General features: G+C 35.7%; 1 protein-coding gene across 2 annotated transcripts; it reads left to right on the forward strand.

The window, feature by feature from the left end:
• Positions 1-3,468: 3,468 nt before the first annotated feature.
• On the forward strand, positions 3,469-22,814 carry LOC149578326 (uncharacterized). Of its 2 annotated transcripts, none has more exons than XM_089828271.1 (2): positions 3,469-5,825; positions 21,967-22,814. In XM_089828271.1, exon 1 carries the CDS (start codon positions 3,552-3,554, stop codon positions 5,484-5,486), a length of 1,935 nt encoding a protein of 644 aa, XP_089684397.1. In that variant the 5' UTR covers positions 3,469-3,551; the 3' UTR covers positions 5,487-5,825; positions 21,967-22,814. The 2 variants fall into 2 exon arrangements, with proteins under 2 accessions (XP_089684397.1, XP_089684400.1); XM_089828274.1 differs by lacking the exon at positions 21,967-22,814 and having other exon boundaries at positions 3,527-3,980; positions 4,105-6,011.
• The last annotated feature ends 49,275 nt before the right edge of the window (positions 22,815-72,089 follow it).

The raw sequence follows: 72,089 nt of genomic DNA on the forward strand, positions 1-72,089 counted from the left end.
CTCTTTGCTATCACTGCAAACTCATTTGGTAACACTGCAAATGATTCTACAACTCTTGTTGTTCTCTATTATGTTCTCCAAATGCCTCCCTTGACCCCCTTTTATACTACTTAACCAAAAGGTTTCTAGTTGCTTCTTGATCAAGACAACTCAACCAAGAAGTTTCTAGTTGCTTCCTAACCAATAAGTTTCTAGTTGCTTTTCGATTAAAACAACCTAACCAATAGCTTACTAGTGGCTTCTAGAAGGAGTCAATTAATTAACAAATATTTATCGTAACTCTAACAATTAATTGCCAATTAATCACATAAGGAAGAACAACTATCCAAGCTACCTAAAACTAACACTTGATTCGTATATTTGTTCTAGCTTCTTGCTTATGATGGTTTATTTAATGTTGGTATTAATTACCATCACTCCCTTGGCTCTTTGCTAACATTGTGTATGTGTCGTATTCATGCTGGAAACTCTTCATTGGAGACTCTTTTTTTGTTGTCATGACATGTGTGTCATCACTTAGATTGGCCTCTCTCAGTCATCAATTCATCATTTTAATCATATTGGTCATTGTTCTTTATGGTAATGTGGTTCATTTTTGAGTCTTGTGTGCAATTATAATTGTTATTGGTTTTGTTGGTGTATCTGACACAATTTGAAAATGAGGGAAATGCTAGGGTTGTGAGATACCTGTGCAATGCAAGAAATTGATTTTTTCATTGTAGAGACAAGTGTTGGTTTTCAAATTCATTGAACATTGTAAAATCTCAGACATTGGATTTTGAATCAAACAAAGATCTTTCATTTTGTTAATTCTAGGTATTTGATTATTTTTTTTTCGGGAAGCTTTTGTGTGGTCCATTATTGCCAAACTGTTCTTTTTGTTCTTTCATTTTGTTAATGCTTGGTATTTAAAAATAAATAAATTGGGAAGCTTTTTTGTGCTCCATTACTGCTAAACTATTTTTTTGTTGGAGTTTACCTTTGTTTGTTTTTAGCTAAAATTATATTTTCCTAGAAGAAATACTAGATTGACCATGTTGGGGTTTTCATGATATTTGCAAATGTATGTCATAACATTTGGTATATGTTTTTCAAATGGCAATGATCTTTTATTAAATTGAGAATAACACCATGTTCTCATGCGATTGTTTAACTCAGTTTTATGCTTAAATTTAAGCACCAGAGTGTTCCTATGGAGAAATAAGATTGTGGAAAAAGGATAATATTGAATCTTTTCCTATTTTTATGGAACAACTGTTATTTAGGGAATGAAAATAAGCTATGAAGAAAAATGGGGGGCTTAAAATTAATAGTGGCTGCTTATTGAAAAAGCTCCATTTGTCATCATAAATTTACTTCCCTCGATTTTTTGTTTCTAAATTTAGTTTTAGTTTTTTAAGCACTAAATTTTATATCTAATTTTTATTAAAATAATTAATATTAAAATTATTAGCAACAATATTAGTAGCTGCATGGGACCATAAACTGCCCCAAATATTCCTAAAAATACTAAGCAGTTGCTACTAGCCAAATTAAGCTTCGCAACAGCATGAGGCCTTGCTCTAAGTGATAAAGAGACTTTTTGTCAGTTCATATATATATATATATATATATATATATATATATATATATATATATATATATATATATATATATATATGACTAAATTAATATCTCATATACGATAAACATGTTTAAAAATTATATTTCATATATAATTCTATATAAGTTTATATATATATATATATCATATACGATAAACATGTTTAAAAATTATATCTCATATATAATTCTATATATATGACTAAATTAATATCTCATATACGATAAACATTTTTAAAAATTATATCTCATATATAATTCTATATATATATATATATATATATATATATATATATATATATGAATGATAAACATGTTTAAAAATTATATCTTATATATAATTCTATATAAGTTTATCTGAATGAAGCTACCAAACATCAACACTCCTCCTTTGCTAGGGAGGATAAACACATGATAAATATTACACCATTGGTAATCTCACGTCTTGGTTTTTTAATAAAAATGTATACTAGTAAACAATATCCAATAAATAATATCTCGGGCAGAAGCCTCCTGAGAAGGATGAGGAGGGAGACAGCGATGATGATGAGGAATTAGAGTCTAAGGAGGTGGTTAAGGAGACGCAGGAGGAAATTAAGGAGGAAAGTGGAAGGAAGAAATGTAAGAGGGAGAGTTTGGAGGAAGTGCGCTCTCAATTTGAGGAGGTGTCTGTGCTGCCCCTTTCTCCTATCCATCTCCATCCTGAGGAGTAGAAAGAGGAGAAAGCTGGGTATACGGAAGGGGAAGTGTAGACCAATGACAGGAGGAAAGCATGGATCAACTCCAATGTCAAGACTTCTAAGATGGGCATATTCTGGGAGGCCATGAATCCCCAAATCCTCGTGGATAATCAAGAAGATCAACAGCTGGAAGAACTCATTGATTCGACGATTGTGGCTATTTTAGACAGAACCAGGGAGATAGGGATGAACCTTTGAATAATGCTCATAACAATATGATTGATAATTTTAGATCAATCAAATGGCTTTTCCATGAGCTAGAGGAGGTCAAAGATCAGGTGAAACATATTGAGGCAACAAGGAAAGTGATGGATGCTAACAGGAGGACGGATTCGGTTGACAAGCTCAGTCTGGCAAAAAAAAGGAGACACAACCTGAAAAACTACAATCACAACCTTGCGAATCAGATGTTCTCCTTGTTAAGCTCCATTAACAACAACATCATCTCTCTCATGGGTTGGATCAAAGACAGAGAAATGCACGAAGATGAGGATGGAAAAGATAGGGATGAAGCCAGAACAGAGGATGACTTTGCAAAGGACAACTCCATTCCTGATCAGGACCAGGGGAACCAAAGGGCGCAACAGATGGAAGCGAAGGAGAATCAACTGGCCTTTGAGGCTGCTCAAGTTATGCAAGATCTGGAATGAAAGAACGAGGAATAACTCTTGCTTGTTCTTTTGTTTATCGTTGTCTTTTGGCTTTTTGTTCTGGCTTTAGGCCGTGGCTTTGCTTGTCTTTTTTTTCTGGTCTTTTCTCATAGATCTTTCCTTTGGCTGGGCTTAATGCTTATTATCAGCCTATGAACTTAAACTTTTTTGACTGGGCTTTCACGCTTATTATCAGCCTTTTTTTGTATTAACTTTTGGGTTTCAGGTTCCCTATAAAACCTATTTATCTAATCAAAAACAATATCCAGCAATAAAAAGGTATGACTAAATTAATATCTCATATATGATAAACATGTTTAAAAATTATAACTCATATATAATTCTATATAAGTTTATCTGAATGAAGCTACCAGACATCAACATTCCCTCTTTGCTAAGGAGGATAAACACAATAAATATTACACCATTAGTAATATCATGTCTTGATTTTTTAATAAAAATGTATACTAGTAAAGAATATCCAGCGATTGGAAGGTGGGAAAGAATATCCAGCGATTGGAAGGTGGGAAAGCTATTCCCCAGCGTGTGCAAGTGCAATATGGCTTCTGCAATCCATCCATTTAGGTTTTCGACGTCTGCACCACATCTCGCGCCTTATTCTTCCCATTGGAAATCCTGGAAAGTTTACTCCTCTTGCACATGTAATCTGAAGCGCTCACCATCGACTTCCTCACATTCAAATCACACCATCTCTAAAGAGCTATTGCATATCCTCAACAAAGAAAGGGACTGTCTGAAGGCCTTCGCAGTCCTTCAAGGGGCAATCACCCAAAACGGGTACACTCCCCACCCTTCCATCTGCGAATTGTTCATTCATCGTCTGGGATTTGCGGGGCATTTGGATCAGATGCGAGGTGTTTTAAGCTTAATAAGTGAGCCCAGAGAGGAAACCTTCTGCCAAATTATTATGAGCTACGTCAAAGTGCACATGGTCGACGAAGCCCTTGGAGTCCTTAACCAAATGGAGGTAACACGACTCCCACCTACGACCAAAATTTACAACATTTTGCTGAATTTTCTTGTTGATGAAAACGAGTTTATGATTGTGGAATCGCTATATTCACAAATGATGTCTTCTGGGGTTCAACCAGATGTGAAAACCTTCACTATATTGATCAAGGCCCAATGTAAAGCTGGCAACATGGCTTCCGCATTGAGTTTGTTGCAACATATGTCTTCCGACTTTGGTTTGGCCCCCAGTGCAGTTACATATAATACTATCATGGCTCGGTTTATTGAGACGGATAGGATGGAGGACGCCTTTGATTTATGGAAGAAAATGGAATCAAATGGGTGCACTCCTAATATTGTGAATCATAATACGCTGATCAAGGGATTCTGCGACAGGAGCAAGATGGATGAAGCTCTTAAACTTCTAGAGAAAATGCGTCCAAGTGGGCTTTACCCAAATACGGCGACTTTCACTCTATTAATCAATGGATTCTGCAAGCAGGGAAGAATGGAGGATGCTATTAAACTTCTGGAGGAGATGCGTGAAAGTGGGCTTTACCCAACTGCTGTGACTTTCTATCCAATAATCAGTGGTTTCTGCAAAAAGGGAAGAATGGAGGAAGCTACTAAACTTCTAGAGGAGATGCGTGGAAATGGGCTTTACCCAAATACTGTGACTTTTACTGCACTCATCATGGGCTTCTGCGAGCAGGGAAGAATGGAGGAGGCTTTTAAATTTTTGGAGGAGATGCGTAGTAATGGGTGCTTCCCAGATACGGTGTTTATCACTAAACTAGTCAATGGGTTTTGCAACCAGGGAAGAATGGAGGATGTTGTTAAGCTTTTGAAGGATTTGCGAGGAAGTGGGCTCCATCCAGAGATGTTTATTATAGCAATTGATGGGTTTTATAAGCAGGGAAGAATTGTGGAGGCTTTTAAACTTTTGGAGGAGATGCGTGGAAATGAGCCTTACCCAAGTAACGTGTTTTTCAATGCAGTGATTAGTGGGTTATACATAGCAAGGGACCAAGAAAAGGCAACATACCTGCTTGAAATAATAATAGGAGAAGGCATTCAGCCTGACGCTGTTACATATAATACTGTGATTTTAGGTTTGTGCATTATGGCGAGGTCGCAAGAGGCAAGAAAGCTTCTCTATGAAATGGCTGTGATAGGCTGCGGTCCAGATATATTTACGTGTAATAGTGTGCTTCGGGCAATGGACAAAGAGGGACGAGCAGAAGCAGCTATTGAGCTTTTCAATGAGCTCACTAGCAAGGGATACATACCTGATGATTATACTTACATTATCATATTTTTCTTCGTCAAGGATGGTAACCTCAGGGCTGCTCTAAATATCACATATCGTATGCTTGCCAGGAATTGTATTCCAGATAGTAAGACTTATTATGTGCTGGTAAAGAGGCTCTTGAGGGAGGGGAGATTTCATCAAGCAGTGGAGCTTATGAATGAACTGGAAGCAAAGGGCTTCTACTGTCGAAGTCCATCACGATTAAAATGAACTCCTCAAGAATTCGGTGATTCTTAGGCCATTTGTGGCATGCTATAAACTAACACTTTCATTGAAAGATTGTGCAATGGTACGCCAATTTAATTAATATGGAATGTCATATAAACTTGACAAGAGATCTATTATTAAATCATCACGTCATATCTTCTGAAGGACACCAAGTGTCAACTCTATGTATAAATACCGAGCGCCAATGAGACATGCAGGAGGATCCATTTTTATAGTTGTTAGGCCCACATCCCTCTATAGGCGCCTCTTCTCTTTTATCAGTGATTCATCACAACATTTCAGAAATTTGGGCTTCTATGTAGACTTATTCATCTTAACAAGGTAAGTGCTAAAGATGTTCGTTGAATTGATTATATTCATCGTGGAGCCTGGGTTGGTTCTTAATTGTCGCCTATTTTACTAAATTGGGCCTCATTTTAGGATATTGGTAACTTCCAATCTGTGCATCATGCACCAAAAAGAACATGGAACATAAATCTCTATGACTACATGGTATTTTTGTTGAAACTTCTGGCTTGTTTTCTATGTCAAGCAGTGTTGACTTCATTAGTCAATTTAGCAATATTGTTATCCTGTGAGATTTAACCGTTCTACCCTTTTGTATGCAAAATAAATCCATGACAACTAAATAATTCAACAGATAGACAATGACGATGAGATTTATGTTGCTCGCATTCATTCATTGGGCTGGGGCCCATTAACGACTCTCAAAATTTGAGCCAAAATGAATATGAGGAATGATCTAAATTAGCTAGCTCTGATCACAAACAATTGAATATTCAATCTTCGAAGTGAAGGGATTCTGAAATCCAGGCAAAACAAACTAAGTTGATTCTATCTGCAAAATGTGCCAACAGATGTAGAATAAGAACAAAATAATTCTGCAAATAGATTGATATCCGTGATTCTACTAAGATCGAGAAATCTAGGCTCTTCTTCTTTTTGGTTCTCAGTAAACAATGGTTAAAATAAGACAAACTAAAAGAAAAATGGGCATCTCATCACGATCTAAATGGTCTAGCAGAATCTGTACTCTGCTGCATGTTGTTCCCTCTGTGCATTTGAAATTCAAATGCCTTTGAAATCTTCTAGCTACACCTGAGATATTTAAATCTCTAATTTGAAGATTGTGCCGGATTTGCTTATTAATTAGTATTTTGAGGTTTACGAGCTATGTGACAGGAAGCCCACAGCATTGAACCGATCCTTAAAAGTAATCTATAAAATTGCAAAAGTATTTATCTTAATTAAACATTAAAATATACTTAAATATCCAGATTCATGCTAGTACAAAGAATTACATAATCACAAATCATTTAGCATGTTTTTTCTGAACCATATGGAAAAAGGAGCAAAGATGGACAAAAAGACTACTATTAGCAATGTTATTTCATATAATAACTCATACACCCCACTAACTAAAAACAAGGAATTTGGAGTGCATGAAGGGTTTGCAGATGGGGTTGAATTTGTTCTTAATGACGTACGCAGCTGACCTAACATGAAAAACCAATTTTAATAGCATCTTTTCCAGTAACATTGCTAAGATTTGACTTTACTTCAGGGTCTTGTATAGGTATGACCGAATGAGTATATATATTCATTACAAGGTACAGAACTAGTTTAAACCAATTTTTTATTTATGTATATCAGTGACAGAAAAGTTCTACCTAGTTCAACCACCCATAGGAAGAAAACACTCTCCCTGTGAGCATTTGTGCACACCGCGGACCTGGATTCGTACCCAAATGTATCTGCATCTGGATGCGGGGCCAGGGTGCATGCATCCAGTAACTAAGCTTTAAACTTATAAATAAACCTTGCAAATTATCAGTTACAACATTGAATTTGTTTGATGTTATTTTTTGTGGGATATATTTGAGTGTTTCTGTACCAGAGGTTGATTCCATTCAGTTTGATAGGTAAATTTTCTGCTGAGCTTTTTTGTGATTTTCTGATATCTCGTTCTGTACATGCTTCTCCTGGCTGTGATAATTGTTTTTTAAAATTTTGATAGCTACAAAAGATTACATTTAAATGTTTCCTAAGTATAATATATAATCAATATTTTTATAAATGTTATAAGAATGTTTAAGACATAAGGTGTACATTAGGAAGACACCTAAACACATGAACTAATCATGTTGAGAAAATGACAGATGAGGTGAATGTTGTGCGGTTTTCACACCATCATCCCATTGCAAATGAAGATCCCCTCATTTTGCTTTAGCAGCAGTAGTCATGATCTTAGATGGTTTTAGTTGGCAACAGTTTCAAGTGTCCAAGTGGAGGAAGTGATTTTGAGCAATTTTGGTCTATAGGGGAGTCAAGACTATCATGGGTACGTGCCAAAGTTGGGCTAAGCTAGTCAAGGGGATGGAGTTGAAACCAAGGGATTTGGGATGAAATGAGATAAAACCTTCAGACAATCCTTGTTTTGGCTTCAATTTGACCTTAGAAAGTAAAAAATAAAGCAAAAATAAAAAGAACATTGCTGAAGGCATGCTGAATCCTGAATTCTAGCCTAAGTGCATTGTTTTTAACAAATCCCCAAAATCTAAAATCTTTATTGTAACTCCTATGAAACTGAAACCTATCTCAAACATCCTGAAGTATTTATACAAATATAACTTCAGTTTAATTTACATTCAACTTAACTGATATATTTGTATAAATCCTCCCACCTCCTAAGCTGGAAAATGACTAAGTTTTGAAGTGACTGAGTTTTTGGAAGAAATGCCCAAGATGGGTCAAAATCCAATCCTTTCTAGGCATTAATGCCCAACATTGCCCAAATTCCGCCCCTCCCTTTTGGGCAAAACCTATCGATGCCAATAAACTTTGTTCAAAACCAATGTTACTTGGGGATGTGTTTCCGACACAATTTGACCTGTCCCCGATTTTGAGACGTCCCAAGAACTCGTAAACTTCCGGAAACCTTTCCCTTGGCTGTCCCATAAAATTTATGTTCAGTTTTGATAATTTGTTTGATTTCCACTCTCATGTGAACTCTAAAGCTAAGTTATTTAACACAAACATTATATGTTTAAGGTTCTATAATTCATATAAGCATGTTTTATCCATTTTTTTATATGAATATTTTAAATTTTCCTATATATTTTGAACTTTCTTTATTTTTTATATAATTGTTCCCACTGTCATCCCGTACTTCGAGAAAAAAAAATCCTTGAAACCCGTTTCCCATGCCCATCCCCTAACCTGGGGTAACATAGTTTAGAACTTGCCAATTTGAGTGAAATAATGAGAAAGGAGGGCAATTTAGAAGGTTCAACACTTACATTTTTTTGGAGTTTGGCTGAAATGCCTAAGTAGGGTCGGGATCCAATCCTCTTTGGGCATTTTGCTCAAGCTGAGCTGAATTTTTCCCTCTGTTAGAAACCTAACCAAATTCGATGGAAAAATGATTAAAAGAATGGAACTTGTGGTAGAAATGACTAAGGTTTAAACTGTGATTGCCCAAAACAAGTCGGATCTGACTCTTTTTGGGAATTTTTTGCCCAAAATTCTGAGATTTCTGGCCTTCCACTCTTATTCAAATTCGTTGATGGCAGATTAGAATCATGAAAACTTAGCAAATTTGGTGGAAAGGTCACTTGAAGGAGTGAAACATTGTTGAGTTTGTGGACTTCAAACTTTTTGCTAATGGCTGGAAGTGCCCAAAACATGTCAGAACCTGACCCTTTCTGGATATTAATGCTCAAAATCATTGAATTTCTGCCCCCCTAGTTTTAGCATAATTGAGGCATGGATCAAATTGAAGGGAAGTGGGTGAGGTTTAGAGTGAAAAGTCTGATCAATAGGAATAATGTGGGCAGATTGGAGTTTGATTTGAAAGTCTTACCCAAGAAGGATTGGAATCTGACCCTCCTTGAGCATTTTTTGCCCAATAGTTAGCTATTTCTGCACTATGGACCTTGTGCAAAACATGAAGTAAGTCGACTCACAAGGGGAATGAGCTAAATTTGAGCTCAAATCTGAATGAAGTAATCAGAGCAAGGTCAGATTTCAGACAATTTGATAAGATTGGCCAAGAAGGGTCGGAAGTGGACCCTTCTTGGGCATTAATTACGGAAACGTTTGCAGTTTCTGACCTCCTAAATCATGCCAAATTCTGTTCCTAATTGCTTATTCATTCCACAGTTATGGAGGCAAACTGAATTTTCTTTACAGATCAGATTAGCGAGGGAGGGGGGTTGATTCTAAGTTGTGTTTTTAAGGCATTGCCAAGTCTCCTGGGCATTTTATGACAAAATTCTAATGATCTCTGCCCATCTTTTGAACTTAGACAGGTCGGCCCTGATTTGGAAAAATCAAAGATTTTAAAACAAATTAAATATTGTTCAAAACACACAGGTTGGTTCTCTTGAGATTAGTTCCCATTCACCCTAGAGCGCCTATAAATAAGGACTCCCAATCTTTCATCTCAACATCAAGCCAAAAATAATTGTCTCTTCTCTGCACAATGAATTAGGAGAGGATCAGCTGTGAATTACATCCCTGTTAGCAGCAAAATTTCATCATATTCAGCAGCGATTTCCCTTTAAAATCAGACAGCGATCATCTCCACTTGGCAGCTAACTCCCCCTTATCTACCAGTGAATTTGATACCAAAGGGTAGTGAACTGGTCATTTAGTCAGGCTTTAAATTGCTTCAAGGTGCTGAAGGTAATAAATTAATTATCAGGGTTTCTAGTCCCTTCAAAACCTGTTTTTGCTTATTTCAGAAACAAATTAATAATCAAAACTTAATGACATTGCAGCCCAACATCCATTGAAAGATCCAGATTTCATGGGACATTATGTCAGATTGTAATAACAAAATCATTTCACCAGAATCAGGAATAAAGGAGAGTAAGGAAGTCGACAAATCTGGGCATGTTATGTTGAAATGCATTTTCTTTTCAGATTTTTTAATGGGATTACTGTTAATGTGAGTTTTGTATCACTTACATAACATATTAGTAATTGAATATCTGATACGGAGTATCAAACATACAATTCCTCTCTTGAAAAGTTATTGCTTAGAGGATATGAGAATAACTCCAATGTTTCTTACTCTTGTGGATACTCGCTCAATTTTATCGATGTGATTCGCTGGTAACGTAGGCAGCCTTATGCAAATTGTTGAGGATGACTTGGACTTTTGGTGGGGTGATAGAGTTGGTGGTTCGGTTTGTGAAATATGCAGGTGGCAGATAATGTTGATGATGGTGGATGTGCCTGCCAATGATGATGTTGATGGGAAAGCGATGGTGGTGGAGGGTGAATGGGTGTGTTCTGATACTTGACTTACTTTTCTAACTTCCTTCTCTAAACTTCGACTACCCAGCTACTCACTATTCTACTCCTACTCCTAGGAATGGAAGGTTGGCAAATGGACGGGGATCGAATCTAACGAAGGCTAACCAGCGGCCCCACCTCCATAGATGCAAGGATTCAAAGGAAAGTAAACTAGTTTGCCACACAAAGCTTCTCAACCAGCCGCTAGGATGCTAGTGGTCTAGTATTGATCCCTATCAAACAGCTACTAATGCTACCATACAACTATCCATCTACTTTAACCTCACTTAAACAACTTCAAATGCAATCAACTTTAACAACTTGAGAGGAAATCTAACTATGTGGAAGTAGAAAACATGCAATAACACCCAATGTTCTTAATCACCATGCAAGTCACAACAATGAAAAAGAGAGCAATTTTGGTATTATCTTAGCAACAATTTCTCCAACCCTTTACACATGAGAGCAAATGGCCTTATATAGGGGCCAAAAATACAATAGACGGTGGAGATCAGAACAAGATCAACTATCCAAATTGGAATTAAAAAACCCTAATTAGGGTTGCCACGCTATTGGCCAATGAGAAGCCGCCACCTTGTCAATGGACCAATGAAAAAAGTCTAAAAGTGGCAACCAATGAGAAGGCACCAAAATAGTGGCCAATCAGAAGTAGACACTTGTCCTATTCTAGAAGAAAGAGAAATTGCCACTTGGGTTTACATCAAATGATCTTCTAATAGAAATCTTCCGCTTTCTTTCATTTTTTTAGCTAAGGCAATGAACTTAACTAGCCTTTCGTTAACTTCTTCCATAGGAGGACAAGGTGCGTGCTTCGCCCTTAGTTCCACTGACTTCACCATGCTGCTTGCTGCTTGTAGTATCTTTTCACGGTCCTTCTCATATTCTTTCGTAAATCCAATAAAAGCATTGAGAGAAGAAAGGGTGCCCAAATGTTTTTTCTTGATAACAACCTTTCCTAACTCATCCAACCTCGATCCAAAATCTGTCTCATTGATATTCTCTTCTTTGATATCCTCAAAATCAAGTGCCATCCCAATGTCGCTCATTATGGTTGAAATGGAAGTGTCGACATTTGGGCTGTGCCGTGCAATCTCATTATGTATTTCTTTGCCAAGGGGAATTGTCCTTCCTTTAGTCTGTCCTTCATCTGTATCATGTCTACTGTAGTGATATTGGTGTTGGTTATTTGCTTCATTTTTGGGAAGAAAGATGTTTTGGGTATCACATCCTCTTTGTCTTTCTTAGTGTTTGTCTGCTTGGGATTCTTACTTGCACTAACATCCTCCATCTCGTTGCCCTATTGCGGGATGGTAGAGTGGTGGACCAGAAGGCTAGCAGAACTAAGGGAAACAATCCTTAGACTAGAATGAAAGAAGGATGTCAGCTTAAGGACTCTTTTCAACTCTAAATGGTTAAAATCCACCTTAACCGATAGTTGGACAGTGACTTTTTGGAATTTAGGATCAGACTTCAAGAACTTCAAACCCCTTCCAAATCAGAATTTTACCATGCAATTCACCACCAAATAAATCGCCTAACCTAGGGCAAAAATCGCAGCTACTTGCAAAAATCAGAATTTGCAAAAAATTGCCAACACTGTGAAAAATCTGCCTTTCAACCAAAACTCGCCCAAAAAGCAAGGGCCAAATTTGCCCTAGGAATAAATCGCCAATGGAAGAGAAATCTGTCCTCAAGACAAAATCACCAAAAATGGAGAAAAATCTGCACTTGCAAGGAAAATCTCCCAACAATGGAGAGCTGCTCCAAGAAGAAATTCACCCAAAAATGGAGAAATCTGCCCTCAAATAAAAATCGCCCAAAAGCAAGGAGGAGAAGATGAGAAGTGAGGAAAGAAGAGGAAGGAGTCTCCTCTTATAGCCAACTCCACAAACCCTCCCTAGCTGGCTGACTTGGACCCTGGGAGAAAGAAAAACAAATAATTAATGCAAAATTATGGCCCATAATTAAATACTTAACCAAAATTAATTTTGCCATGATGAAAATTAACTTTTTAAATTGCCAATTGGACCAAAGTTGCAAAAAGAAAATAAATAATGCCTTGGAGATGCTAAATGTTTCCACTTAATGATGATTTAGTAATTAATACGTCATTAAAATTGGATTTTGGCTAGCCAAAAGCCATTTTTCAATATTAAATTACTAATTTCATTAAAAGCTAAAAGTTTTCAAGTCAATTGTAATCTATTAAAGCCAATTTTTTTGCAATTTTAATTCAAATCGATTTTGTTAAGCAATTTTAACATTTTAACACAAATAAAATTATTTCTCTAAAGTCTAAAATCAATTTTGCAATTTGATTTCATCTTCACAAAAGAAAATTTCATTCACCAAAAATTTAAGATTTTCCAAAAGACCAAATTTAACAAAAATTTCACTTTTTGAAAATTATCCAAATTTATACAATTATATCCAAATTTTCAAACAAATCGTCTAAGTACAAAATTTACAATTTTATCCTACCAAGTTGGAATTAACTTTGAAATTTGTTCAACCTAAAGATAGAATTGATGGCTCTGGAAAATCAAGTTAAAAAAATCGGGTGAAAATAAGCTAAGTCTCTCCCACTGGCCTGAAGGTCTCCAAGGCTCAAAATTTTCAAAACTCAAAAAAAAAACTTTTGGATAACTTCAAAAAACTATTGCCGAGGCGATTAAAAAAAACGGGGTCCCCAAAATTTGGGGCGATTATGTGAAAACCTCACAACATCTAGCATCAACCCAAAGAAATGTTCATGAACATTTCAAGAAATAAGTAACTTAGAACAAAAATCTTAGGATGGCCTATCTGAAAACCTACTTAAGGACAAGCACTCAATCAAAGGAAAGAACTCTCAAGTTGATCCTAAGCACCCCAACCATAAGTTACCTACGTGTGTGCAATTGATTTATTTCCGCTTGACAAGAACTTGATAATCTCTTAGATCCATCAAACTTAGCTTATTATAATATCCTTACTTCAAAAGCAACCTGGATAGAGCCCCGTTCCCAATCAGGCGTCCATAGCCCCGACAGAGTTATCGCTGTGGCACCACAATCATGGTTCTACCTTTAGTGATTATTTTTATAGCACCGGTAGAGATGATTGCACACCCTTGAACCAAATTTCATCTTTATTTTCACTTTGATACTGCCTTTTCTCTTTTCTCAGGATATTTCCTTTCTTTTTTCTTCTTTTCAATCTTTTTTTTGGTTTGCAAGCAATGAAGCTTGCGGAGGGTTTGGAAGACCACAGTGGCGCTGAAGCAGGTGTATGATTTTTACCAAGTCCAACTTCATTTCAAAACATCAAGAACTTAGAGCAATTAAATGTGAGTAGAATGTTGTAACCATGCTAGAGATAACTTAGGAACCTCTATCGAGTCTAACCCAAATTTAGTACAAGTCCTACCATAGACTAACGATTAAGCACATCCTTTAACCTCTGAACCTTGCCAAATGTATTCAAGAAATGAACAAGATAGACTCTGTTTTGTCACCAAAAATGTAAAATCTGCACACCTGGCCAATGAGTGCTAACATGGACCCCACTTTGCACCTGCAAAGACCCAAAACCAAAACGCTCTCTAAATAAGGGAAGCTAAAAGATTTCAATTCAAATGACTTGATACAAATCAAATTTAAGCTCCCTCACAAACTTAAACTAAACAACTGAAAGAAATCTACTCTAACCAATTGAAAGGGAAACTTCCCTACCTAACTGAAAGGAAACTAAATCTACCCAACTGAAAGGAAACCAAACTACTCTTCTGAACCAAATGGTCCAAGACAAACCTACCCTAACTATGTACAAGGCTCTAAAGGGACAACACTAACTAATCTAATATATACAATGGATCTAACATGGTTTTTGAGGATGTTCAAAAGTAACAAGGTCTGGGTGATAGTTCTCAATCTCGCAAACTCGTCCTTGTACTCTGAAAAAAATTTGTTCACCCCAAACTCAAACTCTAGAAAATTATCATGCAAGATCAACAATTGAGGCAACTCATAGGGTCCATGATTAATCCAAATAAAAGTTGTTTCTCTAGAATTTCCATAATCAAAATAAAAACTTTCAAACCTTTCATCTTTAAGAAGAAAGAAAGAAACAATTTGGCACGACTCAAATTCAAATGGAACCTGAAAATTTTCCACGGCCTTAGGAGGTCGAAGTTGGTGGTGAACCATCCCAATAGCATCAACGTTGAACTCAATGGTAGTCCGGGCAGGATCAATCTTGGAATCAAGCTCATGAAATATCGTCTTTAGGGGCTTTTCTCTGCGGACAGCGAGCCGCGAATCCTTGTGAATCTCCTCAAGTGTATCCTTGGAAATCGAGGATGTTTGATATTTTCCTCATCAAACACCTCTCCAAGTTGCTCGGACACAATATCTAATTGTAGCATCAACCCAAATTGTTCTTTGTTTTCCCTTTTCATGGGAGCAACTTGATCACCACTCAACAATCCTTGCATATCCTCACCAATAGGAGCTACATCATCTAGCATGTAATTTCCGTTTGAACTCTCTTTAGGAACAACTTGCAATTCTTTATAGACACTCTCACCAATCATGGCACCTTCAAGATTGATAGGAGAACCATCATACGTCTTTGTGAAATGCCCATCAACTTCCATTTCAAGTGGCAAAATTTTCGGAGGTCGAAGTTGACGATGAATCACGCCACTTGCAACAACTTGATCACCTTGAAAGGCTTTGGGCAATGACTCCTTTTTTATTTTTTCTATAGGATCTTCAAGCATCCCCCCAAAGAATATCGTGGAGATAGCGCCTTGTATTGGTTTATCAATATTTTTCTCATATTTGAACTCTCTTGTGATATCTTGTATTTCACTGTTCAACTCGCCCACTTGATTATCTTCCTCTTCAAGGATTTTTGAAACTTCTTGCAATCCATCCTCAAGGGTCACCCCTTGAATCATGCATGAAGGCTCACCAAAGATTTCCTCTTTGTCCACCTTTTGATGTTCCATTTGTAGTTCTTTGCATGTCTTCATTTGTTGACTTTCACCTACCATTTTTCTCTCTCTTGGATAAATTCAATTGTTTCCTTGATTTTCTCGTCAACTTCTCCACCTCGTGTTATAATGTGTGAAGGTTCATCCACTCGGTTATCTTGAACATTAGAATGAACCATATCATCTTGATGTATCACACCCTCTTCATTTTCTAGTGTCCAACTTGAAAGCTGAAAGAAATGTTTACCACCTCCCACTGATATTTCCTCATACCAACCCAATTGAAACTTGACCAAGTCAATGGTGTTGTGGCAAGATGGGCAAGTAGACTCTGAATGTGAGTAACCGTGTATGCTGCATCAATAGCTTCTTCCACATATGTTTTTTGGTTCCCTATTGATATCTTCTTTGAAAACAAAAAAATCTTCCTCTGAATTGACAAAGACCGCAGGCTCATGTATTTGTGAAAAAGAAAATTTTCCTCTTAATGCCAAGTCCACTTTCAAGAGAAACACCAAACAATCCAACTCCTCATGATCTGTAGTGCCATGTATCCTGCACTTCCCTGATGCTGCAAGTTGAGACAAATTCAATGGAGGTAACCTTTTGTTCAACTCAAACCAAATGGGAAGAATGTCGACTCGCCTATCCATTGAGAAACCTTTCTTCTTTCATTTTTGAATTTTTTGATTTTTTTGAATTTTTTGACTTTTCACTTTAAAAGAGATCTCTCATCTCAAATTTGACTTTGAAAGCTCATTCCTCGTCAATCTCTACTTTGAATTTCCAAGTTGATCCAAGAATGAAAATCATTCAGCCCTCCTAGCGCCAGATAATGTTGATGTGCGACGATGGAGGGCATGTGCCTCACCAATGCTCCAATTTTCTTAAAAACAAATTTGATCAGCCCTCCTTCTAGCGCCAGATAATGTTGATGCGAGTTTTGTATCACTTACATAACATATTAGTAATTGAATATCTGATACGGAGTATCAAACATACAATTCCTCTCTTGAAAAGTTATTGCTCATAGCATATGAGAATAACTCCAATGTTCCTTACTCTTGTGGATACTCGCTCAATTTTATCGATGTGATTCGCTGGTAATCATGTAGGTGGCCTTATGCAAATTGTTGAGGATGACTTGGACTTTTGGTGGGGCGATAGAGATGGTGGTTCGGTTTGTGAAATATGTAGGTGGCAGATAATGTTTATGATGGTGATGATGGAGGGTATGTGCCTGCCAATGATGATGTTGATGGGAAAGCGATGGTGGTGGAGGGTGAATGGGTGTGTTCTGATCCCTTCCAAATCCAATAAAAGCATTGATAGAGGAAAGGGTGCCCAAATGCTTTTTCTTGATAGCAACCTTTCCTAACTCATCCAACCTCGATCCAAAATTTGTCTCATTGATATTCTCTTCTTTGATATCCTCAATATCAAGTGCCATCCCAATGTCGCTCATTATGGTTGAAATGGAAGTGTCGACGCTTGGGCTGTGCCATGCAATCTCATTATGTATTTCTTTGCCAAGGGGAATTGTCCTTCCTTTAGTCTACCCTTCATCCATATCATGTCTACAATACCGATATTGGTGTTGGTTATTCGCTTCATTTTTGAGAAGAAAGGTATTTTGGGCATCATATCCTCTTTGTCTTTCTTAGTGTTTGTCCGCTTGGGATTCTTACTTGCACTAACATCCTCCATCTCGTCGCCCTATTACATGATGGTAGAGTGGCGGACTAGAAGGCTATCAGAACCAAGGGAAGCAATCCTTAGACTAGAACAAAAGAAGGATGTCAGTTTAAAGACCCATTTCAACTCTAAATGATTAAAATTCACCTTAACCAATAGCCGGATAGTGACTTTTCGGAATTTAGGATCAGACCTCAAGAACTTCAAATCCCTTTCAAATCAGAATTTTACCATGCAATTCACCACCAAATAAATCGCCCAACATAGGGCAAAAATTGTAGCTCCTTGCAAAAATTAGAATTTGCAAAAAATTGCCAACATGATGAAAAATCTGCCTTTCAACCAAAAGTCGCCCAAAAGCAAGGGCCAAATCTGCCCAAGGAATAAATTGCCAATGGAAGAGAAATCTGCCCTCAAGACAAAATCGCCAAAAATGGAGAAAAATCTGCACTTGCAAGGAAAATCGCCCAACAATGGAGAGTTGCTCCAAGAAGAAATTCACCCAAAAATGGAGAAATCTGCCCTCAAATAAAAATCGCCCAAAAGCAAGGAGGAGAAGATGAGAAGTGAGGAAAGAAGAGGAATGAGTCTCCTCTTATAGCCAACTCCACAAACCCTCCCTAGCTGGCCGACTTGGACCCTAGGAGAAAGAAAAACAAATAATTAATGCAAAATTATGGCCCATAATTAAATACTTAACCAAAATTAATTTTGCCATGATGAAAATTAACTTTTTAAATTGCCAATTGGACCAAAATTGCAAAAAGAAAATAAATAATGCCTTGGAGATGCCAAATGTTTCCACTTAATGACAATTTAGTAATTAATACGTCATTAAAATTGGATTTTGGCTAGCCAAAAGCCATTTTTCAATATTAAATTACTAATTTCATTAAAGGCTAAAAGTTTTCAAGGCAATTGTAATCTATTAAAGCCAATTTTTTTGCAATTTTAATTCAAATCGATTTTGTTAAGCAATTTAAAAAATAAAAAATAAAAAATCGATAAACGGCCAAGGCCTTGAGTATTTTATTAAATCAAAAGATTAGAGTACATAGCGTTTCTCCATTCAAACGGGCACTGGTAGGAAAGAACGGAAAAGAAAATCTCCAGTCTTGCCCGGGACATTCGTCCTATATTATTACACGTTCAAAGGGGCATACCCCAGTCTAGAGATTATAACACAAATTTAAATACAAATTTATATGGGCATGCCATATGCATATCCTTGAAAATGTAAATCATTGCCAATACTCGGTTTGGCGTATCAACTTCAGATCCTGAGTCCAAAATGTACCTGTCTAACATACTATTCAAATGCATCTTAAAACACTTACCACGTTAGATAGTCCCTTGTCAGAAAATAAAAATCACTAAATCAAAGCTAATTTATCTCATTAAAATTGTCATCCTAAAAATCTCCTAGACCAAACTATCACTCAAGATCAATCCTCTAAAACCAGAACTAATCAAGATTTCAATGAGATCTACTTTAAACCTAATATCGTAAAATCAACCAAAGGGTTTGAGTTACCATTATTCTAAACCATGAAGAAAAAATATATACATCCATTATTAATATTGCCTATAAAATGCTGAATACATTCTCGGATCTAATTAGAACACAGTAAATCTACTAATTATCCCTTCAAAATGTTATTCCTTGTAGTCTTAAAGCGGGAACTATGTTTAACCTTTTACCATAGGGAGCACGTTCATACAGTTAAACCTGATCGCGCTGCAGAGAACATAAACTAAGCTACTTCCTTAAGTATCCTTGATTACAGAAATAGTCTATGAAACCATAACAGTCCAAATAACCCTATCCAAGGTAAAATTAACATTAAATCTCTAAAATCAAAGCATACATTTGAGCCAAACATACCATTGTATAAGAAAAAACTAGAGAAAAGCTTCAAACTAAGTCTAATATAAACAACAAAGAGCGTTGCTAGAGCAATGAACAATCATTTCTATAAACCGATCTGATCCAAATCACGAAAAAGGATTACCCAAAAGCACACCAGGAGACTATATCGATATGACTATTATTTTAAAAGATTAGATATGACTGTCTTTGGTAACTTTCGGAGAAGCTACCACAAAACCCATACCACCATTATACTACAATACAAACATATCTAAATCGAAAAGCTGTGTCTTACCTAATTTAAATTTAAATTTTGAAAAAATTGAGCCCTAGAGGAAGGAATTGTTCAAACTTCCAAGCAACTCATACCTATATTCCATAGGGGAACAAATTGAAATAAACTATCCTGCAAACCCCGGACAATACTATACACCGCCTTAGCTAACCCTTTCTGCCAGACAAGATTGAAGATATCAGAGCGCAGTTTAACAATGTCCTCATGCTCTATCTTAGCCCTCACCATAACGCCAATAAACGAACCAATAATGCTACTATTGGTCCTCCAAGTGGCTTTGTAATAAAAAACCTCTTCTCCTATAGCTCTACTCACGGCGAATCGGGTTAGATCATCCACTGATTTTAGGAGACGACTCCACCTCTCTGGTTTGACCTTTCCCAGGAATGCCATGGTTCTGTTCTCTATCTTATGAAACACATGGATGTTCGACTCCATCTGTATAGGGAGATTACTCAGCTAGGGAACTGCAAATGACACACCTCTAGAGCTATTTCTGCAATTAAGCCCCCAACACGTCTCCAGCTGTAAATGCTCCAACTTGGAGTACGTAGACTTAACTAGCTATGAATGCCATTTCTACAGGTTTTTTAAAAACAATCATGGAAACTAGTGTTGACACTCAGCTTGTTGGATATCACTAGTTAAAAGTACTAATCTACATAAAGGTGTGTATTAATGATACAACTTATATCACAAGGAATCCCACTACAGTCGCCACACTTAGGATCACTCAAATATCTAATGGATACTATACTCAAGTATGATGACAGATGGGAAACCTTTGCCAATATTTGTAGAGGATACCAAATAATATGGGAGAGAGATAGACTTACCATAATAATAATAAAAATAACTCTTTAATCCAGCTAATCTAAACCTTAAACTCCTAAGTATCAATCCCTCCAATGGTTACTATGAATTTGTCAAATGCAACTACTTTATGAGTCTTTAGAAAACTCATTGATTATTATAAATTAGTATCGATTCACCGTTAGCGCCTTTATTAGCTAGCCTATCCGCTTTTTGATTGCCCTCTCGAAATATATGACCAATTTGTATATCTTTGAAAAGATCTATCCGTACAAGAACTTCCTTAAGTTTTCAATTTAGGATCCAATTAGGAGTCTCTTGCTTCCTAACCGCGTTTAGCATGATCTGAGAATCTCCCTCAATAATAACCTTAGATAAACCTAGATTGTTGCAGAGTTGTAAACCTCTGTCTAGAGCTTCTAATTCTGCCATGTTATTAGAAGTAGGAGATAAAGGCGAGGCTAGTTTAGCTATCCACTTGCCAGAATCATCATTGACTATGTAGCCAATACTAGCCACCCCTGGATTTCCTCTAGCAGCACCATCAAAATTCAGTTTGTACCATCCGCACGGGGGGGGGAGCCCACTTGTGGTTAGCCCTAGCCTCCTTATCACTTGATTTGTAAACCAAGGGTCGGTTAATGAAGTTGGACCAGTTCTTTTTCATTTGTCCATCCCACAAGGAGAAAGAACCCTCTTCTTTGAAAGATTTCCTAAGATGAGAATTTAGCACTTCCACTATGGAAGCTTCTAAATTAACAAGCAACCTATCCACACTCATTTCTTTATCCCGGAAAATGCGACAATTCCTTTCCTTCCACAACTCCCACACGATGATATTGGGGCTAATATTCCAAATCATTTTGCTAAGCAATTTTAGCATTTTAACACAAATAAAATTATTTCTCTAAAGTCTAAAATCGAATTTGCAATTTGATTTTATCTTCACAAAAGAAATTTTCATTCACCGAAGTTTTAAGATTTTCCAAAAGACCAAATTTAACAAAAAATTTACTTTTTGAAAATTATCCAAATTTATACAATTATATCCAAATTTTCAAACAAATCGTCTAAGTACAAAATTTACAATTTTATCGTGCCAAGTTGGAATTAACTTTGAAATTTGTTCGGCCTAAGGATAGAATTGATGGCTCTGAAAAATCAAGATAAAAAAACCGGGTGAAAATAAGCTAGGTCTCTCCCATTGGCTTGAAGGTGTCCAAGGCTCAAAATTTTCAAAACTCAAAAAAAAAACTTTTGGACAACTTCAAAAAACTATTGCCGAGGCGATTAAAAAAAGAGGGGGTCCCCAAAATTTGGGGCGATGGTGTGAAAACCTCACAACAATTACATGGCAAAATCTGGAGTAAGTTGGGTGAAATCTAAATTTACATTTTGAGAAAGTCTTAATTATTGTATTGGCTTTCAGATTTCCTCTTTCTTGCTTGTCAATTCTACAAATTAATGCTCTTTCCTTTGTTTTCACAAGGTGATAAACCAAATAAGGGAGGGGCTGGGGCATGGACACTTCAAGTGGAGGCATCAAATTCAAGCTTGGGGTTTGCAAGCGAGGGAAAATCCAACATCAAGGACACTAAAGTGCAGATTTAAATCAAGACTAAAAGGGACAATTCCAATCACATGAGGACATCAAGAGCAATCACATCAAGTTCATAAATGCAATCAAGTCTACAAATTTAAGATGCAAGATTCAAGACCAGCTATTGGAAGGTGAATTCAAGTCACAAGCCATGAGAAAATTTACATCTCATTCAACTTCAAGAGCCAAAAAGACGTAATTAAAGTTAGAAAGATTCAGAATCAAGATCTACTTGATCAAAAGCTTCTTTGTAACAATTAAGCAAGAAATATTTGTAGTTTTAACAAATACATTCTACCAGGCAAGATTAAAAACACACTCTTAAATAGATTTACACGATAAAGGTGATGAGGTGGCATTGAGCTGTCTGCCAATCAGAAAATTACAAATTCAAGCACAGTCAATCAAATCATGTGAAGAGTCCAATTTTGTCATTGGTTGTAAAAATCATTTGTAATTTTCTTATAGGCTTATGAATTGGTGATTGGTTTCAAATTTGGCAATCCTAATAAGGGTTTGTAGGGTGAAATCTTGGTCCTTGATGTTGGATCAATCTTGGGTCTTCATTGTATCAAAGAAACTATAAAAGGCCAAGGCCTTCTCATTTGTAAAGTTAGTAGTGATGGAGTTAGAAGCTAGAGAGCTAGGAGTGTATTAGAATAGGCTAGCTAAGGGAGAGACTTGATCAAATTATTTCTATAATGTTTGTCAAAGTAATGATAGTTAGTTTTCGGTTCTTCATGGTGAATTACTTAATGCCACTTTGAAGTATTGCATGGTTTCCTCAATCTTTAACTTGAAGTAGTTTTTTCTTATATGTTGAAATAGTTAGTTGAATGAAAGTAATTGTGCATATTTGCTTGATTGACTTGACAAATCTGGTCCACTAGCCTCTTGCTGATGGTAGGAGTGCCTTCTGTGGTAAGCCAATGATTAAAAACACTCACCTTCAATGGATAATCAATTTTTGGTTTGCATCCATTTGATGGGATTAGAGAGAGGATATTGATTTGAAAACCATTTGAATGTTCCTTAGAATCTTGCACTAGATGGGTGGAGTTGTTGATTGAGCTACATTTAGTAGAGTCCAAGTTCATCCATGGTTCCTTGCATTTTTAGTTAGAAGTGGAAGTAGAACATTAAGTTGAAGTTAAAGTGGAAGCTGGAAAATCAAACAACATTTTTATTGCACATTGTGAAGCTAAATCTTAAGAAAGTGCAAGTTGATATTCATTAAATGAAAAGCGTAAGTCTCCTAAGTGATTACTAGCAAATCACATTATTTGACTGAGAAAGTTTGTACAAAAGAAAGAACCTTGAAGTCATTTCATGGTCTTACTTTGTAAGTTTAGCATGACAGATAACCGTATATCAAGAGAGGATTTAGTAGTTGATGTTTCATCTTGAAACATTGGGTATTTAATTAGGCATGTTGCAGTGGATCAAAACTCACATCAACAATAAACATATAAATACATGTGGAATATGAAGCATACATTCAAGACATATAAGAGGCATACATGGACACACATTGGGTGCGAATCAAACACTCAAATCATGAAGTATGCATGTGAGTTCACCTAAGGCATGAATTGTACACATGAATACACTTAATATAGGGCATGGACCATCCACATAAGACATGAAGTAAAACACATGAATCCACATAAGACATGAATCACACACATGAATACATGTAATATAGTGGATGAACCATCAACATAAGACATGAAGTAATCCACACATATACACAATGCATGAATCGTACACATGAATACATGTAATACGAGGCACAAGTCATCAACATAAGAAATGAAGTAATATAGAAGAATGCACATAAGGCGTGTAGTGTACACACAAGACATGAAGATGGAAGCAATTTGAAAACATGAACCATCTCATTCAACTTCAAGAGCCAAAAAGAGGTGATCAAAGTTAGAAGCATAGAGAACTAAGATCTTCTTCATCAAAAATTACTTTCTACCAATCGAGCAAAACTATTTGCAGTTTTAACAAACGTATTCTACAAGCCAAGATTCAAAACATGTGTTTTAAAATAGATTTACAAGATAAAGGTGATGAGGTAACATTGAGCTGTCTACTCGAATCAGAAAATTCCAAATTCAAGAATAGTCAATCAAATCATGCCAATTGTCTAGTTTTCTCATTGGTTGCAAAGATCATTGTAATTTTCTTATTGGCCCACGAATTGGTGATTGGTTGCATATTTGGAAACCCTAATTAGGGTTTATGGGGTGAAATCTTGGCCCTTGATCTTGGATCAATCTTGAGTCTTCATTGTATCAGAGAAACTAAAAAAAGGCCAAGGCCTTCTCATTTGTAAAGTTAGTAGTTGTGGAGTTAGAAGCTAGTAGACTAGCTAAGGGAGAGTCTTGATTGAATTGTTGCTATAATGCTTGTCAGATTAAATAATGGTTCATTTTTGGTTCTTCATGGTGAGTTACTTAATGTTTCTTTGAATTGTTGCATGGTTTACTCAATCTTTCACTTGGAGTAGATTTTCTTTTATGTTGAAGTAGTTAGTTGAATGAAAGTAATTGTGGATGTTTACCTGATTGACTCGACAAATCTAGGCCACTAGCCTCTTGCTGACGATAGGAATTCCTTGAGTGGTAGGCCAATGATTGAAAGCACTCAACTTCAATTGATATTCAATCTTTGGTTTGCTTCCATTTGATGGGATTAGAGAGAGGATATCAATTTGAAAACCATTCAAATGTTCCTTAGAAACTTGCACTAGATGGGTGGAGTTGCTAATTAAGCTACATCTAGTAGTGTCCAAGTTTATCCATGGTTCTTTTCATTCTTAGTTAGAAGTAGAAGTAGAACTTTAAGTTCAAGCTAAAGTGGAAGTTGGAAAGTCAAACTACATTTTCGTTGCACATTGTGAAGCTAAATCTTTACAAGTGCAAGAGGGGATATCCATTGAATGAAAAGCATAAGTTCTCTAAGTGATTAGCAACCAATCACATTATTTCACTGATCGAGTATCCACGAAAAAAAGAACCTTGAAGTCACTTTATGATCTTACTTTGCAAGCTTAGCATAACAGCTGACCTTATATCAAGAGAGGATTAAGTAATTGGTGTTTCATCTCAAAGCATTGGATATTTGATTCTTCATGTTGTAGTGGAACAAAAATCACATCAACAATAAACATATAAATACATGTGGAATATGAAGCATACATTCAAGACATACAAGAAACATACACAGACACACAATAGGTGTGAAATAAACACTCAAAACTTGAAGCATGCATGTGGATACACCTAAGGCATGAATCATACATATGAATACACGTAATATAGGGATACACATAAGGCATGAACCACACGCATGAATACATGTAATGTAGTGGATGAATCATCAACATAAGATATGAAGTAATCTACATGTATACACATAATGCATTAATCATACACATGAGTACATGTAATGCAAGACATAAATCATCAACATAAGATATGAAGTAAAACACAAGAATGCACATAAGGTGTATAGTGTACACGCAAGACTTGAAGCATAAATACACGTAGGGCATGGATCATACACATAAGGCATGTAGCATACAAATCAAACTTGTAAGGCACAAAGAATATGCAAGAAATCTTCTTATGGAGTAAAAATGTTGACGTCCATTAGTTCTGAAGTAAACACAAGACATTTATGGGAAGAACATGCATATAAAATACACATGGAGTACATAGAAATGCAACGCTGACTTGATTTTGTCTTTGAGCTACTTAAGAAGAGGGCTGAATAGTTGACCCAAATTAGATTGTGGTAAAAGTAGGTTTATCCCATAGGCTGGCAGGATTATTGCTTTGATACCAATAGTAATGTCCCCTTCCCAATTTACCCTAAAATTTGCCCTAAAATCACAATTGCAATGAGTTAGGGTTAGTATTATATCTTTACCAAGTAAAATATCTTCTTTAAACAATATGAACCTAGAGACTTTGATCCTACAACCATAACCAAGGATACATATGCATATATACACAGTCAATTATTAGACTTATAGAATATGTATTAATCTTAAATTGATATATATTCAGTATCTATATCACTACTTACTATTCAAAAACATTAGGGTTTGGAGGTAGAAGCATGATAGGTTGACTTGAAGCCATCCCACACTAAGCCCAAAAGTGGACATTCACCCTCTTGGCCCAAATAGCAGGCCACATGGACATCCACTTGGGGTGGTGTACCTAGTAGGGTACTTGCACCTATTTTCCATATCCATTCCTTATCCCCTAAGGTCAATAATCAATCATGGTAGGATCAGAGAGGAGATTGAAATAGGGGGCTTTTTGATAGTACTCTCTAAATGTTACATCCCAGTTTTTGACCCAATTTAAAATGTTCATATAACTGTTGAAGTTCATGTGAAGTCAGCTGACAGTTGAAATTTGTTATAATCACAGAAAATGTTAAGGTTGTTAGTCATTATAATTCATATGAAGATAGCATGCTAGGTAACCGTTATGATGATATTTTAAAGCTATTGTGGATAGTTGGTTATTTATCATGAATTCATGGTAATTGAAAAGGCAGTTGGCTGTTATGATCATTTATGATTAATAACTTATTATGGTAATATGATTTAACTGTGGAGAATTTCCTTGTAGGGAGCACATTAAAGGGGTAGAAGCATTGTCAAAAAAGAATTGGGCACAAGGGTATCACTATCATTGGGCAAATGGGTATGAATATTGAATCACCATGGTTGAGGACCTAGCGACTGCATAATAGGATACACACATTGGACATGCATGAGCTAGTCGGACAATCAATAAACATTAAACATTTAAACATAATCAAAATACGTATCTTTAAATGGTTTATGTTGGCATTCTCATCACTTCAGTTAGTACGTATATATGTATGTGCACATAGGTATAAAAGTATGGTGCCACCATAGTATTAATTTATACAAGCTCATATCTATTAAAATACATATACCTAAATATGCACATACCTTGAGAAGATATGAAGATAAAATAATCTTCCAAGTAATACACTAATTTAGATATGCATAGCTTAGTAGGTATAACCTTGGACAAATAATTATAATATGATGCCACTACTCGATATAATATATATATGTGCAAATATATATACATGTATAAATTTATAAATTATTCTTTTGTTTAGAAAATTTTTCGAATTCTTCCTCATAAATATAAATCACTATGAGAGATGAGGAATACACTTGGCGTCTTCTTTTAAAAACAGTGAACCAAGAAGCCAATTATCTTTTTTTATAACCACTGCCAAGAGCTGCTGCTTCCTTGAAGCCTTCTATATTAATTCCATATGATCTCATGTTTAGAGGAGTGTGGGTGAGCAAGCACCCCGATTTTGGATTTTTACTTCTGTTTCCTCTTCTTATTCTTCCCTTTTCCCTACGATTGATATGGAAGTAGAACCGAGCTTCTGTTCTAGATTTTTGTATGGCATTTGAACCTGAATTCCACATTTAAGAAGTCGACTTCAAGAGCTAGCCATTCGGAGTTAAACAAGATCCATTTCTTTCGTTGATCAGGTTATGTGATCAGTATTCCTAATCTTATTTTGGTATATGTATTGCATTCGAAAGTATAGTTTCAAGGATTTCCAATAATGATGCTCGGCCTTGATGTAATTTTAGTCTATCGAATAGTACATTCGATCAACACACCAATGTTATTTCATCATGTTAAGTTTGAACCAATTACACATGTCTTGTTATGGTTTCCTCTTGCTTTAGTTGGTCTTTTAGATTTGAGTTATATCCTCTGAAGTTTCTTGAGTCTTAAGGACAGTATGGTGCCAGTATTGAAATATATATATTATTTTCTATTAGCTGAGTTTCAGCAAATGAATTGATATCCTTTATGATTAGACACCTAGGACTCACTCGACTGGTTGGCCAAGAAAGAGGGTGAAGAGGTGGAAGAAAGTTCTGCAAGAACAAGAAAACAAAATCAGATTTGATATGTTAATTTTATTACTTTTAAAGAAACTATTCAATAGCTCATGTTGTCCAATTCATATACTTATTGTCAAGTCAAGTGGTGGAATTAAATACCAGGATGCTTAGTGGTTGGACAAGGTGTTCCATGTCTATTTTGGGTAGGGAGGGCCTTTCTAATTGGAAAAAGTGTGGGGATAAGTTTAAGCCTAAGGTCCGTGGTTGGGAGGTTAAGCCCCTGACAGTGTTTCCCCTCTCCACAAGATGTCAGAACGTGCATCAGACAAAGATATGTTAAGCATTAAAACATTTATTGGTAATAGGTAATTTACATTTATGATGTTTATTCAAGTAGAAAATAAGATGGATTGATTTATATCATCGTTTCAGTTATTTCCTTAAATGAAAGAAACTCTTATCGTCAATGTAATTGGCAACCTGTTAGATTGGTTTGATCTTCCAATTGGACATGGAATATATCTATATGCAAGAGATAGGTTTATTTGATGGATTGTTATTTTAGTCTTCAATTTATTTGAATAATGAATACGAGCATATTTTCTTGACGGAATGTTATTACCATAGTTAGCAATGGAAGGAGAAGAGATGATACAATGGTAATTGATGCCCTAATTGATTGTGGTATGTGATACCCTAGATGATACAATGGTAATTGATGCCCTAAGTGATAGTGGTATGTGATACCCTAGATGATACAATGGTAATTGATGCCCTAATTGATACAATGGTATTTGATGCCCTAAATGATACAATAGTATTTGATGCCCTAAATGATACAATGGTAATTGATGCCCTAATTGATATAGTGGTATGTGATACCCTAAATGATAAAGTGGTATTTATGGATTAACTTGGGCTTTGCAGAAGTATCCCTAGACAGATTTCGGTGTTGAATCCTACAGTATGTAGATTTTTAAATTCCGTGTTAAATTCATTAATAGTGTCTTCAATTGTTAGTTATGAAATTTTTTGTTTAACTGATTGTAACCATTAATCTCATTCACATGAACATAAATGATATAATTGTCTTCCTTTGTATATGAAGTAATAACTGTATTTCTTTGATATGCTAGTTGTTAGTTAAGACCAGGGAAAAATGGATGTTACACTAAGCCCAAGAGCAGATTGTTGCCCTCTTGGCTCCAATGGCAAGCAACATCTACGCCCACTTGTGTTGACCTACTTAATGAAATCTCACACTTTCCTCCCTTCCTTACACCTCTGTCGCCTACATGATGGGGGTTTACAAATAGGTATATTAATGGACAAATACATTCTATATCCAATCGTGCATATATGTATAGGAGGTAAATGTTAACAAATGCTGCATAGGCAATATATATACCACAAGAGAAATTATTAAGATTGTTAGGTGCTTTTTATAACAGTTCTGAAATGATTAAAGATCTGCTACTTTCCTATGCCTGATCTGGATGTTATCTTCTTGATCAATTGCACAATTGCTTGGATTCGATGATTTTGATTGCTTTGCTTGATGATTTACTCTCATCATGGTCTTCCCAATCTATACCTTGATGCCTCTATGGATAGAGACGGTTCCTATGAAGTTGCTGCTCCTTCAGAAAGGATCGTACCTCTTCAATCATGCTCCCTCATAACTAATCATTATCACTAATCGCACTACTTAATGCTTCTTCCATTGATGATGTATAATGACTAATTATTGATACTATAATGATGATCACAGCCTAATATGTCTGTTTCTATAAATTGCTGTTCACCATTGATCATTGTTGGATTATCGATATTAAATAAATTGTTCCCTCTCTTACAGCTTTTAATTGAGGGAGCTACACCTTTCACAATGACTGCCTTTTGAAAGAGTATAACCTTTCATCCTTTTCTTCAAGGGTTAATACCTAGTAAGCCTTTCCATGAGCAGTGACATTGGCATGACATGCCCTCTTGCTCCTTGTGAGATGTTTTTGAATTGGTGAGGCCACAATGGGGGACCTCATGCACACTACTTGTTCAAACCTGCGAGCTCAATCGCATAATGAAGGCGCAGGACCTATCAGCACAATTGCCCAATACGGGTTTGAACCTTGGTGGCCAATTCACCAAGGAAGTGGTTAAACTTTAAACTGTTACACTACACATCCAAAGACAATTACACTTCATCCTTAATTGCTGACTTGAACTCTTAATTATATTTTTTTCATTAAGTCTCTTTTATTTAAGAATCTCTATCCTTTATAAATTCTTTACTTTAGTTTTAACTAACTTCCTCTAGAGATTGCTTAGCACTATATTTGTTGCCATCTTTATTGAAATCTTCTCAGTTATGTTTCTAAGGGGCTGCAATCGCGCTTTAATACAGGTCACGATCTAACTGTTTGGCAGGGACATGACACCAATATAAAGAAGTATAAATCTTGTGTATCATAGAAAAAATTTACCATCTCAAATATATAAATGGGTCTTCCCACCGATGACTATAACAATATGACTGCAAATTTCATCCTTGGACAATTGTGTGTTGTATTGTAAAGTGCATCTTATTTGCTCTGAATAGTTGCATCCTTTGAGATTTTTGAAAGCTCCCTTAAAATAGCACGCAAATCTACCCAAGCAACTCAAACAAAATTTTGGTGGATTTACAATTTCTCTTCAGAAATTTAATGAAAATTATCCTTTTTCTAATAACATCTCAAATACAGGTTCTATGTAAAATCTCATGCAAGAGTCGCAAAGACAAAATCCCAAGTTTATTGAATGTGGTTTTAATATTTTTCTGTAAGTCTTTATCAAGATTTTTTCAGCAAAGCTAAAGTGTAAATTTTATATTGAGGATGAGAAAAGTTACAATAAGAGCAGCCAGATTAAGCTGTTTCTATCAAAAGAAAAAAACTTTTAAGCTGAATTTTCCTACAAGAGCAATACTACGTTAAAATAAGCTTTAGATGTTTTGAACTGAAACAAATTGTAAGAAGAATTTAGAAGCATATTTCATAATACAAATTGGTAAGCATCACATAAATAGTGGATAATTGAAGCAGAAAATAGACATCGACTGTTGTTTTCTACTAAAGGGAGCTCCTATAACAGAAGGAATTCATAGGTTATTGAGGATAAATGAACTATTATTCTCAAGAGGGAGATCAAACTCCACAAAAAACCCATCAAAGCACAGAAATTATGAACATCATTTTCTTTAGCAAGTTTTTTCATCTCGAAAACAATAAGTTATCGGTGAACATTCCATCTTTCGGGGTCTCAAGATTTGAAAGGTAGGATGTTTGGCAGCTTGGTAGCAGTCCCAATTGAAAGCTGTCTCAAGTACCTTGGAAGTAGGATAAGTGACAAGAAAGAACTTCGTCAAATCCAAACCCTTATTACAGATCCCAAAAATTAAAACTCATCAAAACCATGACAAGTGAATCATCCCAAGGCTCTGCATAAATCGTGTAATCATGTAAATGACGCAGATGAGAAAAAGGGGCAGATTTTGAAGAAATGTCTACTAAACCCTACCAAACTAGAAAAATGATATGATCCCTATAGCTGCTTGAATTTATTCACATAAAGAAAGAATTAACTTGATCTGATGGCATACGAATTCTTACAAATAAAATCAACTAAAACCATGGAAAGTGATTTACCTTGAGAGTTCGCATAAATTAGACTGGGCATTCAACAAAATTGATGTGAAAAATGGGCAGTATTTATAAGAAAAATAATGAAATTGTAACACATTACACAACAGAAAAGAGAGACAAATCAAAACCAATCTTGTGGTTTTTCTCTACTCATTCCTGCGTTGTGCGAGTCTTAATGCTCTGCCCACCTGTGCCTCTTGATGCTAAAGTTACTCTAGCTGATGATGTGCTGCCCATGAAATCTGAGAGCTCATGTTTCATGACAATTTATCTATCTTTCAGTTGGTGAATAAGGCAATGAACACAATCTTTGCAGATAAGTATATAGAGTGGGCAAAATAATACTAAAACTCATGCAGCAAACAGCTTGCAGGCAATAAAGAATGTCAGATGAGGAAGACAGCAAAATTCAGTGTGAAAACTTCCAACAAGAAATATTTCCATGTGATAAATATATAGCATGAGACTAATAGATTCCAGTGGTGACTCCCACCATATATAGCCTACCGGCTATAACTGTTTAAATCAGGAAATCACATTTACAGAATATACTACACTATTTGGTTACCATTTCAGCATTTGTTTACAATAATTTTTTTTGACTGCACAGGAATGGGTTTCAATTATTGAACACTGGTATGTAAGTCTGCTAACTGGACATTGACCATAAAAGGCATGATTCTTGCTTAAACAAGGGATATACAAAGCTATGGTAATTAATAGAGAATGTTGGAGAAAGTCTCAATTGGAGAAGCAATATAATTTAGTGAAATATGATGGAGAAGGTTTTCTTTTGGAGATCATGACTTATATGACACTAGAATGTCCATCTATTAGGAAGGGAGAGCACACAGTAAAGCTTTCTATGCAATAGCAGTGCCTTGAAAAGACAATGGCAAATCACTTTCTTGAAAACTGGAAAAATGCAAGAAACCATCATTATCTTGGACAAGAAGTTGGATAAAACTCAATTAATGAGCCTGAATTTTATATGCAACTGGCATAATGTAACTGTACTAAGAAGGAAATATATCGCAAGTGCATCATTAGAATTTGCCATTGTTGTCCTGCATTTTGTCATCACAAAATGTAGGTAACAATACGAAACATTTTCAACTTAGTTTCACATTTCTCTGAGATTAGTTCATTAGTTAATTAGATAATATTGATCAATCAATCAACCCCAATTGGTATAGTGAATCATTTTACTAAAGGCTTTCGTCAAGTCCTTTTCATTTTTCACTTTATTAAGCCTATGCTTGATTTTTGAAACCTTCAATGTCAATTTTTAGCATTTTTTAGTGTGTGTTCTCTTATTCTCTTTTGGTTTTGTTCAATCCATTGTTTTGGGTTTCCCTTCGATTTAGTCTATCTTAGGGCTTAATCGGACTTGACAATCAAAAGATATGACTATTTTAGTGTCTAAAAAGTGGACTCTCCAGATGCAATTGCATGATTAAAAAAATCATGTTATATTTTAATGCTGACATTCACTTTTTGAAAAATATAACATAAATTCACTTTATTTTATATTTTCATATTGAGTTGCTTTTTAAATTTTTCACTTAAGTCTCTTTTTAACTATATAGTTCGATTTATATTAAAACATCTAAGTTAAATATTATTTTTTTGAAATGATATTTGCACATAATATATTAATTGTATAGTGTAAATATTATTTTTGACCCAATTAAGTGATATTTTCTCAAAAATCAATTAGATGAGTGCTTAATTGATCACTTATGTTGAGCATACACATGTTTTTCAACCTATTTACATGTTAATGCCTCTAGAGAACGTGATTTTGCACTAGAGATGTTATTTTGGAGACTTAAACATGTAAATCCATGTAACTTAAAATGTGCAATGGGTCTCCTAGAGTGCGATTTGCATCTAAGAGGTCTTTTAAAACATGCCCTTGGAGAGTGTGATTTCACACTAAAGAGCTTGTTTTTGATACTTCTTAAAATATACAATCTCTATCCTAGAATGCTATTTGCATAAAGTCATCAAAACCACACTTTTAAAAATGTCTTGCTCATCCTAGAATGCAATTTACCTCTAGAGGTCAAATGGATGCTTTTTAAAATATGCAAATGCACTCCTAGAGTGCAATTTGCATTAGAAATTAAGTTTGAGGCATTTTAAATATGCAATCTCTATTATAGAGTACAATTTGCCTTGGAGACATGCAAATGCAAGAATAGAACTCGATTGTGAATATTGAAGGGCAAAACTCCATGTTATTACTCCCCAAGAACACATTTTTCTTCAAAAATCCCAAATCTACCCAAAACATGGCTTGAAATCTACAAGAACGAAGTTGCTTTTGTATCTTATGGCATTCTTATGCCCTAGACATTGGTATCCATGAAGAAATCGCTGCATATTATGGAGATTTGAAGCCACATTTTCATCAAAAAATGTCCATTTTAGGTGGGTTTTTATCACATTTTTGTCCAAAGAAGAATCGTTTGAAGTATTTTATCCATGTCATTGCCATTAATGATCATGTTTTTGCCTTTACATGCAAAAAACGTTACATGCCATGGCTTTGTGAAATCATATTTTTGGTAAAAATGGATTCTACTTGGGTTTTGGGCAAAAAACAGTTTGATTCTTGAAGATCATTGACCACAGTTTTTGGCAAATCAATGCCAAAATGTCCATTGATTGCTCATCAATCATCCATTACTTGCAAGGTTGAAAGAGCCAAGTTAGTTGTTTGTGAATTCGTATTTGGAGGAGAATTGGTCTTCAAATCTATCAATCTTCCTCATCAATCATCCATCACTTGCAAGGTTGCAAGAGTCAAGTTAGTTGTTTGTGAATTCGTTTTTGGGGGAGAATTGGTCTTCAAATCTATCAATCTTCCTATTTTGGCTCTTTGATCTCCAAGTAAGTAGACATTTTCAACTTTTCTTATCAATTCATGCTTATCTTGCTATTTTGTTCAATATTTTGGCTTGTTATTGCACACTTGTTCAAAAATATGCCATGTATTGTGCAAAATTCGTTTAAAGAAGATGAAAGCCTTCATTTTTGCATGCTTGGATTTTTTCGAAACTCCAATTTCGAAATTGCATATAGGAAGCCAACTTGCTATTTGTCATGTTCGAATCAATAACTAAAGGCATGTGTTGTTTTCTTTGTGTAATTTTTTGTTTGATGTTTGATTGTTGTTTTGGTTTTTTTTTTTTCGGAAAGGTTAAACATTCTTCTTCAAGAATGCAAAAGCATATCACACCATTTCATTTTTCATCTTTCCATGCAAGTGCATCACATCTTTTTGTATCTGAGCAATTCATGTCAAACCATAGTGCATCCATTTCCTTCATATGCAATTACATTCCATTCACATTTACAGGGAATTCCATCATCTAAACCTAATTACATGTTACATCAAGTCATGATTACATGTAATTGCATTGGGAGAATCCAATTTTGGCAGGTCACTCTTTAAACACCAAAGTCGCCATTTGCACACACCCATATGCATCCCAACTTGCATTCTTGGCCATACCCAAAAATACCCATCATTTGTCCACATACAATCCATCCTTCTAAGTTTGACTTTGGTCCTTTTTAATCCAAATACATATGCTTTCTGGTTCATTTCCGGCCATCATATGTGTTCCATAAATGTCTAATCCATACTACGAACACTTATTCCTCATGGATTCATCATTGTAACTCAAATCTCAAAGTTTTCATGGATCCAATCTCACGAGAAGATGTTTTTAGTACCATATTGCTGCCCACTCTTTAAGATATGTCAGAACTCCAAAGAACAAAGACATCCCGTTAAGAAGATAAGCTTTGATCCTCAGGAAGCAATAATTCATTCGATCTCCATCTTCCCAATGGTTGTCTGAGAACCCGAGTTCGTGTAGGAATGCGCCAAGAACTTTAAAAAGAGAGTTAAAGGTGCTAATAGAAAGTTGTTCCGAGTTTACATTTGGACATCATCGAGAAGGTTTTCAAAGTGTAGGAGATTCCAAAATGTGGCAATCTTCAAAAGAGAATTCACGACAACTTGAACGAGAAAAAGCTTGATCACATCAAGTTTTCAAGTGACAACTAGAAACTCATCAAAGAGAATGCAGTGGTGCAGAATACACGAACTCCCAATCTTGTGATCATCGGAGATTGCATTGCCGAGTACAAGGCCCTTCAGAACAATCCCTAAGATTGTTTCAACTCTTTTCTGCATTCTTCCTTCTTTAGTTTTCATGTTTGTAGTTGGAGAGAATGAATTCCATGAAAATATGTAATTCAATTGCATATCCTTAGGACATGTAATCCAATAATTTCTCTCATCTAGCTTGACCAGGTCAAAGTTGGTTGAGTAGCTCCCACTTTTTCCTCCACTTTTTTTTCAACTCCTTTGCCTACATAAAGGAGTGCCCTCTCATTGTAAAAATCATCTTTTGTTGTATGCAAAAAAGCTCTGCCAAATTTGTGCAAGCATAACTTTGATTATGTATTACGAATTTGAGAGAAAAGTGAATAAAAAGAAGCAATTGGATTCAAAGCTTTGATCAGAAGCAATTGTGATAGAGCAGATTAGAAGCTTTGACTATAGTTTGTGTCTATTTTCTTTCATTCATGTTATTATTGTGTGTTCAATAATAGAGCATAGTGAGTTAAGAAGCAATTAGAGATGAAGCTTTGACTGAGAGTGGTTGTGGTAATACATAGACTAGAAGCTTTGATTGTAGCTTGTGTTACCATCTCAAATTCATGAACAATGGTTAGAATTTCCCTACTTCTAGAAGTCTTTGTGTCCCAATGGTAGTGGTAATACATGGCCTGGAAGCTTTGATTGTAGCTTGTGTTACCATCTCAAATTCATGAACAATAGTTAGAATTTCCCTACTTCTAGAAGTCTTTGTGTCCCAATGGTAGTGGTTTTTCTTATAAATTAGACAAATAACACTTAGAGCCAAACCGGTACGCTTTCAATCAGCTTACGAGTTGGTATTGGTTTGTTAGTATCACTGTTTCCAGCTATTAGATAGAAGTGTAGTTAGAGATTTCATCTTGTCCATTACTCGCTCTATGGGTAAGTGGATTCTTTCTTGAAAGCTAAGTGGAAAGAATATTGGTAACACCTTTTACAAATCTCTCAACTTCTTGCTTACCTTGAGTTGATCCAAGAAATAGTGAGAAGCGGGAACTTTCCCTTTAAGGTAGGAGAGATTTTGTCTCATACACTGTGGCTGGTCATCCTATTTTGCAACTGGATTTTCAAAAAATTGTCTGCTGCAAAATATCCAACCAACAGCCATCATAACCCCTGTTTGGTATCAAGGAGCATTTACTTTTAATGAGGTGACAAAACTTGACGCGAGCTTTCTTTCTTATGTTTTCAGAGAACTGTGTGATTGTTCATCATTACAACCACATTGGTATAGGTTTGATCATATTAATATTATGAATTATTGTAACAAAATTAGCAGTAGAGCTGTTTACTTTTTGCGGTTTCACTGATGTGTATGTATTCTACTGTCACTCACATAAATATGTCTGCAGTAGGAAAAACGACCGCTACTGCCACTACTTCTGCTGCCTCATTGGCGGTAGCAGCAGAAAACTTAAAAGAAGAATAATATAACTATAAAGGTTTGTTGGTTAAATACATCATGCAACCTAGATGTAGTGTGAAGCCTAACTATTGTTTTTCAAAAGAGAGTTAGTAGGCCTGATTTCATTGACTAGGAGAAAAATTAGTTCGCCGATGATCATTTAGTGTATCAGTACATTAACTACAGACAACTTGTTGACTCCACCACTTTTAGCATACAAATTGTATGCTGTTTTTTATTCCTTCCATTTTGAATCTACCATCCTCAATTTGCTTCCCATCTCTTGGAAGAACTTTATCTACCATGGAAAAAGTATCAACACTGAACACGCCCTATTTTGAGTAAATAATGACAAGTGGAATCTTTTCAATCCCCTGCTACTATAAAACCATTAATAGTGCCTCCATTCATATTTACATTTTCAATTGTTCTCTTACATATGGGGAATCTCCTTGCTCCTTGAATGAGCTTTTCTGAATGTTGCAGATTTCCCCATCATGTATGTCGTTCAGTCTTCATACCTCCACTACATTGAGAAGGCAACTTATATACAAGCCTTTAAAAAACATCAACATAGTTCAATTGACAGTCAAAATGGTGGAGATTTGGAAAATTGCCTTTCAAAGGCTCCAAGATTTCTAATCTTGAGTTAAACAAGGATACATGATAAGGTTATTTTTGGATTACAAATTGTTTAACATGTGCCATAAATGTGAATTTGAATCAGTCTATTAGTTGGATATCTGGCAATTGCACTACTGTTTTTTTGCTTTTAGCAACCTTGGTAAATCTGTGGATCAATTATTGTCATGTTGGAGTTTGTGTTGTAACCCTACCTTTGTAGCACTCCAACTGGTGGCTGAGGATTTCAACATGAAATATTAAATTGGCACAACTAAGTTTTATTGTGACTCCGGGAATTCAGACAGGGGGAATCGAGCTAAACATCCCTACAATCTGAGTTACTATTAAATCAATAAGTCTTTCTTTTTGTCTGAGGTCATTTGAAGATGATTTAGTGTGATTCCATGAAGATTGGTTTATGAATTGCTTAGTCATAAGGATTAAGAATTGAAAGTTATAGTGAAGAATCTCGTGTAGGAATCATTTCCAAAGGGCCTTGGTGAGTTGTTGTTTTTGTTGATAGCTGTAATAATATGGACCAAATAATATTTTGTTGCTGAATTATGCTCTAGCTGATGACAGCTTGGTTTTTGTCACATCTTATGATAAGATTCTATGTGTGTGCTCTCACTTTAAATTCTTCTAATATAGGAAAGTATTGGATGGAGAGGATTTCTGAAAGCTTTTACCCTTGCATCCTTTCCTTCAGCTCAAACTGCTTAAATGTCTGAAGATCTAGTGGAAGACAAACATCTGTCCTTGACAATTTGGAAGGACAATAACCCAGTGCTTTGGAACTAACTTGGAATTCACTTTTGTCAAATTGAAAATGTTGATGTTGGTATCAACGATGAAATGCTGCACCTTAAATATTCATTTCGTTGGGAATTTGTTATTCAAATTGTAAGGGTATTTTCTCTCTAGTCAATATGAAGCGCTCAACTAATTTTCCCATGAATATGAATGTTTTCTAGATTTATTTTTTAGGCTATGAATTTACTCACATGTGAAAGATGTATATTGTATAATTTTAAAAATATTTTTGGTCAGAAATAATATCATGTATTTGGATACTGCCATGTAATGTTTCTTATTTCATGTTTCAATTCTCCTTTGTGACCCCTTGCCAAGGATTAATGATATGTTTATTTGGATTGTCCTCATTACTTTTTAAATACAAAAAGTTGGGGTATTAATTTATAATTAGATAAAACCTTAGGATTTATATCTTATTGTTTAGATTACAATGATCAATCTCATAAATGATCTAGCAAGAAAATAAGTCCGAGAAGCATCAATATGTTGTGGCCATCTCAAATAGGTGACATGTTAAGCTTTTGGGCTTGGTCAAAATAAAATTGTTGACTGTACATAAATGTACATGCATGACAGTGAAGCCAAAAGCTAAAATGTTTTTAGAATTGGAGATCATCTGGCCTTTGTAATGCCCCCCTACAGAAACCTTACTCAATTTCCCCTAAATCTCCCTAATTAGACTTTACATGATGCTTGAAGTTCTGTTTTGTCAAACTAGTATCTTAATCTTGACCCTGCAACAGGGTTTTATAATTTTGATATGAAGTTACAATTTTCAAGATATTTAATAGATGCCTCTGGAGTTCCATCTGAGCCATTCATTGCCATTATGGAGCACCCTTGATAGACTATACAAGGTGCTTTTGAGCCTATCTAACAAGTTTGGGGATCTGGAAGTATAACCACCATACCATCTCCTATCTACTGCTTACCTCTTCAGAGTTTGGGGCACGGAAGGTGTATCCATCATTTGACCTCCTGCTTAACTGGATCTCCAACCACTTTCCCTCCTTGTATGTGCCATATCTCCTCTCCACAATGGAATTATCAGAGTTCATAATATGCAAATTCAGGTTGTTGAGAACAGGGTTTATACCTGAGTCCAAAGATGTTTTTCTTTCTTTCTTTCTTGTTTGTTCAGTTTTTTGTCTTCTAAATCCCTTTATGCTGATGTAATATACTGACATACTTGTCTCAGCACTGCTGATTGTACTCAATTGGTTCAGTCTGTAATGCTTATGGAATTTTATGTTTTTCCTTTCTTTCTCTCACACAATCCTTATCCCCATGAATTTTTTTTTATCTCTAATTGAAAAGAGATAACTTTTCATAACGGTGCGTTCTTCCCAAGAAAAGAACCTTTATCCCCATGAATATTTTTTTGTCTCTGAAAAGAGATAACTTTTCATAATGGTGCGTTCTTCCCAAGAGAAGAACCTTTCAATTAAGGATTGCAGCCCTTAGTTATAACCTTCCTAATCTTCTTATTCTTTATTAATCACTGCACAATATGTAGTTGCTGCATATATTGTAAGACCTGCGTACAATATGATTAAGATCACTGCATGCAATATTGTTGCTATATGTATTTCTATTGCCTCTTTTTCTGATTAAAATATTCACTGTTCTTAATATATTTCAATGCATTTTATCTTCTAAATTTATAATTCTGATTGGACTGAATTCTTATCCTTGTCTTCCATTTCAAAATGAAATCTTTTTTGTACATTATTTGTGAAAGGGTCACCACTTTTCACAAGAATCCAGTCACTGCTTTCAAGGTTGCCTTCGAGAATAATGTACAATTCTCCAAATTGATCTCCCTTAGATGATCTTCTCAGATGAAACATTCTTCCTTTTATATCTTCCTATACGAGGGAGAGTCACACGCCTTCACCCTGTTTGGCCCTTTGCAAGGGTTACAACATTTCACAATTACTGCCCTCCAATATCTACCCTTCTGTTATGGTTCCACATCACGCCCCCTTTTCAACTTCAAAGATGGGGAATCCTTTTTTTCTTTTTGTGCATTCTCATCTTGTACCCTTCTATCCTCTATTACGACAATAGATAAGTTTCTATTATTAGTTAATGGTTATCTATTTGTAATCTATTGTAAATATTAGAACGTCTCTAATATTTAGTTAGTCTGTAGTTATTTGTTAGCTTTCTTTTAACTCAAATAGAATGTTTTTTATTCTTTATGATCATTTCCTAAGGAAACATCACTTTATTCTTTTCTATATATAGATCTCTCGGTCTCTGTTAATAACAAGTAAGTATTTTATCAATTACTTCATAATATGGTATCAAACCCAATACATTAATTTTTAAAAAAAAATCAATTTTTTTTTTTGAAATTATCAAATCCTTATTTTTCAAATTATATTTTCCTTGTTACCTGCTTCAAAGTTCCTAGGTTTGACCAGGGTTTGTGAGAATAGTATTTTCAAAATTATTTGTTCAAAGTACATTTTTTTTGACATTTTTTTTCTTCTTGCCAATCGTGCTTTCTTGGGCAAGACTAAAAACGACTTCTTTGGTTGTTTTTCCTACGATTTCATGTTTTGGCTTTCTGCAAACACCTTCATTTAAGCACCATTATTCTTGGAAGTTCAATTTAACAACTAGTGGTTGTTTGAAGGTTTTTTGGGCCATTTTTGCAATCATTTTTTGCCTCAAATGCGCCCATCTAGGTTGCTAAATCTACCGGTTTTGGCATTAAATCTTCGATCTTCAGTGTTTCCTTTGCCTAGAGTTGCGCTTTGGGAAACAAAATGGCCATTTTTCTCCAAGAATTCGCCATTTTTTTGCAACGCATACCTTCACTGGCCATTGGCTAGAGTTTTGCTCGAAACCCTAAATTTTGAGCTCAATTTTTTTTTTTTTTATTTATTTATTTTTATTTCTAATTTTAATTTTTTGGTAGGTTTTTCGAGAGCTCAATTGGGTTGTCATTAGATTTTTCTAGGTGCTTCAATTTTGTGCTTGGATTTTTGGGCCAACAAATCAAGAAATTCGACAACATATTTTTTTAGGGTTTTTTGAGCTCTCTTCTGGGTACCCCTTCAAATTTTTTAGGTCTTCCATTTTTTTGCCTTGAAGAATGCTCCTTCAAAGATTTTCACTTTTTTCATTGAAAAACGTGCTGTTATCTTTGACTAATATTATGCTCGAGAACAATTCAAAATTCAATAGTTGGAATTATGGCACTTGGAAGCAATTGGTAATAGTAATTTTTGAATATTGAAATATTGATCAAATTGTTCTAGGTATTACATGACGTCCGATAGCCCTAGATGCTGATCAGGATACATGGGATTTAAATAATTGGGAGGTGGTGATGCTTCTCAAATTATCCATAGCCTATGATCAACTCTTTCAGATTCCATCCAGCAAGACAACTGCCGAGATATGGGTACATCTCAAAAATATTCATGAGACTTTTGACTAAAGCAAAGCTTTCTTCTTGAAGAACACTCTGTTTTCTATTATCATGGATGAGCGAACATCACTCCAGGCTCACTTGAATAGGATTTAGGAAAGCTGTGATCAATTGCTTGCCATTGGTCACTAGATGGAGGACGAGGACATTGTAGTTATCACTCTTTGTAGTTTACCCAAGTCCTATGAGCATTTTATTGAAACTCTCAACATCATGTCTTTTGGTGTTGATATGAAGTTCACCGATCTCTACACACTTTTGCTTTAGCAAGATCGGTGGAAACAACAGTTCGGTAGTAGTTTCAGCTTCACCTCCACAGAGCAAGCCTTTGCTGTTAAATCCTTTCAGAAGGATAAATGCAAGTCTCAATAGTCTTCTCAGCAGAAGTCCTCTACTCTAGCTTCAGAAGGCTCCCGAAAGAAGAACATTCAATGCAACTACTGCCACAAGTTTGGTCACATGAAGGTTGAATGTCAGAAATGCTTAGCTATCCAATCCAAGTAATCAGGTTTGCAGCCCAAAACGAACAGTGCATAGCACATTGAGCAGACAATATATTTCTTTTACGCCTTAATGGCTAAAGGCCTACAGATTATGTAAAGTTGTCTCCTTGGTATATTATTTCTGGTGCCTCTCGTCATTTCACCCACTGCAGAGACTAGTTTAGGATCTACTAGCCTTACTTAGATTTTGTTATTTTGGTGGTAGAGAAGACTACACCATTGTTGGTAAAGATAACATTCAGATTTAGTCTGTTGGGAGGAATCTCATTTTCCTCGATGTGTACTACATTTTAGAGATGGAACTCAATCTTCTATCAACCAGTCAGTCACTGCGACATTCTCCACAGTTGGATGTCACCTTTAGTTCACATTAGTGTACCATCATTGATAGGGTGACTTAGTTAATTGTTGTAGTGGTCTTGAGGATCATGGTCTTTTCCATCTTAGTGATTCTGGTGATTCTTGGGACTTAGCTATGGCTACTTGGCAGTCTTCTGTTAGTACCCTTTGACATTATTGGTATGGGCACTTAAATGTGCATTATCTCTCTCAGCTTGCTCGGTAAGAGCTTGTCTTCATTTTGCCAAAAATTTAGACTCAACAACTTGGAGTTTGTGTTGCATGCTAGGCTGGGAAGCAACATCACACACCTTTCATCAGTGGCAATTCATGGTGAGCTTCTCAGGTACTTCTTCTTGTTCATGCTGATAGCTGTAGCCCTATGGCCACTTTTGTTCTTGGGTCTAGGTATTTTATGTTGTTTGTTGATGATTTCAATAGAAAAATATGGGTGTATTTTTTTAAAAAGAAATTAGATGCATTTCCAGTATTTTTAGAAGTTAAAGCCTTTAGTTGAAAAAGAGTTTGGAAAATCTATCATTACTATTAGGACAAACAATTGGGCGGGGGGGGTGTTTCTAATGAATTATCTAGCTTCTTGGATACTTATGGCATCAAACGCTAGTTAACCACACTCCACACACCACAACAAAATAGTGGAGTTAAAAACCGGAACATAACAATCACTGAGATGACTCAATCCATGCTAGAACACAAACATGTTCTGGGTAGAAGCAGTTAATATTGCAATTTATCTTTTGAACTGGTCACCCACAATAGTAGTTAAAGGTAGGACTCCGGAAGAGGCTTGGTTAGGTCGCAAGCCCAAAATCAGTTACTTGAAGGCTTTTGGCTCTCTTGCTTTTGTTTGGATCCTTGATGCGTCACACACCAAGTTGGATGGCAAGAGTTAGAAACTCATGCTTGTTGGATACAATAGCCTTCACAAAGCCTAGCGCTTGATTGACACTAAGACATCTCATCTCATGTACAGTTGTGATGTAGTCTTTGATGAGTAGCAAGGACCATTCATACTTGTTTCTCTTGATCCAACAAAACAACCTACAAAGGTTCATGATTTGGGAGTTAGGCTTCCATTAGGTCCACTTGATGGGAGGGCTACAGTAGCTCCTGCAACTCCAATTATACCAATGATCCTTGTATAGACACCTCCAACTTCTCGTGCAGGATGACCTCGATTTGTAGATGCTTCACTTGAGTTTGATCCAGATTCTTTAGATAAGGAACCTAATCACCAAACATCTCTTGATACTAATGTGGGTCATTCTCCTCTCTGGCCTAAGTGGCAAGCTAAGATGCTTGCTGATCTTCATGATGATGAGCTCATTGATGGGAGAATTGCTATGAAAAAGAGAAAACCTACAAGTTTTCTCTCATGGCCAATATTCATAGTGTGTTTGAACCTCAAACATATTTTGAGGCTTAAGGAATTCTAGAGTGGGAACAAGTCATGACATCTGAACACTAGAGTCTGCTGAAGAATAATGCCTGGTTCCTCTCTGATCTTCCACCATGGAAGAACCCATATGGGTTTACAAAATCAAATACAAATTTGATGGTATTTTGGATAAGTACAAAGCTCTTTTAGTTACAAAGGACTTTTCTTAGCGTGAGGGCATTGATTATGACGAGACCTTTGCTCCCACTGCAAAGATGAGTTGTATCAGATTAGTCTTAGCCATGACATCACAATTTGGCTAGAAGGTCCATCGGATGGATGTCAAGAGTGCTTTCTTGAATAGTGATCTCGACAAAGAGGTCTTCATGATGCAACCTCTTGGTTTCAAGGTTGCCAGTAAAGAACATCAGGTTCTCAGGTTAGTGAAAGCTCTCTATGGCTTGAAGTAGGCCCCTTCAGCATGGTACTTGAAAATTGATAAATACCTCAATGATCAAAGCTTCAGAAGGAGTTCTTTAGACTCAAATTTGTACATAAGACTATTGATAGTGTCATCATTCGTTTGATTTTTTATGTGGATGATTTGATCATCACTGACAATTTGACATCTTTGATTTAGGGAATCAAACAAAATTTATGCTAGTCTTTTGATATGACTAACCTTGGGCTCATGCATTATTGCCTAGGTGTTGAGATTTGGCAACCGTCTTCTGGTATATTCATCTCTTAGTCCAAATATGCTAGGGATGTGTTAGACAAATTCTGTATGTAGGATTGCAAGCCTGTATCTACACCCATAGAAAAAGGTCTCAAGTTATCTGCAAAGTCTATTTCTCCTCTCATTGATGATACTACATACATGCAACTAGTAGGAAGCCTCATCTACCTCTCTGATACCATGCCTGATATTAGCTTCACAGTCAACTATATCTCACACTTTATGACAGCTCCTAATGCTGATCATTGGATTGTAGAAAAATATGTGCTAAATTATGTGAAGGGCACTTTAGATTATGGACTTCTTTACTCTCAAAGTTCTAATCCTAAACCCAGTGGGTTCATCGATTTAGATTGGGCAAGCTTTGCTAACGATACAAAGTCTACTTCTGGGTATGTGTTTAGTTTGGGATACGTTGTTGTCACCTCAACTAGTAAGAAGCAACATGTAGTTTTTCTCTCCTCCATCGAGGCTAAATACATAGGAATAGTTGAGGCGGGTTGTGAAGCTGTTTGAATTTTTCGAATGCATGGGGACATGTAGATGTCACCAACAGGACCGACCACTTTGTTTGTTGATAATGAAAATGTTATCAAGTTAGCACGAAATCCATTATTCCATGAATGAACCAAGCATGTGCATGTTCACTGTCGCTACATATGACAGCTAGTTGAGGATGTGACTATAGACTTGTAGTATCTTCCTACCATATATCAGATTACATACATTCTCACCAAGCCTCTTGGTCCTGATTAGTTTGTCAAATTTAGAGGACAACTTGGTGTTGTGGATAGATTGACCATTAAGGGAGGGTATTACGATAATAGATAAGCTGCTATTATTAATTAATGGTTATTTATTTATAATCTATTGTAAATATTAGGATATTTCTAATATTTAGTTAGTCTATAGTTATTTGTTAGCTTTCTTTTAGTCAGAATAAAATGTTTCTATTCTTTATGATTGTTTCCTAAGGAAGCATCACTTTATTCTTTTGTATATATAGACCTCTCGGTCTCTATTAATAAAAAGCAAGTATTTTACCAATTACTTTGTAATATCCTCTTGGCAATTTAGATGATGGTCACATCCGAGTGATCTTGATAGCTACGAGGTCCTTCAGTTACTAGGCTAGGTAAGTTTTTCCCTATTTTCTTTTTCATTTTTTGTATTTTTGAGTTTTTTTCCTTTCATTTTCTATGTTTTCCAAGTTTTCAGACTTGTCGGTGTCTTCACACCTTGACAACTCTTTCATCCCCAATTTTCTTTATCTCGCTTTGCTTCTTGTTTTCCTTTTTTGATTTTTGGGTGTTTTCAGACACATCAAAGTTGTCAGAGGTCCAATACTCCGATAAACCCAAGAGATCTGATGACCTAAGGGCTTTTTGTCTTCAGGTCCAACTCTAATTCAGAGCTATTGGGGCTTTCAATGTCCAACACCTCTAACATGTCCACGATTTTTGACTATTGGGGTTGACTTCATCATCAAAATTGGGTATCTAATGGAGAAAGTTGGTCATTTTTGTCATTCATCGCTTTTCTTCCAATTTTCTTCGGTGTTTCCTTGTTGCCCATGTTGTTTGTTTTCTTCTGTGGAATCACACTCATTCTTGGGGTCATTAGTGAGTTTTTTCACCTCACTCCATCTACGTTTCTGCCTTTTTTCTAAAGGCACTTATTGATTATTTGTAATTGTGACCTAGGTTTTCAGTTTGAGCAAGGTTGTAGGTGCCCTAGTGTTTTTTCATTTTGAGGGCTTTCAAAGTAGTAATCAAGGTTCTTGTTTTTTTTTCCTTTCTTCTTTCATACATCTAGGGTTTCATCCCTTTCACTCTTTTTTCCTCTTCAGTCATGGATTTTGTCTTTTTTAGTCTTTCATTGTCATGTCTTTGGCGCCATCATACATCTGATACACTGAAGGCCCGAAAGGTCTTGGCCCCTTTGGCCTTTTGGTTTTTTGCTATGTACTTTGTTCTTCATGAAGCTTTTGGCATTTTTAGACACATCAGACATCCAACACTTTGTTAGCAACAAAACCCTCGAGTTTCCCCTTTTTAAACCGAGGTCGTTGGTGTCTTCAGAGTTTGGCATTTTCAGAGGTGTCAAATGTCCTCCACCTCATCAACACCAAGGTCCTTGGGGTTTGCCATTTCATTTTCCTTAATTCTTGGATTAGTTTAGAGTTTTCAGAGTAGTTGGAGTCCTCACATCTTTGGTACCCTAATTACCTCAAAAGGTCCAAATTTTCCCTTTTTGTTTTAGTTTAAGCCCGAGTCCCTCACTAGAGGAGTTGGAGCTTTTAGAGGCATCACACCATTGAAAGTCCAACAACCCCACATTCATTGTACTTCCACCTACACATTTCGTCATCACAAGCTCAGAGATGTTAGACATCTTAGAGCTTCAAATCTCCATCATGTTCGATAACTTTGATACCTTCGCTACTCTAAACTCATTGTAAGCGTGAAATACCCAAATCTATAGTCTTTTTAGAGTCATTGGGGTTTCTCACCTCCAACATGCCTTCCATCTCTAAAAGAGGAAAATCTCTCATAGCACCATTGTTGACTCTTTGCACTTATTGCAGTCTTCACACTTTGCCTCCAACTCTCTGATTGATCCAAAGTCCACATCGGTGCATTTTTCATGTTAGTTAGCTTGGAGTTAGGTGTAGTAAGATAATGTTTTATCATTGTTATATCCCAATTTTGGCTCAATTTACAAAATGTTGATATAATCATTAAGGTTTCATGTGAAGTTAGTTGACAGGTAAAATTAGTTATTATCATGTGAAATGGTAAGATGGTAGATCATTAGTTTCATATGAAGGTGACATATTAGTTAATTGTTATGATGATATCATCATGTACCTTGAAATCTTGGAAAGTTGGTTATTCATCATAAATTCTTGGGAAGTGAAGTGATGGTTAGCCATTATGATGGTCTATGAAACCTAACTTGTTATAGTAATTGTGATTATAGTGAGGAATATGATATTATCATGGAGAAATTCTTCCTTGTAGGAGTACATAAAAGGGGGAAAAGATTGCCAGAAAAGAATTGTGTATGGGGATGCTTCCTTCCATTGAGAAAATAGCTAGGAGTCTAAAACCACCGTGACCAAGCAAAAAAGGTTAAAAAAGGTTAGGCAAGCAAGGGTATAATGAGGGACAACCATGAGCTAACCGATCAAACTTATATAATTTAATAATTACTCAAGCTTAAATCAAATTGAGAACTATAGTTACCTTTGAGAAATATTATTCTATATTTTAATATTATCTTGTGTCACCAACCCCTATATCTTATATTTTAATACTAATATATGTTTTAATATATTCTTAGAAATAGTTTATTTTTCTCTTTGAACAACCACAATTCTATATTGCTCTCATTGACTTTTTATTGCTTTATTATTTTTGGGTAGGCCATCTAATCAATTTTATTATTACTACATGAGTTGGTGACCAAATAATTTTGTAACTCCTGCCACCTTGTATCTTGCTCGTAACTGAGCTAGGTTTCATTAGATGGCTTGTGATTGTTTATAACATTCTCATCTTTGCAAGTCGGAACATAATTATTGCCTTATTTCAAACTTTTCTTTGCTCCCAATTACTCCTGCAATTGATTTATTATTTGGGTGTGGCTTCTTCCTTTAAGAAATCCTTAATCCAGTGCATTGCCATTCATTACCAAATTGAAGCATTTTGAAGAAGGCCTCCTGCACATTTAGTCAGAGCTTCACATATGTACAAATCCGATTTGCAAATCTGACCAACACCAAGTCATGTTATTAAACTTTGTATATGTATCAAAATATATTCTGCATTTAGAATCACCATGCTTGGCTGAAGCAACAACATTTTACTATGTTATTTAATGATTGAACAAAAATCGACGATGTCTTATTTTCCTTTATATATGAATGACAAGACTGAGCCGATATACATGTTTTTCTATTATGAAAATGATATTGAAATATAAGAAAGTGCAAAGTAACTTATACAGAAACACCATTGGGATATTGCTATTAGGATTAACTGTGTAGTTTTTGAGTCAAACTCATTAACCCATGTTTCATAAGTAGTGATTCACACAAATCCATCTCTCATGAGAATAAATGGAACACTTGGCACTCATTGGATCTAGTGATGCTCATAGAAGTGAGGCACTGAGACTTCCTAGGAGGTCACCCATCCCAGTACTACTCCAGCTTGGGTGCACTTAACTACGGAGTTTCCTCCATGGTTCAACCCACTCTACTTGTAACCCCATTTGCAAAACCTTCACCAAGTGTTGTGCTTTATTTAATAATTCATTAGAAAGCCCCTTAAGCTCATCAATTGATAAGTAGGAGATATTTTCCATGTGATCAAAAGGTTTCCTGGTATGCCTAATCATGAATGTGTCAATAACAATTGCACTATGAGCATGATTACTTATCGTTACAGAAAGCATCCAAAATACAAAGTAACATAAGACATTTCAAAGATAACGATTTTTTTTTCAAGAAGTTACGAAGAGGCATATGATACCTCCATCTTTGGTAGAAAAGAATAAGAATGACATGTGTTTCATAGTTGAAACTGATGTAACATACATGGAGGAAGTTGAACCAAAAGTCAAGTTCATTGATCCTATTGGATATGAAATGATTGAGGAGCTGATAGAGGGCTATGAAAAGATAATCCTAGAATTTGAGAGAGATGATGAGTGTCCTAGATGGGGCACCTATGAGGACAAATTCAAGGAAGTTCATAGTGAACTTCACAATAAAGAAATAAAGAAGAAAGTAGAGAAAAAGGTTGATGCAGTATTGAAAGAATTTGGAATGACAAGACATGAATACAAGGAAGCAATGTGAATTTCTATGGAGATGAAATCTTGCGGACAAACATAGATATTAATGGAAAAACCACTAGCAGTAGACGTTGGAACATCAGAATGAGTCACAGTAGTTGGAATATTAGTCAGTGCACCATATGCAACAATATCACAAGTGTAGCCAAAAGTTGTAACTCCATCACATAAAGGAAAAGAAGAAAAATAAGTGAAGACTACCAAGGTTCAAACAATTACCGCACCTAATACTATGAGGTCTACGAGGTTAATTGAGGTCAAAAAGGAGAAAATTGAATCTCCTTCACACAAAAGAAAAAAGAAAATGGCAAGTGGACTGGGTAAGAAAAGAAAAATGTTAAATGAGACTTAGAGAAGGAACACACAAATAATTGAGTCTAAATCAAATGAATCTAAGGAAGAAGATAAGATAAGATAAATTTATTAATGTCCAACAAGAGACCAACAAGGGTCTAAAGGACTAGAAACAGTATAAAAGGCAAACGTTAGCAAAGGGAACACCAAACGATGTCCACAAAGAAAGCATGAAAGAAAAACAAAAAAAGAACCAAGAAAAAGGAACAACAACAGCTAAGAACTCCTCATAGGAGAGAAGTAGTCTAGAATGGAAAGGTGGACATTAGGGCAATCAGGTACTCTGGAAGGTCGCCTCTGAGGTCTAATAGAGGGATGTTGCAGAGTGTAATCTTTGTGGGGTCTCATAGATTTGGTGTGAATTGAGATAGTGTAGAGAGTCCGCTTTGATCCTAGGGTAGGAACTGTAGGACTGATGAAAGAGGTGATGAGCTATGTAGGGGTCAATGTTGAGCAAAGTTGGAGCTGTATAGTGTGCTTGCGAAGTTGCATGGTCTCCAAAAGATAGAGTGCAAGACAATGATGGTCAATATATTTGAAGAATGAGGGAAGAGACTAACACTCTATGAACAAACAATAGAATGTCCCTTAAAATGAGACAATGAAAAAAAAAAGTGAGACTCCATGTCGACCTACTCAAGGTGACAAAGTCAACAGATTCTGTCCTCCCTACCAATCTGGTGATTAGTCTAAATATGTAGTTGGTGAGAACCGACCCTAAAAGATTCCAAGGAGATGCGAAGAGCGTGAGTCCAATGATGAGTGAAGTAACAGGGATGTAAGATGATCCTGTCTTGGATATCAAGAAAGTGCTCATCATAGAAGGCTATGCATCGACAAAGCCCACTTGGGGGATTCCTCTAGGTCATGATAACATATTGTCTGTAGATGTCAAGTCTAACATGCTCATTCAACTCCTGCTAAGGTGGAATAAGATGGGTTGGAGCATCCAAAGAAAATTGAAAGGGGGGAAGACGATCCAAACTAATACTAATTGAGCCCAAGAGAGCAGAGACCTAGGTGTACTAACAACGAGACTTGTGACCAGAATCTGAATCCACAACCTCCATAGAGGAAAAATAAGCCAAGTAGGAATATCTGTGATGATTGTTAGAGGAATCAACAAAGCTCTAGAGCCAGTGAAGGAGCCAAACTAAATCAAAGATGGTCCCCAATCTGAAAGGGTGAGCACCAAACTCAGCCAGAACGATGCTGTATGGTGTGAACCGATGACATCTGATAATGTGCCAAAGGAAAAGAGTTTGGACTCTCTCAACAAAGGCCCAGTCAGACTCCAAGAGGGAGGGGCCCCAAATAGTATAGCCATAGAGGACAATCAGCTTGACCAGGAAGTCAAGAAGAGACATCTTAGTCATGCTGTCCTAGAAGTGGTGTCAAAAGCACTATTACTCAAGAATAGCAAGGGAGCCAAACCCCTTGTTGGATCTGGGCTGCATGGCTAGTCTTAGGCTGAATCGAGGTCCAAAAAACTTAACCCCTAAGTAAGTATATGAAGATGCAATCTCAATCTCGGTACCCTGGAAGTAAAAATGTAGATGGGATGTCCTCAAACAATTGAAGATCATAACCTAAGTCTTGACCAGATTTACAACTAGCTTAGGTGAGTCACAGAAAGAGGCCAAGCCATCAAGGAGCCACTGAAGACCATCAGGAGAAGATGCTAGGAGAATCACATCATCAACAAATAGGAGAATAGAGATCAATACCTGATATAAATAACAACCATCACTAGGGAGCGAGAAATCATGGAGAAAAGCCTTAAGATCGTTGATGTAGATGTCAAAGAGAGTGGGGGAGAGAGGACATCCTTGTTTCACCCCGATAATGCTCTTGATAGGATCAAAGAAGCCATGTGGAGTCCTGAATCTGCCCTCAATGTGCTCGTATAACCTCATAATAATTGTAAGAAGAATCTTTGAGATCCCAATGTCCCTAAGATGCTGAAAAAAGAGTGCCCGAGGAACAGAGTTGAAAGCTTTGTGGAAGTCAACAAAACAACAATAAACTTTCACCGAGCGGTGGCGAGCCTCCTTAATAATGGCCTGTAAAGTCAAAATGTGATCAGTAGCCTAAAAATCTTAACAAAACCCAGCCTGACCTCTAGCCCAACAATGTTGTTGATTGAGCTCACTGGACATGATACTGTTCAACACAATCACATAGAGTTTAGTGAAAGTATGCTCAACCATGATGGTCCTATAGTTTTTGGTGTTAGAGGCTGGCCCATATTTATAGATCAAATAGATAATATGTCGTGATACGTCAGGGAAACCGACACAAACCACTCAATTAAAGGGCACTATAAGAAAGGGACCTAGGAATATCATAGAGTGTAGAGGTGTGGGAGGCAAGCGAGTGAAGGTCCAGAGTAGGGGGGGTGGTGGCAAGGAAACATGGTGCACCAAAAGAGCTTTGGGGACTTGAAGAACATGGAACAAAGAGACTTACACTATAGTAAAGTGAACTTATGTTTCTTATAGCAAAGAAAATGGCAGTAGTCAAGCCTCAACTGAGAGGAAGAAGTAGTGGGTGGAGCAGAGTGAAGCATGCAATGAAAATATTTGCAGTCCTCATCGAACCACTAGTTCATGGGGTAAGACTTGCGAGTAGGGCAAGGGATGAGCGAGGAGGTGCAGTGGGGAATGGAGAGAAGGGAAAAATCCCACAAGGTGGACGCAAGTGAGTGGAACATGGAGGTGATGTCCTTGGAGTTGGGGAAGGGGTCGTGGGGGAGAAGTCGTCTGAGGTGATGGATGAAGAGCTCTGCATCACCATTAGAGAAGCAAAAAGAAGTGCAAGCATGGGGAGAGAGAAGAGGGGGGAAAGAAGAAGTAGATAAACAAGGAGGAGAAGGTGTTAGGGGTCCCCGAAGGGTGATGCTAAGGATGGAATGATTAGCCAGAGGAAGGTGAGAGATGGTAAAGAAACAAATGAGAGGGATGGAGGAGGTAGTAGAGAGAACATAGTCAACAATACTAACACCACCACCATGTGGCCAGCAAGTGAAGAGTTCAGATCCAGGAAAACAAGAGAGTCCATTCAAGATCAGTAAGTCAGAAGACACACAAAGCTATAGAAAATTACAACCATATTTGGTGAAGGGCCCTTGACAATCCTTGAAGAGTCGAAGTAGACCTACAGAACCAGGATTAGAAGCAGTCGTACACATGGGATCAAACCTACGATCATGGAGAGGAGGCTATAGGTCTCTAGTCCATGTGTTAAAGTCTCCCAAAATAATGATGTTCCCCATGGCAAAAAATATGGTAATGTGCTCAATAAGGTCCTCATAGGGGTCCCCACCCTTAGTGCTGTGAACTACATAGAACGAAGATGTTGGTGGAAGGTTCCTTGATCAATGTGAATCCACATGAATCTGGCATAGCTGTCAGAGTGAACCAAAGAAATTTTACTAAAAAGGTGGTCCCGAATAAAATAGGCGACCCCACTAGAACCTCTAACCCCACCAAAGAACTTGACTTCGTCTCTAAAAGAGGAGAGCCACTGATAGCTAGAAATACCAGAAAGAGGATGCATGGGGCTCTCATGTGTCTTTGTAATAAAAAGAAGGTTGACAGAACCGATAACATCATTAAATAAGCCAAGCATAGACTAGGGATACCATTAGCATTCAAGTAGTTGAGACACAAAGAGCTTGTGCCCAACTATCGCTGAGCTAGTCATTTGGCCATAGAGGCCACCCTCGAAACCCAACCCATAAGAAATGTGTCACAGGTTGCAGCTTTAAGATTTTTGATGATCACATATTTACCCTCTTGTCTTGCTACCACAACAAGGGAACAAGCTTGTTTGAGTTCTGCCACCTGTGATCGAGTGAGATCCTCATATAGGTAGATCATAGGGGAAAGAGAGAATAAATTTTTCTTTTCCCTAAGAGCCTGCAACTTGTTAAAGAGGGAGAGGAACTGAATGAAGAGAGTATCATCAAGGCCTAACCAACACCTGTCAAGAGTGATGTCTGAAATGTCTAGTAGATCTTTGAGAAAAGCCTATCCAACAATCGAGGGATCACCAATGGAGGAGAGACCCCATACTTGTAAGTTTAGTTCATGGGTCCACCTAACCTGCTCATTGTCCATCTTCCCTTGAACTAACTTCTCAACACCTGAAAGTGGAGCCTCAGCTACAAAACTGCATAAAGAAGCCCAAGACTTCACCTTTAATCCAATCTCTATTAATAATGAAGAATGCCTATCGAAAATCTCTGATTGTTTCTCCTTGATAGTGTCTAACTCCCTAAACTGCATGCTAGCAGATTCCAGATTAGGCTTGAGGCCTATATTTTTGGCAACTAGAGATTGCACAATATCTTGTAGAGTGTGGTTCTCAGATTCCAACAAAGCCAACCGTTCTGTGATTTTAACATTGAGTGAAGTTGGATGAGCAACAACACTTTGTAAGACAACATTAGTAGATTCCACTATAGCCAAGTGATCAGTGAGTTGTTGGAGTGTAATTGGATCAGAGAAGGGTGCCATAGCTTATAAAAGGAGGTGTCCCTAGAAGCTCACAACCTTACCACAGACTGGGCATTTTGTCAAATAGTTTATAGATAGCTATGTGATGCACAATCTATCAAACAACTTGAGAGGTTCCTGAGCGACAGAAGTAGGTCCACCCACGGGAGAGCACATAGGCCACGATAGAGGGAAATCCAGATATACCTGCAAACAATCCCCTTTGAGTGAAATCTTCAATGCATACAAGCCAATCAAATAATTCATGGCAGTACACAAAAAATCTTCAGTGCCCGTCCACAAAAAAACTTGGGAAAACTTTAGTGCCCGTCCACAACAGAACTTGGGAAATCTTCAGCGGTGGTAGAACATGGTCTTTAGAAGTGGTAGATGAATAAAAAGAAAGAAAAATAAGGGCAAAGCCACTCCATGGGAAAGATAGAAGTCCACCCACAGGTTGATAGAGGTTATTGAAAAATGAGTTTTCTATGTCAAACAATCCCTAGCAATTGATAGCCACCCATGGGAGAGCACACAGACCACGACAGAGGGAAATCCAGATGGCAAAAAAGTCCATAGGATATAGCATGGTTCATATGTTAAATTAATCCTAATAGGTAGAGAAATAAAGAATATGAAGAAAAATAGGTAGAGCAATAACAGGTAGAGGTGAAGCACAAATTGGGAGAAAGCCTTGGAAGCCTAAGGCAAAAACTCTTAATGTTGCAATCATAAATACTAGAAATTTTGTACAGCTTAATAAGTTTTATAATTTGTATAACAACATGTATAGACTACAAATTAGAGAATTCTATAGTAAGACATGATTTTATTAAACAAGAAATTTGAGGATATTCAAAAGTAGATACCTAAAGACTTGTATACTAAATTGATCAATAGAAAGAAAAGAGTAATTGAGGAGGATAAGAAAATCAGAGAAAATATGATACATAAAGTGTGCAAAGTGAAGAGTAGTGACCACCTTAAAAGCATAATGAAGGGTATTAATCCCCTAGTGAGGCATAAAAGAAGAGAAATTTTGATAATGGGAGGCAATTATGAAGAGGTGAACAAGGAAATTGAACAAGCAATTGTAAAATTCATGACATGTATACCCAATCAAGAAGAAGAAAGCATGGACTTAGAGGGAGTCCTCCCTATAGTCAGAGGTCAAACATAGAAGGAATCAATTGAGGCAACAACAATAATAGTATCAAAGGCACTATCTATCAAAAGTTGGAAAAGATACAGTGATGTCAGAATATACACCACAAGTAACCATTAGTACTGATACCATGCAAGTGGACAGTACGAGAATAATTTTTGATACAATAGAAAATCTTTTCAAGGATTATGGATAATTTATTGTTGGCAATTTGGTCAGTTACACCAGCATTGAATATGAGGAAAAGAAAAAGAGAAAGGAAAGAGAGGAAGAAAGAAAAATAGAAGCAAAGAAAAGGGAAAAACAAAAAGAAAGAAAGAAAATAGAAGAAGAAAAGAAAAGAGAAGAAGAAAAGAAGAAAGAAGAGGAGAAAAGGAAAGAATAAGAAAGGATGAGGAAAAGAAGAGGAAAATAAGAGAAAATAAGAAGAAGAGGAAAATAAGAAGCAAGAAGACCCTATCGAAGTTAATTGGAGGATAATTATGCACGAGTCAACATTCTTACCTCAGCTTAAGCATACCAAGACAAAGTTTGATAAGTCATATTCTAGAATGAAGTAGATATTTTACTACAGACACTTGAGAAGGTTGAATCTCCACTACAATCAGTATTCGAGAACTTATCTGGAGATGATGATTAATTAGGCATGATATCATCTTTGAGAAAATTATTTGAGAAGAAAAAGAGGGTAAAAAGTCTTGGAAGAACTTTGGGAGAAGTCTTTGACAAATTACAAAAGGTTATATTAGTAGGATAATAGAAACTGATCCCCAAAAAAGAGCAACATAATTGATGAAGCTTTTGATGATGAGTTTACTCATTTGTCAGAAGTTACAATCAATCAAGCATATATACAACATAAAGCACAATTGTTTGACAAAGTGTGCATGAATGTGAGAAACAATTTACAAACACTTGATGCTTGCATCAAGGAACTAAGAATATGTTTTCAAGAAGGAAATAAATTGTATGGATAGTGCACACTGTCATACAATCATATCAGGGATATAAATGATGAACTAAATGCAAATATGACCAAGTTACAAGATTTGACAAGAAAATTACAACATATAGATACAAAGGTTTAAGATCTTGAGGCAACCATTGCACAAGTTCATGATTAAACCAATATCATTGAATTGAGAAAGGAAAGGGTAATAAAGAGATTTTCTTTGTTAAGAGAACATTTGACATTAAGATCAACCATGTGCAGAAGCAACTTGATGAATGTCTTGCAACAAAGACATCATATGCAAAATTTGCATATTCTTACTTGAATGTAGCTGAGGTGACATCCTATTGCCTATGTACACTTATAAACATTTCAGAGGCAGTCGAAGACACTTGGCAGAAGGAGTTTGAAAGTTTGAAGACAAGCTTTGCAGGCTATGTTTCCAACATAACAAACTCCGCATGAGGAAATGTAATGAAATTTTGACTTGTACGTAAGTTTTGACACCTTTTTCATTGATATCAAAGGGGGAGTGATATATATATATATATGTGTGTGTGTGTGTGTGTGTGTGTGTGTGTGTGTGTGTGTGTGTGTGTGTGTGTGTGTGTGTGTGTGTGTGTGTGTGTGTGTGTGTGTGTGTGTGTGTGGGAGAGATATGTAAGGAGTAATGTAAATTTATAATGTAATTAGGAGATATAAGAAAATATGGTTAAATGTATTCATTTAGACTTTTGTAAGTTTGTAAAGTTCTGTAAAGGCCAAATTTTGAAGATTGTATTTTTGGGGCTTAGCCTATTTTCCCACGTGTTGCCATCAATGCCAGAGGGGGAGATTGTTTGAAATTTTGCAAGGTTAGGATATTTGACATTGTCATTTATGGAAACATACCATTTGCGTGTAGAGGGAAGATCATGAAGATTGAGTTATGATAGTTGTACTTAGAAAATTGTCTATGTATCACTTAGATTATTTGGCAAAACATATAGAGTTTTGATGAGCGCGGTTCATAGTGGCAACACAAACACATGTGAAGTTAGGTATGGATACCTAAGATAGTCAGACTGAGATGTTTAAGTCCACAGGTTAGTACAAACAATACATATAAAGTTATGGACAAATTACTAGTCATAGAAATATACATGCAAAACATAGAAAGATAGAGAAATGAGTATTTTAGGGTTAAGAAATTATTTTGTTTACAAAATAATTAGGGACAACATCCTAGATGTTAACCCTAATTCAGAAAAATTTAATTTTATATTTTGTAAAGTGTATAAAGACAAGAATGTCGAGTGGGCAATAATTTGTAATTATCAAGGTATAAAAGAAATATTGTTATATGCAAAGTTTTTAGAGAAGTGAGTATGATATGTGATATGAGAATTTTGATATCTAATCAAAGGAATGTGAATTTTGTGATAAGAAACAAAGAAAATATTATATATACAAGATATAAGCAACAATAAAGAGGTTTTTTTATCTATCTCTTTATATTGAAGAACCACATTGTATATTGCATGTTTGGGCAGTGAGCTCATCTTGCATACATTTTTTATTTGTATATATCAAATCCTAATAGGGTTGAGGCTTTTAACAAGGCCTAGTCCTCTAATAATGACTGAGACACTATATTATGTAATATACTCTTAATAGGGTCAATATCTTTCACACGATACTTTTGATTAGTGGATCATTTTGTGGGTACCATCCCCACTAGGGTTTTCCCTGGGCCATGGTTTCCCTATTTAACAAAATATGATATTATGAGTTCTCTTATTGCATGGTTATGTTTACTATTCAACATAGTTTTCTTTCATATGCAAGCTATAAGATTGTTAATAATATCCAATTTTGGGCTAAATTTTGTAAAATACTGATTCACCCCCCCTTTCAGTATTTCTTATATCTAACAACTTTCTTGCAAAGGCTATCAATACATGAAGAATTTATTAATCAAGAGATAACTATCATTACTGAACCCTAATCAACCAAGCTAGGTAGTGAACCGAATTCTCCTCCAAACTTAGCCTATAGTTCATGAGTTAACACTTCTTTCTTTATCAACCCAACACACCCCTCATCTTGGTCCAACAACTACTCATTACATAAGTTATGATCATTATCAAACTATCTCTACCACAACTTCTAAATGTTGCACAAGTTCACACACATCTTTCATTTAAAGCTCACTTTAAACTATTGTTTTGGTGTAAAATTCAAATCTTTGCAATGCTGGGTTACAATGCATAAGTGAAGGCCGGTCCTCCTCTAACAAAGACACAAGTACATGATGCAGGAAATATTTGAAGAATATCGATTGTCTAGCTTCTTGACAATTTTCATTCCAATTTATTTTTCAGCTCAAAACCTTGTTGAATGTGAAGAAAAATGCACAAACTTGGTGCACACATTTTAATTTTTGCACATTTCTCTTAAAATCCAAGAAAAAATAAATATTCTAAAAATCATTAAAAAATGCATATTTCATCATAAAAATCAAAGCAATCTTGTGAATGATTTTTTATTTGCGCCTTGCAAAAATATTTGAATCCAATGATCTATCAATTTCATGTTAAGCCAATGTCCATCTATAATTTCCATCCTTCAGGCCAGGTTTGGTGTACCTTGACCAATTCTATATGGACTTGATGGTTAGGTCCTCATTTGGAATGCTGAAAATAAATGCATGAAATAAACAATATTCAAAAAAATTCAAAAATAAGGACTTCTTTTTATCATTGAGCCTTGGTGAGACTACAACTGCACACAAATTAACACAAGGCTCATTATGGCCTTCCTTGTAGGGGTGACATATTTGGATTCTCGACAGGGGGCATTCCCCCTTATAACAACCCAAATTATTATGCTCTAGGCCTAGATCCTTGCTTCACCCAAACAACATCCATTGGTATCCGAAACTTACCATTACACAACTAAGTATTCAACAAATGGGTAAATTGTCCATCCAAAAATTGAGTCCCTATTCATTGATCCATAGGGACCGCTTGATGATATAGCCCCATGTAATATGTGCCTTCCCAATGAACTTTTATGTTCCTTTGCATTTTCATAGACACATTCTCCACCCTTTTTTTTATACTAGGCACGACAATTTCCTGTTAGGGCTATATTAGGCTCAAGCTACATATGTTCCACTACCATCTTCCAAAAATCTACATCGGCCTTAGCCTCACTAAGATGCTATTGATATTGCTTCACCTTTGCATCACTTACCATCAACTACTCCTAAATCTTCATAGACATTGTGCTAGTCTTTGACACCACATCCTTAAATGACTCTAACTACACTTGCAATAGCCCTAGCTCGTTCTATGCACTATCCAAACTTAATTGTGTCATCCTCAATGTGTCTTGTATTCTTTGCACTCATGCTCACTTGGACCGCTTAGTGACATCATTCCCTTCTACCCATGATGTTTCCACCTACAATACAACTTCTAAAGCTTGCACCCATGCCCGTTTGTCATTTAACAAGACTTCCAAGCACCTTGCTTGTGCCTACACCCCATCCTCATTCACCCTGTCTGCCAAAACCAACATAAATGTGACTTCTCATTCCACATTCTTAGTCCAAAATATCTCTATTGCAAGTTCTCATTGTAGTTCCTCTACTTTATACCCTGGTTGTGCCACATTGCCGAGCTTAGGCTCTTGCTCTAATTAACCCAAAGAAGCCCCCTCCTCACTCACTGGTGCCTGCATAGGCCTCTCAAGTCTAATAAGATGGCTCACCATGCTCGTCACCTCATGTCCACTATATCACCAGTCTTCGTTCACAATTTCCTCTTGGTCTCATATGAGATCCCCCCTCATCTACACCTGTTGATGACTCTTGGGCGATTTCTGTCACCCCAAGTTAAATTTCCTCCATTTGAGTTGATGACTCAACACCTAACTCCTCTTGAAGTGCAAGATACACCACACTCTCAAACAACATTAACAAAGTTGAAAGGGGAGGTTCTTTCATCCTTGCTTCTAAGCCCCCAGGATGCTCCTATGTGACTTCCATTTGACTAACCTTGGCAAGATCATGGTCTAGGTTCTGGAGCTCAAGTTGACTAACCATATCACTCAACACAAAATTGACATGTTTCTCCCTTCTCTCTTGCCTCACCCATCCTCCTTCTACCAAACCTTCCCCTTCATCTTCCCCACAACCTCTAACACCAGTCTTAACCTTCTCGACATATTTCTTTGACAAAGCTTGCGAGATGACCATTAATACACACCCATTTTATTTCGCTAATGATTATTTCAGTATTGGACTTAATACTTTATCAAGAGAAGTGATTTACAACTAATCCTCTCATATCCTATTTATAGGCACATTCTAGAGAATTTCCTTTGGAGCATTTGATTACGTTGATATTTTCCACTTGTTGCATTGCCCTATAATCTAGAATATGCACTATAGCCACAATGATATATGATAATTTGTGTCCTAGTAAAAACATTTCTTCGAGCTGACATCCATGCATTGAATCTTATGCTTTCACATAATAATGCACAAATATCATTTTTGTGACTTCACCTATGGCCTAGACCTAAAACACATGAACAACACACATACACACCTTTATGGTACAAACTTACCACAAAACTTTACATTTTGGTATAGACACATTTTTTTATATGTCAAGAACCACATTGATGTATGATCACTGGACATGAAGTGATTACATGATATGATGCATTCCATAGTCATGCTTTTCTAGCAACTCGCTGATGTCTGAAACTAGAGATGTCAGGGTAAAAACATGGCTACCTTTTGTTTTCTTGATTTTTTCCTTACAACCTATATTTGATGTACATTTAAAAATCTTTTCTTTAACAGGTTGTGTTTATTGAAGATATATTTTTTCACATGTATGGTTTTCATTTTGATTCTCTACATCAACTGATAAAGTATTCATATTACCATGGTTGAACCAATGGTGGTTTTACTTTATCATATATTTTTAGTTCTCAATGATGAAACTTGAAAAACATATTCTTTAAATGAAAAGTGACAATTAGGTGCATCCATCCTTTTTACAATTTACATTATCCCCACTCTTAGTTTTGCCTCCTATTTGTAGCATTTATCAATGGGTCGGGATAAAAAATTAGCATTTAGAATTCTCTCACAAGTGACAAACATAGGGATTTTTAGAAAGGATTTCACACTATTAAAAATGTAGAAATGACAAAACATCAAAATAATCATGAGCTTGATCAACTATAGTGGAGTTTTGTATCAATCATATTGCATTTGAATCTCATATTTTATGTCGCCTATTGCATCACATCATTTAGGTGGCATTTGAGTCTCAAATTTCCATGACCAAGGCATTATTGATCATTAGATAAATTGTGAATCATTTAATTGTATCATTTAGTTACATTTTATTTCACTCATTCTCATTTTCACATTACATGCATACACTTACACATGCATACACTTACACTCACACTAATTTTATTCCCCTTCATTCTTTATTTATCAATTTTCATAAATTTTTCTTTCGATTCATTTCAATTGCATCTCATTCCTCATCCCATCATTTTACTCATTACCATCTATCTATCATATTTCACATATCATTCAAACCATTACATTTACATTTAATGCATTTCATTTCACATCATATTTTATAAATTATTCCATCATTATCATTGAATTTACATCATATATTATTATCCACATGGTTCATAAAATTATGACATTACATATTCATCCATACATCATATCATACATATTTTGCATTTCACTATTTGTCCATCAACCTTACATTTTCACTCACATCATTTTGCATATCACATAAATCCATCTAGGTTCCATTTCTCATTTATCTAAATATATCACATAATCCATAAATAGTAAAATCACATTTTCATTTACATAACTACATCATTTCATTATATCATGAACAATTTTACCATATCCATGATGTATGCATTTCTATTTATTAACATTTCACATTTCACATATCATATATATCCATCTACCCTACACATTTTCTTCTAATCATACATCCATACATCATATAAATCTACCCTCACATCACATATGCATCATAGAAAATTTAAAAACATAATCACATCATATGAGTAAACATATCTATAAGCATATAAAGATAGACCATCCATCATGTAGTTGCATATCATCACAAAATGCAAAGTCCACAATACAGTGACATCAAGGATACCAAAACAAATATGATTAAAAATGTGTTTCCAAAATCTATCAAAGGTCCAAAAAGTATCTCGATGATATATAAATAATAATGGAAACAATAATGCCACTGTATTAGAAAATAGTTGGCCTACATTGGGAAGGTTCTCATTGAGTCCCATCATGAGGGGCACTAGAACCATCACCCTATGACTGATCTGGAAATACCCTAGCAATCCACGTGGTATCCCCTACCATTTCTTGAACTACTGAAGCATCCTCATAAAGAAAAATCTCTTGAGAATCGTTAAAATCCATCCCATCATAGCTCTGATCATACTATACCAAATCCCTGACTATCAAAATATGATATATCTGCTAAACATCCTTAGGAATAATGATCATCTTACCCATGAGAAAATGAAATGTGTTGTGGTTTGAGTTCCAACAATTGGCCACAACTGTTGGTAGCCCCTGATTCACTTTTGACTGCGACATATCTAGCAGGTATCCTAGCCCATAATTGTCAATCAATTGTCACTCCCCAGCAGATAATCGCTCTATGAGCTCAAATATCCATGGGTAGAGTCCACATACATATAGCTTACATCCCAACACCTTCTTGCACATCAAAACAACAATATCAATCAATATTTCTAAAGTGATCATCCTACATCAATCTCTGATTGCCACTTTTAGCTAATATGCTAATGGTTCGATCAAGAACCAATCATTATTTTCCTACCTCTATATCTTGAGCAGGGAATATCCTATCATATCCAACCTATTAGATCAATCAACACACATCACTTTTGGTTATTATGTTCTACAACATTGTATTTTTTTAGAAATAAAATTGAAAATGTCTTTTACCCTATTGACACCTTTGGAACCTATTTAAATTTCATATCTTAGGGGGCACCAACATATGCTATATCCATCATGCAATCATTCAAACATGGATATCCAACAAAAACTAGTTAATCATCTACACCGCGACATCTAACTTGGGTATTTTCAAAAATTTGTAATCTCAACATAAAATCTTGCAAATATACAAAAGATCATCATCAATCAATCAATCATCACATAGGGAAATCACAATAAAATCATGAACAAAAATTTATAGCAATGAAATCAAAAGTTATCAAATCATCAATGATCAGGGACTCAATGGACAAAATGAGTAAAACATAGAAAAAAATCAATAATCTTTGAACTAATATACTTCACATATTAGCTCAAAGAGGGGCATTTGTAGACACCCAAAAAATTGGCATTAAAAATAATTTAGAAATTAATAACTAAATCTAATAAAAATTTAAATTAAAAAAACAAAAAACAAAAACAAATCAAAAGCAAATAAAAAATTGAATGAAAAAGAAAAAATGAAACATTGAAAAGAAATGAAAGTTTAAATAAATCAAATAAAGCTACTATCCTCTAAAAAGTGAAAATCCATCTTTCTGGATTTAAAAAAAATGAAAAAACCTATATATTCTCATAATTCAAGTTTGTTGGACTTTTCCTCTTGGGGTTTAATGAGATATTTTCAATTTCACCATTACCCATAAAAAATAAATCCAAAATCTTTATTTCAACCCCTTCCAAAATCCTATAAATAGGAGGAAAATTTGAGAGGAAAGGGACCCGAACTCTAGAAGCATAGACATTATAGTTTTTTTTACATTAAGCTAGGGCATTTATCATAGTATTTGGTTAAGAAATCATAGCATTTATTTAGCATTATCATAGTTTGTTATCATGTTTAGAATCATATTCTTTTTAGTTTCTTCATATCGCCTCTAGCTGATCCATCTATCTTTCATGTAGATTCAAATAGTTATTGATAGATCTGCATCCATTTAGCATTATCACATTGTTTCCCACTTAGAACTATCACTAAGATGCTTCTCTGAGGGCCATTTTAGTAGTTTTAGTTAGGAATACAAGGGGCGGTCTTTGAAGGTGTTGTTAGAGTAATTAGATATTTCCTAATTGATTCTAGTTTGCTTAAGCTAAACTTTAGACATCTAATTACTAATTCTTTTATTAATTATTATGATGCAACCTAGGTTAGACCTTTTTTCAGGTTTCGATCTCCTTTACAAGGACAATCTCTCTTTGTAATTATTAACCAATTCACTTTTGGTAATAACAATCTTTTTTTTGCTCATTACTAATGTCTCATCTGTGGATCTGGAAAATCCAACCTCCATAGCTTTTGCTTCTCTCTTTCTATGACAGGCATTTTCATGCAGGTGATTCTTGGGAGTTGTGGGATTGATCTTTCATCAAATTCAACATGGTATCAAAGCTCCAGATCTTCATGTCCTTGTTCTATTTTTGAGAGAGTTGGCATCAATTTTCAAATTTGTGGCTTTTAGAGGATTTTATATTGGATTTGGAGAGGACCTATTTTTCAGAGCACTTTGAGCCCAAACAAATATCACCATTGCGCTCAAAGCACTCAAAAACTCCCATTTCCATATAAAATATGTCTAGTTTGGACGATGTTGACTTCTGAGGAAAATTATTTTTTGCACCCAGGCTATTTTTTACCTGGGCATGCAAATCGAGGCAATGATTATTTTTATTTTTCAAAAAATAAATTTGGAGGCTTATTTATTTTTTGTTTGTTTTATTTTATAAACAAAACCTTTTGACTACATATTGGGCACATGTGATTTGGGGGCTCTTTTAATGGTACCCTACATGTATATGAGGGTACTGTACTTCCCATCTATGCAACTGCCCTTTGTTCACTAGCACAGTATGTACAATGCCCAACTCTACCTTGGCCCCCAAGAACAAGGTACCCTCTATCAGATTTTTTGGTGGTAGCTTGCACAATGCTTAGGGATGCAATCACCCCTCTTCTCATTGGCACTTTGTTTCTTCGTTGAACTCGCCATCATATGCAAACATGTTTCTTGGAGAAACATTGGAGACTAAGCATGTAATTGTGCTTTTTCATTGGGCCTGTGTAACTATTTGAGTCTTCTTGCCATGTTGCACTAGAAAAAAGGTGTGATTTTATTTTTTGGGTGGCTCCCCATACTTCCAATTAACTTCTACTGGCCTCACTTTTAAAATCACCGTCCCTGCTACATGTTGATGATAGGAATTTTTTAAGAGGTAGTGTTTCCCTCCCCTTAACTATACATGGTCATCTTGGGTGTTGTTTCTAAGCTTGGAGCTATGGGGTCAACCTGCGGTCTGTGGGGTTTTGAGCACTCCCTTCCAAGCACTGATGTCGATGGGTCCAACGAGCCTTGTCAAGTGTGATCTTGGGCCATGCACATATATTGCAAGACCTTATGGGACACCTTGATCCCTGCACCTGAATCACTTCAAAATTTGTGCATGTACCTAAGTTTATGGTGCACTCATTAATCCATGTGCTATGTGGACCATCTACTCCCCATTTGCATGTGACTACTTCATTTTTTGGTGACTTGATCTTCCACCTTGGCAGTGAGGTTTTTTATTGGTGATCGTATGTGATTGGAATCTCATGTGATTTTTTGATTGGGATTTGCAAAGGTTATGGGACAATGACGTGTTTGGAGCCTTCATTGGAAACATATGTTTAGAAGCATTTTGAAACCCACACAGTCATGATCCCACACCTTCCACGTGATTTCTTTTGTTGACAATTGACTAATAGTGATATGTAATTATTGTCTTTTATGGAAACACATGATGTACATGCTTACAAGAAACCTCAGAAATAAAGATACTTAGTGTTTGGTGATCAAAAAATTGTTTAAGTATAGAATTTGGTATACAACAATATATTGTTTTGTTTATAACTTGTTGCTGATGTCATATTATGACTAGCAAAGTTAGATGGAGATTGTATACATGTTGATGATGACGTGTATAACCTCAGAAGTCAGTACAGACTGTATAGAACATAGATAATCATGTTTGAAATGAAATAGGAAAACAAAATTGAAGGAAAGGATTATTTTATTTTCAAGATAATTACTTATCCAATTAGGGCCAACATCTTGCATGTTTACTCTAAGATTGGAAAATTAGATTATGGCCTTATCTGACCCAACAAAAAATTGTGAAAAGGCATGGTGTTTATGTAAAGGACATTTTGCGGTAAGAGTGTAGAAGTGCAAATTGTAAGATTGTGATTATATGCAAACTTTTGTGAAAGCAATATATGCGAATTTTTATATGAGCCATTTGGTGATCCAAGATCGAGCTATAGATTAGAGATTAGTAAGGAAGAAGATACAGTACTTATATTTTGTCTGATTACTTATTTGAATAGTGAGCTCTTCTTGTAATTAGAAGTGCATGTTTGGGAAGTGGGCTCATCTTTCATCTACTATACTACAACTTCTAGTAGGTTTGGAATCTCCTAATAGGGATTCAAAGTCTCCTAACGAGGACTCCTTATGCTAAATTTTCTCATTGACTCCTAATAGGGTCCATCCTCTAACAAGGAACTTATATATTAGTATATTATCTAGTGGGTATCATCCCCACTGGGGTTTTCTCTTGGCTAGGGTTTCCCTTGTTAACAAAATATGGTGTTATGAGTTATCTTCGTGCATTATTACTATTATTGTTTAGAATTACTTTATTTCTTTGTTATGCATGGTCTAAAGTAAGAAATGATATCTAGTTGGTGACTAAAGTTTGTAGATTACTGAGTCACCTCCCTCTCCGTAATCTCTATTTTTAACAATTGGTATCAAAGCACAATTACTTTGAAGAGGCTTAACAACTTGAGCAAGATCCCTATGGATATGGAACAGTTGATGAAGAACCTTGAAGAAGCTCTTGAAAAAATTAATTTTCTTACTAAAAAAAGAGATAAGTTGAAGGACATATATGAAGAATCCAAAGCATACATTGGTCAATTGAAGGAAAAGATTGAACATCACAAATCCAAGCTTGAATCTAATGAATCTGGAACTAGTAATGATGATTATTCAAAGTTGATGATAGAGTACAAGATCTTGAAGCATGAATTGAAGATTAAAAATCTAAAGTTAACTTTGAGAAATGATCCTAGAAAAGTTGAATCTAATTTGAAGACTGAAAATGTAGATCTGAGAGCAAGTCTGGCAAAGAAACTATCTGAGTTTGAAACACTGAAAGAAGATCATGAAGAACTTCATAAGTACAATACTATTACAAAAGGTGAATTAACTCAATGCAAGAAAAAAATTGAGAAGCTCTATTCTAGCAAAGAAAATCTTGATGATTCAATGTCAAGATAGAGACCTACTTATGATAAGACTAGTCTTGGTTATCTAATTAACATGTCTGCGAAGAAACTTGAGATTAGATCAGATTTAAAAGAAAAAGACAAATATGATGATAAGATTGACTCTAGTAAATCTTTTGAAAAATCCAAAGTAATTGAGCAAGACAAGGAAGTTGAAATTTTGGATGAACCAAAGCATGTAGAACTTCCCAAGGAAACCATGTATAAATTTAGAGGTATGTACTTTTCATGTAATGGAAAAGGTCATATGAAAAGAGATTGTACTAATAAGTCATTTAATCATGTTAAAGACTTTTATTGTCATGGTATGGGTCATAATGCAATTGATTGTAGGAAACCTAAGTATGATAATGATAGAAGAAATAGTAGAATGTATAGAAATACTAACCTTGTAGATAGAAGAAGATCTAATGAAATGACGTCAAGAGAAGGAAGATCCTATGAAGACAAAAGAAAAATTGTGTGTTATAAGTGTAATAACTTAAGGCACATTGCTCAAAATTGTCATGCATCTGATGATAAACAAAATTCTAGAAGCAAAGTAGTTGTATGTCAATTATGCAACAACTTTAGACACACAACAAAGTACTGCAAAATGGATAGAAACTTTAGAGATAGAAGGAACAATGGAAGAAACTTTGGGAATAGAAGGAATAATGGAAAGAACATCAAAAGTGATAGAAGGAACAATGAAAGGAACTCCAGAACCAACAGAGACAATGAGGAATATAGAAACATTATTAGTGAACTTCGAGAAGAACTTAATGAGGCATTTGTAAAAGAAGTAGATATCTCAAAAGAAAAGCTAGATGATGATGAGACATGAAGATCGAAGTTAGTTGTTGAGTTTGATTCAATTAAGTTGAATTAATCTTGTTCACAAAATTAGAATTTGAGAACCTCATCTAGAGACCGAGTTAAAGGTAGTGAAGTTGGGAAAAGAAGTATCCAATTAAGTTTAGATAGTACCTAAGTTTGCATGTAATTTGGAGCTCATCTAAATAAGTTATGAAGGAATTCAGAGTTACTGGTATTACAGTAAATGCTAATTCTATAATAAAAGATGAAAAGTATGTTTTTGCAGAGAATTTTGTGATGCAAAGTCTTGTGGAGTTTTGTCATGATAAAAGGAGACTATAGTAAACCTCAAGCAACATGTGAAGATTAGAAAGATGATATTGAGGAGTTATTTGATTACAAAATGTAATTGAAAACTTTTTTGTGTTTGCAAGTATGCAATTAATGCAAGTTCAAGTTAATGGAATAAATAGAGTACATAATTGATTTCACTTCATTGTGAACACATTTGAAGTGAAGGGCACTCAGAAGTGACTTGTTAAGGCAATTTTGAAGAAAACCCTATTTTCGGAAAGAGGTAATTTTTTTTTTTCGCAAATTTTTTTGGTAAAAGTTTTTGTTTGATAGAATCATGGATATGTCAGTAGTACAAAATGTTGAGAATAAGGATAGACCTAAGTTAAAAGTTGTTTATGTAAAACCTACTGAAGGAAACCCTAACTCAACATTGTCTATCACTCTGAACAATGTAGTATATCTTGAAGACGTAAGAAGTTATTTGAATACTAAGTTTGATTCTATTGGTACTGAATTCATGAACAAAGATATGGAATTGGTTTTCAATCATGACATGGCTGTGAAGCCTAGATTTGAACATCTAAAGGAATTGAACTTGTTTAAATATCACTTCTACCATGAGTTAGACACAAATGAGTGGACACAGATCATATTGAGTAGGATACATGATAGAAAATTATGGATGTAAGACATGTAGTTGATATTTCTGTCAACTTTATTCATGAGGTAACTCATCTTAGTAAACGAGATGGTGTACCTATAGGTGAGAAATTGGTCAAGAAGAAAGTTGAAAGTTATACTAAAGTAGTGTATAATGGAAAGGCTATGGTGGTCAACACCATCAAGAAAAATGATGTGAGATTTTTGAGTAGAAATATTGCCTATTTTGTTTGTAAAAGTTCAAAGATTATGAACTTTCAGTAGGATATGTATAGAGAAAGTGCAAGTGAATCTTAATGAAATACTGAGAATGCAACTCTTGGAAAACCTAGAAAAGATCAAGAGGACAAAGAATGGTGTGTTTAGATTCCATTCATTGATCAATCACATATTCTTTCATGTACTTAAAAGATTTATTTATCTATCAGTCACAAACATAACGAGTAATGATAGATGCACAATGGAGAAGATTGTTAGATTGTGGTGACTGATCAGAAAAGTACTGTACATACTTCATAAATTCTTGATTTTTTTGGGTCCTATTTTATAGGGATTTTGGGCTGACATGTAATTTTTAATTATAACCCTAAAGTGGTAAAAATAATTGTATAAAAGAGCTTAGGGTTAGGGATTGTTTCATAGTTGTGATGCAAAATTGGTTCTTACGGCAGTATTGAGTTGTAAGGGATTACAAATTGTAATAAAGTTATAATCACTGGATCATAATAATATCAAACTTGCTATTTGGTGGACATAGCCTAGGGATTGGGTGAACCATGTTAAATCTTGGTGTCTTGTGTTCTTTTTTGTGTGATCTATTATTTTCTGATATTGATTATATTTGCATATAATTGTTATTTTTTGTCCGTGGTTTAATCCTAACAAAGATTACAAAAGTATGCAAAAGGCATCCTGTAGATATAATATTAGACAGTGGCAACTTGATAATGAGAACATTTCAAAATGAAATGAAATAGAGATTTAGAATTGCACCTACAATTGTGGACAAATTTAAGGATGACATTTGTATTTTGGTTGATACAAATTATACCTATATTCAAGCAATGGAACCTCATGAAACTATTGGTGTAAATAAGTATTTACTATTTACACTTAAGTTTACTTAGGTTAATGCATTATTTAATTATTTTACATTATTTTATTATTTATTTGGGTGAGACACTTAGGAGTTTGTGTACTCTCATAGAAGTACACAACTCTAATTATGCACATGGTGTCTACAACATTGGCGTTTGCATTATGCACTGAGTTGTCATGTTGACAACATAGTTATCCATACTCCTAATTTAGCACATGTTGTCTACACCACTGATTTGCATGCTACACCATTGTAGGCTTATCCTCTCATCATCACACTTACTTCCATGCTTAATGGAGGATAACCCATATCTATTGGACATGTGCCTGGTTGTATGACTTATCATGATGCTAACTTCTATGCATTCTAGAAGCTCTCCAGAGGCCTTTATATACAGACACTCATACTTGCATATGGCATATGGTAAATTGAATGAATATCATCATTCTGATCATATTCTCTCTATTTGGTCTATTGTTGTGCTTGTGTTCGAGTTCCTTGGTCTTGGGTGAATTTTGACCTAAGCCAAATTCTTACATGGTATCAAAGCTCAGGGAGATTCTCTACACATAGATGTTCGAGACCATTCATGCTTTAGCACATCGACCCGAATCCAGAGATTCCGTAGAAATTGGGAGTGTCTAGAGCCATAGTTGACCTCACCATTGTGTTCAGAGCATCGATTCAGTGAAGATTCACTATAAATTTTCCTATGCTGGGTACAAGTTGATCGCGAGGCAATTTTTTTTTGCAAATTGGAACTCGGAGGCCCCAATTTGTAGTTCGGGTATGATCATTTTTGGATCTATTTAA

Source organism: Cupressus sempervirens, chromosome 1 (assembly GCF_028749045.1).
Source record: "Cupressus sempervirens isolate cs-2001-9-10 chromosome 1, ASM2874904v1, whole genome shotgun sequence".
NCBI lineage: Eukaryota > Viridiplantae > Streptophyta > Pinopsida > Cupressales > Cupressaceae > Cupressus > Cupressus sempervirens.

Excerpts from the sequence above, each read along its gene's own strand:
- LOC149578326 (XM_089828271.1), top strand. The coding sequence starts at position 3,552 with ATGGCTTCTGCAATCCATCCATTTAGGTTTTCGACGTCTGCACCACAT.